Below are 72,089 nucleotides of genomic sequence, written 5' to 3'. Positions count from 1 at the left end.
TTTACAAGTTCTAAACACACAAGGACAATCCTTCCTTTGTGTTTAGAATTCTTTCACAACAAGAGACCCTCGGTCTCTTAATCCCTTTTCAGAATAAAGAAGAAGAGAAGAAGAAATCTCTCTTAAAGAGATAGATTGAACAATTTGAGCACTCAAATAATTCCTTATTGAATCACAAATGTTTTGGCCAAGGAATTTGTAAGAGGATAAAACGATTTTGCTTTATAAGAGGATAAGACCTTTTTGTTCTGAAAAACTCTTGTTAAATTCGTGTCTCAAGTCACATATATATAAGCCTTGATGGCCATTTAAGAAACAGATAAAAGATGTGACTGTTGAGAATGATTTTTGAAAAACTCCTCTGGTAATCGATTACAGTATATGTGTAATCGATTACAAGCTTTAAAATTTGAATTAAAACGTTCAGAAATTGCTGGTAATCGATTACCATATATGTGTAATCGATTACACAGTGCAAATTTTGAATTCAAATTTTAATAGCTGTTGTAAATCGGTTTTGGCCACTGGTAATCGATTACATCCTCTGGTAATCGATTACCAGAGAGTAAATCTGTTGAATAAAACTTTTTAACTTAAATTTCTTGGCCAAACCTTTTGCTACTTCAATTGGAATTCTCTTCCTATTTAATATACCCTTTCTAAGACTCTAGAGACTGTCTTGATCATCCATCTTGAATATCTTTAATTTCTTTGTCTTGAATAAAGCTTTGAGACGCATGTGAACCTTTGGCATCATCAAAACATTCAGCTTGATCATTTGTCTACATATATATGTATATATATATGTGTGTGTGTGTGTGTGTGTGTGTGTATGTATGTATGTATTCATTTAAATAATGGTGCGTTGTTTCGAAATGTATATCGTGAAAAAAATTTACTTTAATTTTTCATAAGCAAATTAACAGAGTTTTCATTTGAAAATTGAAATTCTCGCGGTTTAAAATGGTGATATTGTAGCGATGAAGCGAGTTGTTACAATGTGTGGGGAGAGTTTTGTTTTCTGAGGGAATGGGGGGGATTAATATTGTGATTTTTACATTGATTAGTGGATTAGGGAATATGTTCATATGTGATTCTTCCATAAGAGGTTGAAGGAGCTTTAGATAAACTTTGGTATGGGGGGAAGGCTGGTGATGATATTGTGGTTGTGTGGAAGTGGTGCAATTGTTGGTTTTGGGTGATTAGGGTTTAGGGGCGCGTGGTCTAGTTGATGCAATGTGAGTTTAGGTTGAAGTGATGGAGGTTAGGTGTGGTGGAAGTTTTGGTGTGGTGTTGGTGGGTGGAGGTGGAGCGATGGTAATGTAGTTAGGTGTAGAAAAAAATTAAGTAGGGAGATGGAGCTTACTATAACACAGAAGGGGTCTCAAATTATGTTAGGGGAATTTTTTTTAAGTTTGATTTTCATGATTTAATGGATGGTAAGGGTTGCCCATGTAATGGGGGAAATTTTTAGTTTCTTTTGATGTCCATATAGACATGCCATCTTCTCTTAACACTAAACTTTGTTCTTAACTTTATTTGGATTTGGGATCTCAAACTTAAGCAACCCAAACTTAATAGTCCCTCGCTAAATCACAACTTTCTCATTGGCTAGAACACTTCATCGGTCAGTATCTTTCGTAAGTAGTCATTTCTGAGACCTTGACAATAAGTTTGGTCGTTTTTAGGATCATTGACTATTCTTACAAACCAACACGAGACTTTTTAGCTTGTGTTGCCCTCACTCACACATTTTCCAGGAAACTTCCTTGAAGGTCACTAACCCCAAAATTGTTTCAAGCCAAACACGCTAAACAGTAGAATTCTTAAGTTACAAGCTACCAAAAAGTATATGCATCTTATTTGTATAAGTGGTACTAGTTAAAACCTTGCGTAGATAGTCATTTCCAATATTTCAACAATTAGTTTGGCTACTTTTAGGATAATTGATTGTCCTCACAAACCAACGCGAGACTTTTTAGCATGGTTTGTTCTCATTCACACACTTTCCAGGAAACTTCTTAGAAGATCACTCATCCCATAATTGCTCCAAGTCAAGCACGCTTAGCTGTGGAGTTCTTAAGTGATGAGCTACTAAAAGGTAGATGCATCTTGTTGATATAGACAGTACTAATTAATTCATTTAAGTCATCATACTATATAATTTCATACATGCACAAACCTCTAGATCTCTTTCATTTCGGTATGATTCACCCAAGGTGTTATACCGAATCCCTAAGCTACCCATAGCAATAAAAAAAAAAATTAAGACCCATATCAATTATCTAAAGTATTGTATACCTATATATGTTGTACCCCAACCTCAAATGTATCTAAGTAGATCCCTTAAAAGGGTCCTCTTCAATTTTCACATCCTCAATAATTGTAGATGTCACTCCCTAGCTAATAGTGTGACCTGACAAGAGGAACCCAATCATAGTGATAGGGTGAAAAGGAGGGTATGCAAAGCCTAGAAGCACACTCCTTGGATATTACAAATGAATTATCCAATGTTGTTATTATGATGTATGGTGAGATATGACGCTATTTGGTATTAAGATGTTATTATTATGCAAAAGGAATGATTTTAGAAAATTGAATGGTGACTTAAGGAATTAATTCTAACTATGTGTTTAAGGAGAAAGTTAAAACTTAGTTTTGTTTTAAATTGAGACACCTAAAATTCCACATTCAGATTTTTTTTATCATGACATTTTGATTATAGTTACTAAGTTTATTTATTAAAAAAATATATTTTATAAAGATGCATATTTGTATTGTATATGTGAGCTCTAATTTAGGGCATCACAATATTAATTTAGTCTTTCAAAAATAATTTTATTGTATTAGTCTCTAAAACTTTCAAATATCCCATTTGTTGTCCTTTATCTAATTTCATTAATTTTTTTTATTAAAATTTTACATCAATAATTATTCCAACATTAAAATTTTTATTTCCAGCATTAACAGCCAGTGTGCTATGCAAGAATAGAAAAATAATAATTACAACTCTATTAATCCCAAACAAATTCATACAATCAAACACATATCTCATCTCTGTCGTGGTGAAACTTGATTCTAAGAACAAAGATCAACAGTGCATTGACTATAACAATTTGAGTTTCAGCCACATTATTTACAATAGGTGGAGATAGCTTAATTTTACAAAAAGAAAATAAACAGTTAAATAAAGAACTAAGGAGAATTTTGAAAAAATCAGGGACTAAATACAATATTTTTAAAGAACTGAAACCGATGAGTCGATATTTGGAGGACCCTACACCTAAGATAATACTTCTCTTTTAGATAAATTAACTCCAGTTAGAAACCTATCCAAAATGACTTGCCATTGTTATGCAAGTACTTTAAGAGAAACATAACTCTTCAAAAATATTTTAAAGATAGCATGCACGATGAAATGCAGAAGCTTTTGTGGAAAACATGGTGGTTAAGTCGACTAATGGTCGAGATCACTGGACTGCTTTGAAGGAATTGTTTGAGATGATTAGGGATTTCAATTTGAAACTTAATCAAAAGAAGTATTTGTTTGGTGGCCTAGCTGGAAAGTATTTTGGTTTCATGCTCACCCAAAGAGGGGAAAAATGCTCGCTCACATATTAGATATGAAAAGTTTGACTAGCGTGAAGGAGGTTCATGTGCTGACTAGCATACCAACTTTAAGTTGCTTGGTTTTTATCAACAATTCATGACCAGGCAGACAACTTTTATTTCAATGGTTGACGAAAAATGATGAGATTGTGTGGTAAGAAGAATGTGATGAATCTTTTTTTATAGTGAAATCATACAAATTCATTTACTGATTCGTTATTAATTTACTTCTATGAAAAGAATTTTATGGGTTTATCTTCCTTTTATTACTTATATAAATAGACACATGATTAGAGACATGTACAATCACCTTAGGATTTAACGGCGAAAATAAACAATAATGACTAAAATATGAATGAAAAATAAGTTTAACACTGACCTGTCAATAAAAAGTTTAAGAATCAAATACAGAAATTTTAAAAAAATTTAGGATAATGAATCTTAAATTAATAACTAATGTATAAATGTCACATCATAAGTTTTCACATGTGACAACCATATCAACATCTAATAAAAAAATAGATAATAATAACTAAAAATATGAACAAAAAATAAGGTTGAAGACTTTTACTAATGAAAAAAAGTTTAAGAAAAAAAGAATAGAAATCTTAAATATTTTAGAAACTAAAAAAAAATATTGTAAATCCTAATTCAAAAATGCATGATAATAAATCTAGCAATAAATTGCCGTTCTTGGCATCCAGCCATTGAATTTCTGAGTTGGCAATGGAGTCGGTAGTTCCTGATTTTTCACTTAATAATTAACAATTAATTAAAAGCAAATTCCATAATGTGTAGACAGAATATTGTAGAACCATGACATTGTTAAAAAAGAGGGAAGCACTTATCAAATTGGACCGTTATATGCAGACAGAAAGTCAAGTTATTACAAAGCCAATACCTAAATAATTAAATAAATATTGACTATGACGGCAATTAAGAGTCGGCACCGACGCTGTGTCTCTGTCTATACTAGGCCGGGACCTTAGAAACATAGGTTGGTATACGTGAATACGAGGATACACATATAGGTAGATAGATGCATGACTTTTGAGTTTTGACTATTGTCATGATTAATTAAAAGATATTTTTTCTTTTTTTTTTATAATTGTTATTTTAAATTATTTTATACACATAAAATAGACGAAAAAAATTTATAATTTGATAAATTAATTTTTTTCATTATTAATTTAATTTTAATTTTTTACTAATATTATAAGAAATATAAGTAAAAAAAATAATAATTAATGTTATATTAAAAAGTTAAAGTTATAATTATTTTAAAATATTTTTTTACTTATATTATGGTACAAGCAAGTAGATTCGAAATTTTAACTTTGAGATTTGAATTTTTGGAATTTAAAATAATTTTAAATTTTACATTTTTATTTGACTAAACGTACGTATATATACTTCAACAGCTAGTCGGTACCGACTCTATTGACTCTGTCAAGGTTAAGGAGACATAATACATAATCTATTATCTTGGTTGAGCAAAGGTAGAACAAAGAGATGATAGAATATAAAGAAAATTAAATATCCTAAAATAAATAAATGTATTTACATTATCATTAAGTTATATATGTTAATATGAAAAGGAGTTTTATGAAGTCATCGAGTAATAAATTTAATCTTTTTGTTATATATCAACGCATGATTATTTAGATTATATCAAAATATTGTGCATGCAATTAGGATTTGAGTTGTACATCATACTCTTCTAATACGTAGTTTTACTCTACTGACTTAGTAAATTTTTTTGGTTAACTTTTAATTCTTAATTACTTTTAAAATTTAGTTTTTAGTTCCTAAATTTTTATTTTACTGTCTTTTAACTTCTTCTTTTTTTCGTTAAGATTTTTAATTCATATAAATTTTTATTTGACTAGTCATGATTAACTAAAAATTTGAACCTTTTATATTTATTTATTTATTTAATGAGATTTCAAAGATTAAAAATTAAATTTTTAAAAAAGTTTAAGAATTAAAAATTTTAATGGAAAAAAATTAAAAGACATTAACTAGTCAAACAAAATTTTTGAATTAAAAACCTTAAAAAGGAACAAAATTGATCGACTTTTACTAGTTAAATAAAAATTTAAGCATTAAAAATTAAATTTTTAAAAAATTTAGAGACTAAAAACTTAATTAATTTATTTTCTGGTAGCAATTGAAGAGAATTGAAAAATGTAATCAAAAAATTATACAATAACTTATGTACACCATATTCAACAAACAGCTCAGGCATGATGGATCCTAGGGGGACAAGTAGAGGCCTTCTCTCTCCCCCTCTCTTAGACCCTTTGTGTATATACGAGAGGGGAAAAAAAAGAAAAACATTAAAAAATATTAACAAATAAAATATATAAGAAAAATATAATTTTGAGTTAATATTTACTTAAATTTTTTTTAATAATATATCATATTTCTAATTTTATCCATAAAATTAATAATAAATATTGTTTTAAACTTATTATTTATTAAATAATTATTTATTAAAACGTAAATATTCAAATAATTATATAAAAAAAACTTATTCTCATTTAATACACTCTTGTGTCTATTCCTAACTAACTGACTTAGACCACGTATTTAATTACTAGTACATATAAAAAAAGTGCTTCAGCTCAATGTGTTAGAGTAATATGACAGAAAACATACATATTTGGTCTATTGAAATGGAAAATATATACATATTCTGTTTTTTTTATATAATATACATATTTGGTTTGATTGAAGTTATAACATTAATTTATAAATTTAAGATATGACGGAGTTATAATCAAATAACATAAGCTGACCTCTTAAGTGAGTGTTTAGGTATAAGGTTGCAAATGTACGTTTGCAGAAACAACATCAATATCCTTACTTTTACTTTCAACTTATTTTTATCTATTAGATTTTTACAAAACTGCACGTATGGTATTTCTAACTTAAATCCAAATATATACTAAATTAGGCTCAATCGCGACAGGAAGGGTGTTGCTAGGTGCACCCAATACTATTGTTGGTGCATCTAATATTTTTTTAAAATGGCAAAAATGTCCTTGGCTATTTTTCTTTAAAATGACATGAGTATTGTTGTGTTATTTGTGTTTGGTTTTTCAATTGTGGTGCGATTTCTATCGTTGGTGGTCGTTTTGCAATCGTTGAGAGAGGTAGCAGTTCGGTGGAGGTGATAGTGTTACTGGTGTTGAATTTTTTCCGGCGGAGATACACATTTTCTTGGCTTTTCTAGTTAACTGGTGTTGGTGTTGTAATAGATCTATTTCTTTTTTGCATATAGATTAAGTAAATCCATAAGTTGTATACGGATGAAGTACATCCATAAGTAAGAATTACAACATACGGATGTAGTTCATCCGTAGGATTCATACAGATATAGTTCATCCATATGATGTATACGGATGAACTACATCCGTAAGTTTCAACTTGTAACTACGGATGTTGGTCATCCGTATAAAAAATATGGATGTACTTCATCCGTAAGTTTTATACGAATGTACTTCATCCGTATGTTGTAATTTGAAGCTTACAGATGAAGTACATTCGTATGCTTTATACGGATGTACTTCATCTGTAAAGATTTTTTTTTTGTTTTTTTAGGCTTATTTTTTAATTGCCAAAAAAATTTATTTATTTTAATTATTTATATGTTATATTTTTTTTTGTTTATTTTGTAGTACCTATAGTGATTTTTTTTAATTTTTCAATTATTTATTTATTACAAATTATATATAGTGTAAGTAAAAAAATTAAATTATTTAGGTGCAAAATTTGTATTTATTTGAAGTAGTAATATGTTAAATTAGTTGTTAGCTATATTTTTTTGTAGTCCTTATAGTGAACTTTTTTATGTTAATTATGAATTATTTATTTATTAGATGTTAAATATAGTATAAGTAAAAAATGATATTATTTAGGTGCAAAATTTGTATTTATTTGAAGTATTTTTATGTTAAATTAGTTGTTCCCTAAAGTTTTTTATAGTTTTTTTTGTAGTCCCTATGGTGTAATTTTTTTTGGAAATTATGAACTATTTAGTTATTACAAATTAAATATAGTATAAGTAAAAAGTTAAATTATTTAGGTGCAAAATTTCTATTTAGTATAAGTAAATTATTTAGTTCTAAATTTTGAATTTAGATGTATTAGTTGGTAATATTTATGTAGTTAATATATTTTGATGATATTTATCAAATTTTGATGTTAAGGACTAAATAAAAAGTACTAGGAGGGACTAATATATGGTTTTTGTTTATTGATATATATGACTATGAATTTTAGTTTTGCTAATATGGTGTGCACTAAAAGATTATCTAGACTGTGTATGATGTATAACTTTTTGATTTGTTGTTAAGATGGACAAAGATCAATGGATCCATGACAATACAATGTTTGAAGAAGTTGATATGGATTATGAAAATGAACAAGAATATGGTGTGAATGAACCACATGTTAATTGTTCGGATGCTTTTAATACTTCTCAGATAATAATGTTCATTATTTTGAGTCATTTGATTGAATGTATGTGTTGTAGAAAACATAAATTGTCTGGGTTGTGTTGTAGGTCTTTGGTACCTGAGATGATGTTTTATAGTGAGCTCGATCGGTTGCTCATGAAAACGGATTTATTGCAGTCATTATGAGGTCTGACACACATACTGGTAGTAGAGGAAGAAGTTTATTTGTGTTAATTGGTTGTGAAAGGAGTGGTCGGTATAAGTGTAGGAAGAAAGAATTTGTTAAAAGAGACACTAGGAGTAGGAAATGTGGTTGTCCCTTCAAGCTTCGTGGGAAACCAGTGATTGGAGGGCAATGTTGGATGGTCAAGTTGATCTGTGGGATTCATAATCATGAATTGGTGAAGTCATTAGTTGGACATCCATACGTTGGGCGATTGACTAAGGATGAGAAGAGAATTATTGTTGATATGACAAAGTCGATGGTGAAACCAAGAAACATCCTGCTAACATTGAAGGAGCACAATGCCAATAGTTGTACAACAATCAAACAAATATACAATGCAAGAAGTGCATACCATTCTTCCATTAGAGGAAGTGATACTAAAATGTAACATCTAATGAAGCTTCTTGAACGGGATCAATATATTCATTGGCATAGATTAAAAGATGAAGTTATGGTACATGATTTATTTTGGTGTCACCCTAATGCAGTGAAGTTATGCAATGCATGTCATTTGGTGTTTTTCATAAATAGTACCTACAAAACAAACAGGTATAGACTCCCACTACTTGACTTTGTTGGGGTGACACCAACGGAGATGACATTCTTTGCTGGGTTTACATATCTGAAGGGTGAACGTGTTAATAATGTTGTATGGAGTTTGGAACAGTTTCGAGGTCTATTTTTAAGACGTGATTGCCTCCCTGTAGTTATTGTGACTGACAGAGACCTAACATTGATGAATGTAGTGAAAACTGTGTTCCCCGAGTGTACAAACTTATTGTGCAGGTTTCACATCGACAAGAATGTCAAGGCCAAATGCAAATCCCTAATTGGTCAAAAAAATGCTTAGGAGTATGTCATGGATGCCTGGGGTAGTCTGATTGATTGTCTTTCTGAACAACAGTTCCATGAGTGCCTTCAGAAGTTTCAAATGGCTTGTTCACCTTGTCAATGTTCGTTGACTATGTTAACAAAACATGGATAATCCCACACAAGGAAAAATTTATTACAGCCTGGACGAATAAGGTGATACATTTAGGCAACGCAACAACAAACAAGTATTAAAATGTTCAATTTTTTCTAGTAATGTTTATGAATTCATGGAATTTAATTATTATATATGTTTATTGTTTTTTGTGTATTTCAAATATAGGGTTAAATCTACTCATTGGGCTTTAAAAAGAGTATTACATAATAGCCTTTGAGACCTGTGTAGTGTTTGGGATGCCATGAACAACATGATCACGCTACAACACACTCAAATTAAAGCATCCTTTGAAACAAGTACACATGTGGTTAGACATGTATTTAAAAAAACCTTATACAAGAGGCTTCTCAGAATGGTTTCAAGGTACGTTTTAAATGAGATTGCTGCTGAGTTTGAGCGTGTACATTATGCTGGCAAGAATCCTTCTTCTTGTGGTTGTGTCATGAGAACCACGCACAGTCTTCCTTGTGCATGTGAGCTATCTAGGTATGTTGTTGACAACATCCCACTAGATTCAATCCATATGTTTTGGAGGAGACTTAGTTTTTCAGACCAAGGGTTATGTGAGGCCAAAGTCACCATCAAGGAAGAGACTATGTTGAAAAGAGACTATGTCGACCTAAATGAAGACTGAACATCCATGGTTGTTATGGTTTGTGACATGTGTTTATCTAATTTTATTAATTATGTGATAATATTTGTTGTTGAAGGCCTAATATTGTACAATTGGTTGACATTGAAAATCATTTCTGTGATTTGTTAATAATATATTTCATGGTTTGTATGATAACATAAAGAAATGGCTTCATCCACTCAAGCTCAGCGAACAACACCAACCTCTGCCTCTGCCTCTGCCTCTATATCGGGGTCTTGTTTGATTCGTTGAAGTTATTGATTGGTATTTAGTTAAATATGACTTCTGCTGACGCATGTATGATACATCGTTGTCATAATTGACAACACATTGTCAAATGCATGCATATTAAAGTTTGAGTGTGACACGACATTGACAGACTTGACAACACATTCTAATGCACGATACAACTTGACACCACATTGGTTTAGTTGGAAACACAAACACAAAGCATCTGCACGTGTCTCTATTCTTTTAAAAAAGTGAAGCATTGTTAGTGAAAACCATCTATATATATGAGACACGCCAACACTCTAAAAAATCACACATTCTCTCCCAACCCAATTTTTAGAACAAACTATGGCATTTTTGGGAGAAACTAGCAGTTAGACGATTGTGAACTCCACATTGGGTTTTATTTTTCCAAATGGATCGATTATTCACAACGATAGTGGTGTTTACTTTCAAACTTCCACTTCAGTACCCATTCGAGTACCTAACGCTTGTGATTTTGCAACGCTAAAAACCAGAATACACAATACCCTTCAGCTAATCGACAAACAATATCTGGATGAAATTTACTATCGGCAACCATTCACAGATATAGGTAACCAATTTCGCTTTCAATGTATACAATTGAAAAATGATGATGATGATAACACAATGTTACTGTGTAATCATCAATTTTCGTGTGTTAGTCCGATTGAGTTATTATGCACCATTGGTAGAACACCAGATGGTATATTAAACCTACTTGAAGCCACTATAACCCCTACTCATGATGCCCTTCTATATTACAACGGGAGGCGGAACATGTCACGCCAACACAACTTTGTCGGTTACTCGTTCACTGGAAAAAAACCCAAAAAATTTGACATTCCTTCTAGATGTACCATGGATGAACTGAAGGATTTGATCAAGCAAGTTGCACCTCAAGGGATGCCCCCTGATGGTATTCATGAATCACAAAGGATAAGGCGATTGTTTTTTCGACAACCAGGTCATTATGAGTGTTCAAACAAAGTTATCAAATTTGAAATTATTGAGCTGAAAACTAACGATGACGTGCTTAAAGTGTTAGTACAGTCTAACTATTGGAAACAATTTGGGCCAATAGAAATTTTAGTAGTTTTTAGTAAACAGGTAATGGAAATGTAAGACAACGTATCTCGCTCGCTACACGATTGAATGCAAAATTAGTATTAGTTAATTGTACTTTTTCATGCAAATTTTATTTCCTTCTGGATGTTAATGTAATGTTTGAATTCGAGTGGTTGATCATCAGTTTTTCAACTAAGTTGTTCACTATGGATTACTATGTCACTATGAATTCGAGTAGTTGTTAATCTAATTTCAGGAATTAATGAAGCATTGGGCTTGAATCTAGAATTGGGCTTGGACTTGAAGTGGGCAGACTATTTTATTCTATAAATACAAGAAGTTTTAAAGAATTGAAGTTATGAGCCAATGCGATAATATTTGAAATTCTTTGTTCCCTCTTCTTCAAGCTCTTTCTCTGTAAGTTTATATAAGTTGTAAATCTTTCAGAACACCTTGTATATCTTGAGAGAAAAAGACTAAGGGTTAAACTTGTATATTCATCTATAAGACGCTTAAGCTAGTCTATATGAAAACAATTAACCCCAAATAAATATGCTGCTTTGTTTTAAGAGCCAGAAATGGCTTGGTAGAGAAAGAATACTTGTTGTGTAAGGCTTAGGTTTAAGTTGTGTTGTAAGAGCCAATAGTGGTGAGGAGGAATATTTGTAACTTTTGTGAAAGTTAGTGGAACATGGTAGGTTGCCAAGAACTATACGTAGTCTCAATAGTAGAAATGAATCAGTATAAAACTTATGTGTTTGTTATCTTTATTGCTTTCTCTTTAAATTGATTGAGAGTTTGAATTTGATTTTGCTTTTGAAAAGAGTATTTGCAAAGTCTACTAATATTGTCTAATTAGTTCTCTTTGTGAAAATCTCTTAGCTGTTTTTATGACGTCATATCAAACTATAGTTGTCTTACAAAAAAATTTAAAATCACAATTCATTCCCCTTTCTTGTGATAATTGTTTTTACAGTAGTGTACTAGTTTATGTAAAGAATATTAACAGGTGGTGGTACCTATAAAATTACTTTGTCACTCAAGTCAAGAAAGAGTTCTAGGGTTTTATTTATTCGTTCTAAAATTAAAATTAACTTTGTAGTGTACTGATTTATATAGAGAATATTAACAATTGTTGTAGATACGATAACTAGATTATAGGGTGATCTTTTCTAAAAAAAATTTAGGGGGTGGGTAAATCTTATCAATACTTATTGATGATTGATGATTGTTGGGATCTTCTGCATTGTGACTTCTTTTTGTTGTTATTCTAAATGGGCACACTTCGAAAGACCAAAGTGTGTATGTTGTTTACTTGAGCACTGTCTCCTCACATTAGATTACTCACTTGGGGTTTTCCTCACTATGCAACCTAGATGGTTGACTCATATATGGCTTAGAGTGAGGTCGACATTTTCTTTCTATTCTCTCTTTTTCTATTTTCTATTTCTTTTCTATTTTTGTTATCCCTATCTATCTCTTATCTCTCCTCTATTATCTTTATTTGTATATTTTTATTAGCAAATGTTAACAATTAGTATGTTATGTTAGTGGGAGGATTCAAACCCATAATATCCTTATCACTCCAATGTTTATGCCCCTCCCTCAACCAGCAAACCACCTTGTGAATCTCATTCTCTTTATTTGTATGGTAGAAATTCAATTTCCCTATACAAAATAATTTAATAAATTTGAATTACTTTATCCGATAACCCATTTAGAAAATTTTGAAAATTAATTAAAATCATTTCAAATTTTAGGTATTTTAAATTAAATTTGAAATCTTAAAATTCTTCATCCAAACACAATCTAAGAAAATAATTTGGTCAAGAATGGCAGACACTTATGAAGAAACAATCCAACACATTGAAAAACTTGATGTTTGCGTATACACAACCAAAAAACTAAGGACCTAATTGGGGTGGTTTTTAGTTGCAAGTTTAAAAAATCTTAAAAATGAAAAACAATTTTAGTTTTAGTTTAATTTAAAAAAAACAGATTTTAGAATTTAGTTTCAATTTTTTTCCTCTAATCTTTAATTCAAGGTAAATTTAAAAGTTTCAATCTTATTAAAATTAGTTTTAAGAGTGTGTTTATGTGGTTATGACAACGACAATAACAATAGTGTTAGTGATAGTAGTGGCAATGGTGACAATGATGGTGGTACCAATACAAAGGTAGTGGTGTTGGTGTTGGTAATGGTGATTAAGGTGGTGGTGTTAGGAATTTTATAATTCCTAATTAATTAATATGGGCTACATATTATATTATAACATTTATATTGGTTATTTACATTTAAATGGGTTCAATATAAAGTGATCTATTTAAGTGAGCCCAATAGACTGCCAACAGATAATTGATATGGGCTTAATGAGCGGAAACCAGTTTGACCCATTAGGGGATAATGGGAACCCTAATAGGTTTAAAACATAAGGCATGGTTATGGTCCCCAATATACCAAATCAACAAACAGTTTCTCCTCTCCCCATCTGAAGAGAAAACGAAGGTCCCATAAGGAAGAAGGTGATTTGGTTGAGGAAGGTCATTAAACCAATTGTTCGTGACAACTGTCAGATTCCGCTGTGTGTTAATCAAGCTCTATGGATCCAAGTATTCCTTAAAACCTCTTGATAATCTGACGTAATGTGTTTTGGTGCTCATTTGGTATTGTATATGGTTTATTGAAAATTCCCAACAACTGGTATAGAGCCTCCATTACTGTTAGATTATTAGGATTTAAAGCTCTATTTGATATGTATTATAACTGGATCGTTTTAGTTATATGAACCCTAATTTTATTTTGGGGAGAAACTATTTTGATCAATAAAATTGTAAAACCCTTAAATTCATGTGTTATGGCCATAAAGTTTTTCTCCTCTTTAGAATTAATAAAAGGCCTTTGCATTTGATTTACGGGGTTGTACAATTTTTTTTTTGTGTTGCATCTGCTGGCATATTATTCTATTTGGGATAAAGGTTCTACGTATTTGGTGTTGGCATTTAGTACGTGACACAATTTCATAAATATATATTTTTTTTTTGGGCCAACAACAATTTTTTTTATGAAACGGTGATCAGCTGATAATTTATGTTATTCATGTGGTTGGTATAAATTTGTGATAGTATCGTGATATGTTTGTTTCGGGTGCGTAATTAGTTTACCATGATGTAGTTTTTCAAACATTTACTACTATCACAATTGGGTGCAAATTTAACCATTACAGATCCTTTCCATTTGATTGTGTGCCCAGTAATTTTAATTAAATTGATTGAACCATTATGTTGCCAAAGTAACCTCTATTGTGTAAATTGATTTAATTAAATTGCATGGATGTTAGTATGGAATTATTTATGCGAATTGTGTTCGGCCCAAAGGAAGACGCAATTTGGCCAAATAATAACATACCTGCGATGATAAATATGTGACAATTATTAAGTTTTTTTTCATGAGAATAATAGTCGGTCCAAAGAAAGGTTATTATTTGTTAGAACTAATTGTCAATATTTGATCATTGTGTTGAGAGTACCAATTACAAATTAATTTCTCTGTCCAAAGACTAGAATTAATGTTGTGCTAGGTATCTTGTGATGGATCTGTTATGGGAAATATTTGCATGTCTTCTTATATATATTTTATATGACTTGCTTGATTATCTATGAACATTTTTTTGTGTTCTCTGTTTAGTTAATATTATCAGTGCTGCAAATGTTACTGTCCAAGTGAATTCTATCTCAATGCTAAATGGGACAAATTTTATGGTCTGGAAGGAAGCTGTAGAAATTGTTCTTGGCTGTATGGATTTGGACTTGGCATTGAGGACGGAACGACCCATTTCCACTCCGGAAACCTCTAATGAGGTAAAATTTGAGAAGTGGGATCGGTCCAACCGAATATGCCTTATGATCATGAAGCGCTCTATTCCAGAGGCGTTTCGGGGCTCTATTTCTGAGGGTCAAAGTGCAAAGAAATTCCTTGAGGAAATTGAGCAATACTTTGCCAAAAATGAAAAGGCGGAGATGAGTAACCTTTTGGCCAAACTCATCTCCATGAAGTATAAAGGCAAAGGAAACATAAGGGAGTACATTATGGAGATGTCCAATCTCGCATCAAAACTCATGTCACTTAAGTTAGAGCTTGGTGAAGACCTGCTCGTGCACTTGGTTTTGATCTCGTTTCCTGCACACTTTGGGCAATTCAAAGTGAGCTATAACACTCAAAAGGACAAATGGTCCCTCAATGAGCTTATATCTCACTGTGTGCAAGAGGAGGAGAGGCTGCAGAGAGATAGGACTGAAAGTGTTCACTTGACTTTGACCTCTCAGAATAAGAAAAGGAAAAAGGCTAAGGGTGTTGCGGAAGGGACTTCTCAGCAAAAGAAGCAAAATAAGGATGAGAAATTTACCTGTTACTTCTGCAAGAAGTCGGGACACATTAAGAAAGAGTGTCCCAAGTATGCCGCATGACATGTGAAGAAAGGTAAATTTCTTACTCTAGTTTGTTCAGAAGTTAATTTGGCTTTTCTACCTAAAGATACTTGGTGGGTAGATTCTGGTGCTACTACTCACATAAGTATGACTATGCAGGGTTGCCTGTGGAGCCGACTACCAAGTGATGATGAAAGATTCATCTTTGTGGGTGATGGCAATAAGGTTGCAGTGGAAGCCATTGGAACTTTTATATTACAGTTAAAAACTAGATTTTATTTGGATTTGTTTGAGACTTTTGTTGTACCGTCTTTTAGACGGAATTTGATTTCTATTTCTAGTTTGGACAAATTTGGATTTTCTTGTTCATTTGGAAATAATAAAGTTAGTCTCTACCAAAATTCAAATATGATTGGTTCTGGTTCTTTAATTGATAATCTTTACATGCTTGATGTTGTTAATTCCTATAATGAAATACTGCAAATAAGTTCACATGGTACAAAACGAAAATTGAATGAGAATTCAGCCACCTTATGGCATAAGCGTTTAGGCCATATCTCTAAACAAAGAATTCAGAGACTTGTGTTGGATGAAATTCTTGACCCTTTGGATTTATCAGACTTTGAGGTCTGTATTGAATGCATAAAGGGAAAACGAACAAACATAAGGAAATTAGGTGCCGAAAGAGCTAAAAACGTCTTAGAACTAGTGCATACAGACATTTTTGGTCCTTTTCCTACTACTTCTTGGAATGGACAACAATATTTCATTACGTTCATAGATGACTACTCTAGATATGGTTACCTATATTTGTTACATGAGAAATCCCAATTCCTAGAAGTTTTTAAAACTTTCAAGGCTGAGGTTGAACTTCAACTTGGAAAGAAAATTAAGGCTATCAAATCTGACCGTGGTGGTGAGTACTATGGCAGATATGATGGATCAGGAGAACAACTTCCAGGACCTTTTGCGTTGTTCCTCAAAGAGTGTGGAATTGTTCTGCAATACACTATGCCGGGCAAACCCAGCATGAATGGTGTAGCAGAACGAAGAAACCGAACTCTTAAGGATATGGTGAGAAGTATGATTAGTCATTCCTCTTTGCCAGAGTCACTTTGGGGAGAAGCCTTAAAAACCGCAATTTACGACCTTAATAGGGTGCCAAGTAAAGCAGTTAATAAAACCCCTTATGAACTTTGGACTGGTAAAAGGCCAAGCATTAAACATTTGCACATTTGGGGTTATCTAGCTGAGGCACGGCCTTATAGGCCATATGAAAGAAAGCTAGACTCAAGAACAATTAGCTGCTATTTTGTTGGCTATGCTGAACGCTCTCGAGGCTATAAATTTTACAATCCCACCTTAAGATCCTTTTTCGAGACGGGAAATGCGAGATTTCTTGAGGAAGTTGAGTTTGGGAAGGAAGAGAACATAAGGAATGTTGTCTTTGAGGAAGAACATGTTATTTACAGTGATCAAGTCCTCGTACCTATTGCTATTCAAGACACAACTCCAGCAATAGAAGACAATGTTCAAACTGTTGACATTGTTCCAGAACAAGACAACAATGAGGTTCTCCCTCAAATACCTTTAGAGCAACCTCAACAACCTCAAGAAGTGCCATTAAGGAGATCCATTAGAGAGAGGAGAAGTGCAATCTCAAATGATTATATTATATTTCTCCAAGAACATAAGGATGGTGTTGGTTTAACAGAGGATGATCCAATCAACTTCTGTCAAGCTATGCGCAGTTCTAACTCTCAAAAATGGATTGACGCCATGAAAGATGAGATAAAGTCTATGAATGACAATGAATTTTGGAATCTAATCGAATTGCCTGAAGGTGTGAAACCTATTGGTTGTAAATGAATATTTAAAATCAAGAAGGATTCAAAGGGTAATATCGAGAGATATAAGGCTCGTCTAGTTGCTAAAGGCTTTTCTCAGAAGGAAGGCATTGACTATAAAGAAACCTTTTCTCTAGTATCTTTAAAGGATTCTTTTGGTTAAATTGTTTAATTTTAAGAAAATTTGTGTAATTTTAAGACCTCCCATTTATTGTATTAAATTGTCTTGTATTTTTGGTTAAATTGATTGAAACAACATGTTGCCAAAGTAACCTCTGTTGCGTAAATTTATTTGATTGAATTTACATGGATGTTGCATGAAATTATTCATGTGAATTGTGCTCGGCCCAAAGGAAGACACAATTTGACAGAATAATTACATGCTTGCAATGGTAAACATGTGGTGATTAAAAATATTGTGATTTTCCATGTGAATAATGAAATGTTCAAAGACAATCATTATTTGACCGGAATAATCATCATATAAGTTTTCCATGTGAGCAATGGAGTGTTCAAAGACAACCTTTGTTTGACAGGACTTATCACTAATGTTTGATCAATGCATTGAGAGTACCGCTTGCAGTTAGTCTTTTTCAATCCAAAGATTGAGGATTAATGATGCACTAGGTATCTTGTTTAGGTCTTGAAATTTACCATAAAGATTATTTATGCATTGCATGTTTGTTGTTTGCTTCTTTAATTGTTGTTGTTGTTACTACTATGGTTTAAATTACTCATATTATGTGAATCCCAAATCCGCATGTGTAAAATTTGGAGTTTGAAATTATTTTGTGGGAATCCTAAGGTGATATATGAGTAATCTTGGCATGTAACACTAGAAGTAGTAAAACGCATTATGCGTTAATTGAAGAGAACAAGAAACTACCTGTTTTCATATCGAAAGTCTAGAAGTTTAGAGATCATTGGGTATTCTGACTTCGATAATTTCATAATGTTTTAATAGCAATCACTTCACATAAGGATTCACATTTGACCATGTTGGTGGAGCTAATATTTTGCTATGAGACATTATACTAGAATTTATGATTGCTAAATTATTGTAACTGGCTTGCTTGTTGTCACCAACATTAAGTAGCCATCCGGTGTTTATTGAGACAATATCTTAGCAGTCTTATTAAGGATTCAACCAAATAAAAGTTTGTTGACATAAAGTATTTGGTTGTTAAATAAAGAATCCAGAAAATATAGATTTGTATAGAACATATGGGAACTCATTCCATGCTAGCTTATCCACTTACTAAAGGTATGACACTAAAGTTTTTTTTTTTCACGAGCACACTGCTCATATGAGAATAATTCCTGACAGTACCTTAGTTTAGTGGGAGTCTTACTTATGTTCTATATCTTATGGTTTACAAACATATTTGTTATTTGAATTTTCTGTAGAAATAAAGTTGAAGTTTATCATTTTATTATAAGTTTGTTTGTGTGCAATATTTGTATTGCATTTTGGATTGATCTCTATAAAGAATAAAGTTTGGACTAGTTGGAAATAGACATGATTAATATCACATTGTATGTAATTTCCATGCCGCTTATCCATATTTGATCTATGTCATCGATTATGAGTAACAATGGTGATCATTGTGACTTAGTCAAGCTAAATTATGATGAAAAATGCAGTGGTTTCCTGTTGCTATATGAGATGAACCAGATTGTATAAAAAGAGTCTAAAAGTAAATAACGTACGGTTGCACGCCTAAAGAATTTTGAGATATAAATGTCTAAGGTTAATATGAAGCCCAAGTGGGAGATTGTTAGGAATTTTATAATTCCTAATTAATTAATATGGGCTACATATTATATTATAACATTTATATTAGTTATTTACATTTAAATGGGTTCAATATAAAGTGATCTATTTAAGTGAGCCCATTAGACTGTCAACAGATAATTGATATGGGCTTAATGAGCGGAAACCAGTTTGACCCATTAGGGGATAATGAGAACCCTAATAGGTTTAAAACATAAGGCATGGTTATGGTCCTCAATATACCAAATCAACAATCAGTTTCTCCTCTTCCCATCTGAAGAGAAAACGAAGGTCCCATAAGGAAGAAGGTGATTTGGTTGAGGAAGGTCATTAAACCAATTGTTCGTGACCACTGTCAGATTCCGCTGCGTGTTAATCAAGCTCTATGGATCCAGGTATTCCTTAAAACCTCTTGATAATCTGACGTAATGTGTTTTGGCGCTCTTATGGTATTGTATATGGTTTATTGAAAATTCCCAACAGGTGGTAGTGATGTTAGTGGTGGTGGTGGTAGTGATGCCAATGCCATTGGTAGTGATTTTGAAAATGCAGGTAAAAGTGTTTTGAAATTGAATTAAAAACCATTTCAGCTTCATTTTTGTCAAATACATTTTGTTTTAAAAATTACATTTGAAAATAAAAAACCAAAAACACACAATCATCCCAAACAAGCACTAAGATTTTGAGTTGTGATAAATTTATATTTCATGACCACTAAGGTATTGGATTAATAAGTCCAACATTCATTAAAGAACAATGCAATGATATAATTGATAAACAATTGAGAATTTGATTACAATTGAAGAGATAGGATTCACAAATAAATCCTACATCACAACCCTAGGCATAAGAGTTTAGCTAGCCATGAGTATTGAAAAGCATAAATAGTAAAAAAAAAAAAAGTTCGAGACATTAGGGCGAGAAACCTTTACTAGAATTAATCCCCATGGTGTTTACAAGCTAAAAGCCTAAACTATTTATAGGCAATGTGTCTCTTCTGTCTCATAGGGATAAGCACGTGGTCCTGCTTAAAGTTTGAAGCGTTGGCCATTATGCATGTCCAGTGCATGGGTAAGCACGGGATCGAGCTTACACACCGAGAGTCATTTTCATCCTTTTTGTGTTTTTTTTTTTTTTTCATTCCTTTAGAGGTTCACAGTGTTTGCATCAATTTAGCATGAATTAGACTGAAATAATCAATAAAAATGCTCATAATCATAAAAATAATACAGAAAATCCCATAAAAATTTAGACCAACATGGAGTTTATCAGTAGTCCGAAAGGTTACTTTAAAAACAGTAATTGAAACTGCTCTAAATGACGATAAGAGATAATTAGACTTCATTGGTTTATTCATATTTGGGTACAAACATCAAACTAAGGACAAAAAAATTAAACATCTAAAGTGGAAAGAAATCCAACACTTACACAGTAGACAAATAATCAATCAAATGAATAAAAGGCAAAAGGTTATGCAGCTAAAGGAAAGATACCTTAAATAGAATCAGAAAAGAGAAACGAGGATTTAGAATGTTTAGTGGAAGTAAAAGGCTGAATTATTTCTCGAACGACTTTAGCAAACCAAATTATTACCTGACTAAACTAAATGGTAAACCAATCAATTACACAAAACAAATTTACTTTTCATATAATAATTGTCAAAATTAATTCTTTAAAAGTGCATTCATTAAGTGAGACAACTTTCTTATGCTTAATGTGCCCATAGGTTAAACATTGTTGACATATTTTAGGAGACTCTGACCGGTTAACTTTCAATATGGCATATTAAAGACCTAAAAGTTTGGACAAAAACTAATTGGAAATTAAACAAATACATACACGAATCAGTGTGTGTCTTTTTTACCAAAGTAGTGTAATTTTTTCAATTAATTATATAAATGGATAAATTTAAGAGAAATTACAAATGAATAAGTTATATTTTGAAAGACGATTTCATTTATACTAAAATTATGTTTTAAAACACGATTTTCTTTTCAAGGTTTTTTTTAAATTGTAGTTGTTAAAAGCTGTCACAAATTATTTTTTTAGACACCACAAATTATTTTGCTAAGCAAAAAAAAAAAAAAAACAGAAGATAAACCTTTCATTTTATAGCAGATGGCAAAATAATTTGTGTTGACTTTTAGCTGCTACAATCATTTAAAAAAAATGGAATAGTGAAATTGAAACACGATATATCTAAATCTTCTTTCAAAGACGACTTATTCATTTTTTTTAAATCTATCCATTTTGATAATTAATTAAAAAAAATTACACTATAGTTTAAAAAAAAAAAGTGTGTATATATAACCACCGATTATATCATATTGACCACTAGAAGATCAAGTGACTTGCAAGGTTATTATGATTAGTAGGGATAGGGAGATATAACGAAAAAAAAATAGTAAAAGTAACCATCATAATACTCCAGATGACATGGCACAACGTGTGAGACAAACTAGATGGATATGCAACAAATAAAGTTGGTACAAACAACATGATTGTCATTAATTATTCCTGTTAGGAGAAAAACAAACATTATGGATATGACTTGTACAAGGTTGTGAACTGGCCTCAAATAAATTTACTTCAAAACCAGAAATAAATACCGGACATTGTCACATGAATTACACGTTCTCTTTTTATTCATATGCCGCTATTTTCTTCTCTCTTTTTTTGTCAAAATAAAATGATCCCTTGAAAGGCAATTGGCTATGCTGTGAAAAATGAATTGTGAATATGCGAGTTTGATGTTTTGCAGTGAACACTGCTCCTTTTTCATTATCTTGTTTCCTCTCTTCCTTACTCTTTCTAAGGCCTACTGTGACTGTGAACCTCCTGTTAGACCACAAAATGGAAAAGTAGAACAGCACAAAGAAACACTCCAATATGCACATATTCGATGAAGAAATGTAGTGTGTACACCCAATTGTTGGAATTTTAATCTTTATTTATTTAGTATTCTTTATTCTTTGTGTAGAAGCTAAACAACATTACAGGCTTGAATTTCATTGTATTGTTGAAAAATGAAAGTCTATTTTAAGAACAATTTCAAACTCTAGATGAATTTAATTAGGAGGCAAGTCAATCAAATTGTCCTTTCTCTTACTAGGACATTAGGTTTCATGCTAGCAATCATATTTTTTTGTCATATTCTCAATTTATTTTTTATTTTTTTATGCTATCATGAATGAAATGCAATAAGTATATTTCTTCTTAAAAAAATATAGAAATCACGAAGTGAGACAGTGGAGCAAGGAATGTGTTTAAGTGGAGTATGCAATGACACCACGACGAGGTTTCATAATGACAAGTGATTTTTTTTTTTTGACAAAGATATTGACAAGTGTTTGGGAACTGCAACATAAGACATTTTCTAAGTTGAAAGACCTTCATAGTGGCGGATTTAAGATCTAGGGAAGGACAATTTATTCAAAAAATTAATAATTAATATTATGGAAGGGATACAAAATTAGGCGGGGGGAAGGGGAATCTACACACTCAACATATTCATATGTAATTTTTAAAAAAATACACCCCCTCATTATAATGTGGATTATATTATATATCCATTAGACGAATATATAGACAAAATATTAAAAAAGGTTTAAAAAATCAACAAAAAATTAGACGAGAGGAGAGGATTATACAAATTAGAGATCAGAATCAGAGAAAGAAAGCTCTCAAGCATTCTAATAAACAGATAAACCCTTCTAGACTAACTCGATCATTGTGCTCTTTTGTCTTCAGAATTGGGATTGTCTTGTTGAATCACATTTCTTGTATCTTTAGCTACAATACTTCCCTGATGTGCCCCTACAACTAGTTGTTTAGCAATTAATAACAAACTGAACAATTCAAAAGAAATGAAACTTTGATGTCAAAGAAGAAAAACATTTTTAATGAAGGGTCATGCTAATTAGGGGAGGATACTAGTTTACTGAGGAATTTTAAATAAATACTTTAAATGGTAAATGTTAAATAACTTGTGTATTTCCAATATGATAAATGCTTTACTTTTCAATAAAAAAAATCTATTTTTAAATCATTAACCAGTGCCTTTAGCATTTTCCTTTAAGGAATCATGTCACAACCACAATCATGTTCAACCTGGGTTATGCAAGACCTATAAGAAAATTTTAGTTCAAGGAAAGGAGGACATATAGGAAGGGATCAGTATTCATGCTTTTGAAGACAAAGATTTTGTACTTTTGTCAACGCCATTTTCATGAAGTATGATATGATGGTTAAAGGTAGGGAACTTAGGATTACCTGTTGGAGTAGTTAGTCGATCACCTGGCCCAATGGCATGACTAGAACTACTGGTAATAGAAAATCTCCCATTAAGATCCTGTGGGAGTGATACATTTTACTCACTATAACTATTTCATTTTCTCCATTTCGTGCGTTATTATAATGGTGTAGCTTTACAAAAGATTCGGTTGAGAATGTTGTGGACCAAGATCCGCCATTTGACCCATCTAAACCCATTATAACATCTGCCTGCATACATCAGAGAGTATTACAGTTAGTTTTAGTTATCAAACAGCTAGAAGTGACAGTTAGAATTAGTTAAAAGTAGTTACAAAATTAGTCAGTTAGTTAGCTTTACAACTTTGTATAAAAACTCATTTTCTGTACTTTGTACAAACCAATTTCAATGAATACACTTATTAATATGGTATCAGTTGTAATTTTCTGCATTCTCTGATTTTTTTTTGCTTCTCTTTGAAGCTTCTTCATCTTCTTTGAAGTTTTTCTTTTGGATTCTCCCATGGCTATCATGAATGATTCCAATCCATTTCTGATTCATCCTTCTGATAATCCCAGTTTGATGCTGGTTTCTCATCCTTTATCTGGTGACAACTACAATTCATGGAAAAAGGCAATGAAGATGGCTTTCCTTGGCAAAAAGAAATTTGGTTTCGTGGATGGTTCCATTCTTGAACCTCCTCCTGGTCACATCAACTATGTGCTTTGACATCACAATGATAATATCGTTTCTTCTTGGGTTCTAAATTCCCTTTCAAAGGAGATGCATGTTAGTGTTCTACATTGTTCTTCAACAAAAGCTATTTGGAATGATCTAAAGGAGCGTTTTGAGCAACACAATGGTCCATTGATTTTTCAACTGAAATGTGATTTAGTTTCACTTCAACAAGGTTTTATGTTTGTTTTATCTTATTATGCAAAATTGCGTTCAATTTGGGAATCACTCTTGGAGCTCAAACCTGCTCATTCGTGCCCATGTGATGGGATTCAACCTTGGTGTGATTATGATCGGATGGAGTATGTTATGCATTTTCTAATGGGGCTTAATGAAGCTTATTCTTCTATTCGGGGTCAAATCCTCTCTATGGATTCTTTTCCCCTTATTACTCAAGTTTTTTCTCTTGTTGTACATGAAGAAAAACAGAGATTGGTACATCTGCTTCACATGAAACTTCTCATGTTTTTGCTGTGAAAAATGGTTTTGATTCCAAGAATAAAGGTGGACAAAAGGATCATCCTATTTGTGCTCATTGTGGAATTCAGGGTCACACTAAAGCACAATGTTATAAACAAAATGGTTATCCACCAAATTACAAGAAGAACAAGCCTTCTTCTAATTCAGCCAATCAAGTTTCTTCTAGGTCAGTGAATCAAGTCTCTTTGAGTTCCATGAGCCAGGATTCTCCATCACAATTTCAACTTACAGCACAGCAGTACAACCAGTTGATGAGTCTCCTACAGGGTCAAACTTCAAATGTCACTGTTCCCCATCAGAATCATGGTGATTCTAATGGTATGATTATGTCTGCCTCCTCCTTTAATCTCCTTCGTGATTGCTGGCTTGTTGATTCAGGTGCTAGCACTCATGTTGCTTGTCAATAGTGTTCAATAAGGCAATCACTTTACCAAATCATATTGTTGTGCCTGTTGTAGCTGTTGGCACTGTACAGTTATCTTCCACATTGTTGCTTCACAAAATTAGTTAGTTAGTTAGCTTTACAACTTTGTATAAAAACTAATTTCATTGAATACACTTCTTAATAGAGAGCATGCAGAAGTTATGACACCACACGAGACTACACTGGCTACTTGAACATAGTCAACATACATAATAACTGTTTTGTTATAGAGGTATTGAAGGCTATGCCAACCCATATGCACTTGCATACTTACAAAGACATCATAGTATCATATTAAAACCTAGCTATTGTGCAAACTAGTATACTAAAATTGATAAACACCATTAAGTAAAACCAGACAAGACTCAATGTACACTAACATATTTCCGTACAAAATGCTCCCCAAAATGCACCACATATAGAGGTAATTTGAAGTTGAGAATCCATCTTTGAGCAGATCATTATGCAATATACCTACCACCATCTTTGAGAAGTAGATATATATGTCAATTGTCAAGTCACTCAAGTGTCCATTGCTAACTTTTAATTTAAAAGCACAATACTACACCGAACAGTTGCCAGTTCAAAAGTTCAAGATGAGGAAACAGTAAAAATGCCAATGCCACTGCCACATATAAACAAACAAAAGAAATTGGGAAAATTTTGTTATATGAAATACAGAATGCCAGATATATCCTTCAAAATACTGATTTGTATTCTTTTCCTGAGTAGTGTACAACAAAATTTCCATTCATTAGTATTTTGAGAACTTATACAGTCCACATTGTTTACAACACATGTCTATTCCAGATATATTGAAGAGTAACAACTGTAGAAAGTCAAACCAAGCCACAATTTAGAATATACAATCTATCAGATCCTGATGGGAACTAAAATCCAAGTTAGTTCCATTAATGGATTGGAGGTAGCTAACTATTAGGAGTATATGTGGTAGAAAATAATTGGTTCTGTAATAGCAAATCTATTAGAAAGAAGTTCTGTATTAGAAATCATTAGCTAGAGAGGAGGGTGGCTTGTATTTTGGAAATAGGAATCTGGTTGTTGGGAGAGATCAGGGTCTCAAATACCCAGAGAAAGCAACCATATTTATCATTTTCTATGGTATGGTCCAGTAGTTGTCATGCATACTATAGGTCACTAAAGTTTTTCCAGCAAGAATTGTAAATTGAGAACAGGCAGCAGGAGAAGACATGGTTCTAAATCAGAGACTAAATTCTGAAATAAAGTTTTCATTCCTACATTATTTATTAATATAAATAAAACTAATTTCAGTCCATATTTCACTATATGCAATAAACAGAAGAGCCTCACTAACATATAGAACAGACCTTACTAGGCCACATCATCAAACACATGAGTTTGACCTCCATAAAAAATAGTGATCTGACAGCTGGCAGATGCTGACCCACATCGACTGCAGTCAATACCAAAATGCATAAAATCCATTTTCCAGGTAAAAACGTAAAGGGCAATTGGGAAACTATACTAATAAAATTTACTTCAAAGGTGTGGAAGACTCTGGGTCTATGTTAGTCACAGGCTTTGGTCTGATGCCACCAAGAATAGATGAAGTTTTCTCAGTGACTGCATTGATTGTGCTTATGGAACTCAAAATCCCAGTGCCCTTGATTCCGGTTCTAGACCCTTCATCAGCAGCTAACTGAGAGATAAATGAAGAACCAGCATTGGTATCCCTCATCTTGCTTGAAGTTATTTGGTCCATAAAAAGCAGTATTTGACCACCATGAGGTAGATACTGCATGGAATGGCCAACATTCATGAGAATAGATTGTTCCCATTTATTGACATCATTCTTAGTGCCAGTGGGAGGCTGCAATATCTGAAAACCACTAGCTGGCTTCAGTGACTGCATACCAAGGAGCACTTCATCGTCATTAGGACATCTAAGGCAATCCGTTCCAGCTGCGTTTCGGAGCATCTGTATCAAAACAAAACTCAAGTATCAAATAACAGAAAGCAGAAGCAAAATATGTTTCCATTTTGGTTGTATGAAGGAATAAGATGAAGAATTATGTGGGGGACCTTTATCAAATGTGAATTTTGAAGGGAATCAGGGACCATTTGGAAGGAATCTCTAGAGGAACCAATAAAAGTGGAATCAGAATTATTTCTCTTGTTTCCCACTAGTCCTGTTGCCTATCTCAATGCCAGAAAAATTGCTTCTTGCGCCATAGAATGGAACTCCCTCAAGATGATTTCCAACCTGTCTTTCTATCAAATTGATTAAGAACAAAAAGCATTACACTCACAAATAAAAAAAAATTGAAAACACTTAAAAATTGATATCATCATTGTTTTGTTATCCAATGCACTTGATTAAACAATAGAAACTCCTAGTGTAGACTCATTTATCCTGCTCACGTTTTTAAATCAAAAGATGTTTATAGAAATAAGAGTTATCATGCAGAGAATCGAACCATTATATATATATATAAAAACAAAGAAAGAAAGAATGAAAGTAAAAATTTACAAAACTTACCAGAAAATACTCCTACCAACTAAATACACACTGAATGAATGGTTAAGAGAGAAGGAAATTTTCCATAAATAAGTAAAAAAAAGAAGCAAATCCTCACAGTCAAACTCTCAACTTTGTTGAGAAAAGGAAGACCAACAGAACCCAACTAACTGGCCTCACTAAAACTCCGCTAACACCTTGTTTGGATAAACTTCTCAAAATGCATTTAGCTTATTGGAAGCATTTAGAATTTATGATAGAAGAAAACAAGAATGTAAACATAAGTTAAAATTTGTGTATCTATAAGTAAATTTGAAGAAATTCTCTCATTTATCTTCTCCAAAAGTTATTTTTAATAATACATAAAAAAAATTAATCATAACTCAGGAGAAAAACTAAATATATTTTACCTTCTTATTTTCTTCTCATACTTATTGCAAAAATGATTATTCTTTTCCAAAAAGAGGGCCTTAAGACAGAAAGTGTGGATAGAGAACAAAACAAACACAAAACAAGTGAATGATGAAAACTGACACAAGAAGCAAAAATCACAAGTAAACGAGTGTGGCTTCCAATGAGAAATCCAAACCCGTGCCACGAAAATGCAGCAAATGGGGTGTGCGGGGGAGAGGAAAAGATCGTGTTTTGAAGCAAATGGGGGGTGGAACTGACTCACCGGAAGCGAGGTCGGAGGTGGCACCGCCGCGGGACACGGTGGTGGAAGAGAGGGAGGAGGAGGAGGAGGTGACGTGGAGATTAGGGGCATAAAGGACATTGGAGTCAATGGGGTTCTTGTTCTTGATGCCAAGAAAGTCATGGAACATTGGCTTCACTAGCTGCTGTTGTTGGCTCACAATGTTGTTAATGTTGGCATTGTTATGCTGAGCCATTTTTAACACGGCCATTGTATTTTCAAGTTAGTCCTCATGGCTGCCTCTAGTGTTGCTCTGCTCTGAAGAGAGAGAGAGAGAGAGAGAGGAACAGAATGCTGATATCTAGGAAAGGGTGTGCAAGCAAGCAAGAAGGAGAATAAGGTCTTTTAGGAAGAAAGGGTGGGTGAGAGAGAGGGGAAGAAATGGGGACTAGGGAAGAAAGCGCGACTTGAATTTAATGGGGGCATGTCTTATCTGGTTTGTTCTTTTTTTAGATTTAATTATTATTTCAACTTGATATTGATACGTGTATTTATTTTTTTAGTCTTTAAATTTAAAAATAATTTTTTTTGAATTTTGATGAAGTGTTATTTTTAGTCTCTTAAATAATAAATTGACACTTTTGAGATTTTTAACAATTATAAATTGATTTTTTTTATTCTTTAGTCGTTAGAATTTTTATTTTAAAATCATTGTTAAAAATCATCACAATCACTTAGTGTTAATTTATTAGGCAAGAGATAAAAAAGATTAATTTATCAAAATTTAAAGACTAAACAAATTATTTTTAAATTTCAGTAACTAAAAAAATACTCCTCTAAAAAATTCAAGAATTAAAACAATAATTAAGTCTATTTTTTATTAATAAAGTTAGTATTTTCATTTTTTATACATTTTCTATTAGTATTTTTATTATTTAAATATATTTTAAGTTTTAGTAATTTTTCTTAATTTTTTTTATTTAATTTAGCTCATGTCACAAATAATGTTATGTCAAATTGTCAATTGTTATAAATCTTCTTCAAATACATATTTTTTACTCTTACGGATAAACTATTATAACAAGTTTTCCATTTTAAAATATAAATAAAATTAATTAATTTTTACACTAATTAAAATGTTAAAAAATAATTAATATAATTTAGTTTCATTAATTATATTTAAAAACATTAAATATTATTTATTAGAATTTGATGTCACAAATTTAAAGAAGAGTTATTGAAAATAAAGTTTCAATAGTTAAATAATATTTGTGTTTTTTTTCTGAATATAATGTTTATGTGGTGATATCATTATATATGGTGAAAATAGTAAGAGTTTGTTTATATTTGAATTCATCAATTTTTTTCTTATGATTCAATAGTGAATCAAATTAACAGTGAATTTGATGAATTAATTTTTTTTTCTTCTGAATATTAATTTTCACTGTTAATTTACTTAAATCTCAACGAAAAATTAATTTTTTAGCAAAATAGTGAATCAAGTCACGTGACCGATAACTTAACTTGTTTGATTCATCATGTAAATGTTGCACGTCAATGATAATAAAAAGCCCTATAACGTTCAATTAAAATCATCGTCAGATCTCCCTTTTTGAATTAAAAAATATCATTGTCAGAATGTGCAAATATCACATTTTAATCAAAATAATGGAAAAATTAGTCATGAAAAGTGACGGAGAATGATCCAATTAACTACGTAGAATTTTTTTCATAGGCAATTAACTATTGTTTTAGTATTTCTCAAAAAAACAATTAGTATATGAAATCACACAAAATTTTAACATGTTAATTATGATTTAGTTCTCTCTCCCACCCTCTCCCTCCCTCTGGATCCCTTTTAAGACAAAAAAAAAAAAAAAAAAAGAAGCAAGAACAACATGGTTGATGGATGGTGGTGATACTAACTCTAAGTAATTTCCATGCCACTATCAATTGGAGAAGAAGAAAAATTTTGATTTTTCAGTTTTTGTAAGAACCACCTTATCAAATTTTTTTTCTTCTCATTAAGAAAATACTTTAAATTGATTCTTCAATTGCTTTTGTAAGAAACAAGTCAACGACGCGTTGATCCATTGTGAATTAAACTTTTACTAATTTTTTACTCTTTAACCTGGTTTTTTGAAGACTGGTTCTCTGATTTATTTATAGACCGAACTCGCTGATTTTTCAGTTGGACTAACCAATCCAATTCAATTCTCAGATTATTGCTCACTAGTGCATGGAAATTATACTCTTCTTAATAATTCGTTAAGTTGAATAATCCAAAATAAATTTAGGTTAACATAAGTCATAAGAGTCGGACATTGGACTCTACAATTTTTAGTATAAGAATACATACACACGTTGGACTTTAATTTATAAAAATACTTTTAAGTACAATATACTTTAAATAAATGTATAGACTATCTATCCATAATATTAATTAATTGATGGATTAAATAATTCTATTATATTATAGATGGATTAATTTTTTAATATATTTTTAACAAATGATAAATATATTAATAAGGAATTTTTTTATCTTAAAAAAAAGTAATTTTAACCATCATAATTCAATTCAAACTTTATTCAATCCATCCCCTTCCCACCCTAAACTTAACTCACTTTATTTTCAACCTCATATATTCCAAAATATATTTAACGTCAACAAAACAATGAAAATCAAATAAATTTTTTTTCTGAGCATAGTACTGGTACGAAATAATCATTCCATAAATACACATAAGATGGTATTCTCCTTCCAACACAGGATATTTCATGTCTAAGACCAAAATTTGAATACTAAACCATTTTATTAAGAGACACAAGTTACTGTCAAAGCTAGATATATAGTAAATCATGAAAAATGAACCAAAAAAGGAAAAAAAAAAAAAACCCGAAGATATGAAAAAACATCTCGCACAAGTAATGCTACGTTGGCATTCGTCAAATGATATAAGGATAACTCATGAGCACAAACTATGATCATACTAAATAAATTAGTATTTGGTAGTTTTTTTTTTTTTTTTTGCCTCTTGGCTTATATAACTAGAGCTAAAAAAGTATACAAACTGACTTGATAACCCAAAAAATCACTGAGCATCACAAGAGGTTGGTTAAGAGTATACCCCCAACCAAAATAGGCCAGCGAGCCAGTTTCTCAGGAATATGATGATGCTTAAAAGGATGAAGATGAAAGTTCATGGCAGTGGATATTGACCTCCCCCTCAATACAGATCCCCAGTGGTAGGCTAGAAGCAATAGTTCCGACTTAAAAATAGATGACACTTTCCTGCATAGAATAAAATAACCATGATTTCCAAGTCTTAAGGCGATCTATTAGCCTTCATATCTAAATGTGTAATTGGGATAAGTCATGCTCTTACAAGAAACAATAATCTATGATCTGATAAATGGAATTTCTAATGCTCAAGTTTTGGGGGAGCTCTCTTACAAGCCCCCTTTGAACCAGTTTTTTTGAAAACACAGCTCTCGCATAACTCACTCTGACCATGTTATATTTTACCTATGAAATTGTCTAATCTGTTGTTATCTAAAATATTTTTAGAAAGATTTTCTTAAAAAGGGGGAGGATTTCATTTCAAAACTGAACAGTTTGGTTGATAGCATCTGGGGTTTTCTTAAAAAGCACCTAATCAGGTGTTTCAATCCTAACCTGTTCTCCATTCTTAATAGGCTCTCCTTATATATGGTAAAGATGAGCATATTAGATGACAAAAATTATATACAAATATAAGCCAGATAAAATATAATCACAATTTTCACTTAAACAGACCCCTGTTTGATCCATCAGAAGATTACTAGGATTTTTACCAAAAATGAAGATTACAGGGATTTGTACCAACTTTTTGATGGAACACGTTAAAAGCAATTTACTGTGAGCTCCAACGGCTAGAAATAACTTCAGTTGTTGTTATCTTCATTGATAAATATCCACAATTTGGCTATTAGAAGTTATTTTCTGTACAACGAACACTGGTAGCAGATGCTGTTGTAGACAACAGCGAATCCGTTTCACTGATCCACTTCCTGTTGCTTTGAAGCGTACAAATTGCATAAGGAAATACAGCAAAATTCTTTTCAACAAATGTGAATAAATGCAAACTGATTCCCATGTGCTTCAAACTGCCCATAATTGCTCCCAGCTGATACTGAGATCGCAGAAGTTCATCCTGTATTTCTTTTTCTCTCAATATCCTCTATCAAACTGTTTGTGCTTGAGACAGTATTTTCTGATGAACTTCTATGCTTACGAAGTTCACTAGGGTCCTTACAGTCCTTCAGCATATCAGAAAATGCTTTGGCTTTCCGAATTATAGATTTTCTTCGTGCATATGCATCTTCTCTGACTTCACCATAAGTATTTGGCAAATTCGGAGAATAAGGAACAGAAGACATCAACTTGCAAAGTTTTTGAGCCATTTCAGTCATACCTTGTTTCTTTAAATCAGCTTTCATTCTCTGGAAAGTCAGATACTGAGGAACTATACCCCTCCGTATCATGTCCTCAAATTCCACAAAAGCCTCTTCCAACCTACGCACTTTGCAAAGCAAGTGAACTAACATGGTACTCGTAGCCAAGTCCATGTCATATCCATTATGCCTCATTTCCTTGCTAACTTGAACTGCCAAGTCCAACTTCTCCTCTTCACATAACATCTTCACCAGAAGATGGTAAGTTAACCGATCTGGGGTATAACCAGATTGAATCAACTTTGTATACAGGTTCATCCCCTCCTCGATTTTTCTACATCTTGAAAAGTACCTAAAAAAGTAGTTATAAGTGGTAGCACTTGGGAGGAAACCCCTACTTATCATCATTTTAAGAATCTTACTAGCACCTACAAGATCTCCTGCCTTACAAAACCCCTTTACCAGAGAATTGTATGTTGAATCAGTAGGGCCTATTTCCAAAACATGAAAACGTTCCAACATACCCAATGCCTCTTTGAATCTTCCAGCTTCGGCCAGTGCATCGATTATTGGATTATACACAATTGCATTTGGTGCAATTCCTTCTTTGGTCATATCACCAACCATTTCAAGTGCCTTTTCGACACGGCGCATTCGACAATATCCTTCCACAAGGGTACCATATGTCACAACAGTGGGTCTCATATTCTCCTTCATCTCTGCCCAAAGTCTCTCTCCCTGCTTGAGTTTCCGCAATCGAAACCATCCATTTAACATTATGTTATAAACCCGAATAGAAGGAACCCAACTTAAGTCCAACTCCTTTTTCCAAAGGAAATACTCTGAAGCTTCCCTCACAGACCCTTCTTTACAAAGTGAATCCATCAATATCTCCAATAAACTCATTTCTGAGCCAGAATCCACAATTGACTTGTTATTTGTGGCAAACTCATATGTTCTAATTGCAAGTTTGGACATACCTGATTTTTTTTCAAAAAAAAAAAAAACAATTCATCATTAAAAAAGAAACGGAATAATTTTGGACAAAAACTACATATTTGAGTTATCAAAATTCATAAGCATATAGGCAAGAACTTCATCATTACTTGTATTGCAACATACCAAATTTAAATTCAACAATTTGAAAACCTAAATTGCATGCTTTTGTTACCCAACCGCAAAACCAATATTTTGTTGCTTCTGAGGTGCATTAACAAAAATCATCCTAAAACCAAACGCAAAATAGGCATGTGTGGTAAATTCAATAAAAATTATTTTAAAAGTCAATTTGGTTGACAATAGTGTATGAAAATTACACTAACCAAATTTACTTTCCAAATAAAAAAATTGAAAAAATAAATCAAAGTTACTCACTTATCACTATTTCACAAAAAAAAAAAAAAAACTCACTTATTACTATGAGTGAAATCATGTTAAGAAAACCAACTCCAAGTAAATTTCAGTTTGCAAAATCAAACCCAAAATATACACAACACACTTTATATTAGCTGCGTAAAAAACTTATAAAAGAAGCTCTTTTTTTTAGGTTTAAATACATTTTTTGTGCATGAAACTTCGGGTAGAGTTTTTTTTTTTTTCATTTTCATCCTGCAAATTTTTGTTTCGTTACAAAATAAACATATTTTGTTTTTAGTTCTTAAAGTATTTTAAATAGTATTTTTTTCACTGTTTAAAACAGTTATTTTTTTTATTACCTAAAGCAATTTAAACACAAAAATAACAATACAAATACATTTTACGAGAACTAATAAAAAAAATTACAGGGACGAAAAAAAGACTCTGAATTAAATGGATCAAATGTATTTAAGTCCTTTGTTTTTTCATTAGCAAAACTACCAGACTCAAATTGAACAAATTGAAACCCTAAATCCCAAACCATTTTCCGTTACCTGCACGAGCGTAGCGCCGAATCATGATAGCGAAGGTTCCAACGGAAACCAACCTTTCTTTTTCTCCTTCTTCTTCCCCGTCTTTCTCGGCGTGATGGAGAACAAGTTTCCACGCGGCGTCAAACTCCCTCGCCTTCGCGAGCGCGTTGACTACGGCGTCAAAGAGCTTGGGGCCGGGCCTGAAGGCGGGCCGCGTCTGGGCCCAGAGGAAGAGCGAGTGCAGCAGCTTGGGCGACGAGCCGAAGCGATCGAACACGGCGAGCAGAAGGGCCGGGTCCGGCTCGATCCCAGCCCGGTCGAGCTCGGCGTGGAGGGCCGGGCCGGGCGAGAGGGAAGGGTCGGCGAAGAGGTTGGAGATGACGGAGAGAGCGTTTGGGTTGGGAGAGGGAGGGTCGGGTGTGGGGTTTAGGTTTGGGTTTGGGTTTGGGTTCGGAGTGGGTTTTGGTGGGGGTAGTGAGGGCCATTGGATGATTGGGTTTCCAGGTTCGGACAGCCATGAAGAAGAGAAGGGACGGTGTGTGGAGGCTCGGATTGGAGGGGTTCGGTTAGGGTTAGGGTTAGGGTTTGGGTTTGGGTTTAGGGTAAAGGGTAATGAACGGAGGGAGGAGAGTATGTGACGAGGTCTGAGAGAGCGAGAGAGCATTGGGTTAGTTTAGACACTGCGAACACGAATACGATGAAATGAAGGGAAAGGGAAAGGTGTGCTTCTTTACGACGAGTCGTTTAATATTTGGTTTTGGACCGTATGGGACATTTAGGAGTTTGTCGCTGCAATTTTGGTGTCAATTTTTTATGCACTTATCCTGCATTTGCAGACGTTAAAGAGAATAATAAAAAAGTGAAATAAATAGTAAAAACTTTTATTTCACCCTACGAAACACTAATTAAGAGCATGTTTAGATTGAGATAGGATAGTCTAAACCTACATTTCAAGAAAGAATCAGAGAACTGGTTCTGAACGAATATTGAACTAATTTAAGAATGAATCAGTTTTTAACTGCTTTTCAAATCCAAAATATTTTATAAAACTACTTTTTATTTGAAAAGAAAAACTGATTTTCAAGCAATATCTACTCATGTCAATAGATTAATAATTAGGAAAACATCATAATAGACGACCATGATACCTTTTTTCCCTCATTTTAATAATTGGATTAATTGAACCTGTTTTGTAGAAATAATTTAGTTAACCAAACCTGTTTTATAGAAACTCAAGATGCATAATTTCACCAGAGACTCCAACCTCATCACCAAATATTCCATTTCCTTGAGCTGGTGTTGAAGAATCTTATAATACTTATTAGTAAAATCTCGAATTCTAAAGTATTTTAAGACTAGCTACCTGATTGGGCAAGTTTCTTTAAAAAGACTTCGAAAAATGTTTTTCAATGTTATCCAAATATTAAAAAACTTTACTTTGTTTTAGCTTTAATAAACCATCAAAGCATTCCACATGCATTTCAGATTTTTCAACACAAAATATGGATTTCTCTATGCATCTTAGATTTTATGTCATTTTGTTTGACTTTGTTTTAGTTTTAAGTTTCAAAAACAATTTATTGAGATTACTTCACGTGCATATAATATAAGGAATACCCTTTAAATAAGTTATTGATATTTGTTAATGTGTATTGATTGGAAGGGATTTTTCTTTAACTTGATTGGAAGATATTCTTGTTTAAAGGCATGAAAATACTTAAAAGATTAGTTTTTGTTTCTTATTTTTTTGGGTACGTGACCATGATACTCTAGAAAGCAAAAAAAGTTTAAGCCCATTAATTTTTCATTCTATTAAAATAAATTCCTACGTTTTTTTTCATTATATTAAAACTACAACCTTAACCGTGTTTGTATATATCTCATTCCTTTTTAAGAAAAAATATGGTTGGTTATTATAAAAAAAATGATTTTGTGACTTTTTTAAAAACACACTTAAATGTGTTTTTTTTTCTTAATAAATATTTTATTTTTACATTTTCTTTATAATAAATTTTTGTTTCGTGTTAAATTCATAATAAAAACTAATTTTATTTTTGTGTCCTTAACACTTATTTTTAATCTATGATAAATTGGTGATTTTATGTTTTTTCTTTAATAATTTTTTTCATTTGTTATTAGTTAAGAATAAAATAAAATTCATCAATTTATTAAAAAATAAACATAAAATTCGATAATTTATCTAGAACTAAAATATAATATCTAGAATCAAAATTAAAAGTATTATTTTATTAAAAACTCAACGTAAAATAAAAATTCATTAGAAAATAAATATAAAAATTCGATAATTTATCAAGAATTAAAATAAAATATCAAATATAAAAATAAAAAATGTTATTTTATTAAAAACTCAACATAAATAAAAAATTATTAGAAAATAAATACAAAAATTAAATATTTATTAAAAATAAAAACATATTTAAACCTTAAAAATATTTAAGTCATATGTCTAATTAATTTATTATTTTAGGTATGAGTAAATGAAAACAATTGACAAATTGTTTAAAAAATATACAAATGTCCCAAGAGATTCTTATATATTTGAGACATCCAACCTTAACATTTCATCTCATGAACACAAGAGAGCAAAGTCAGCCAAAAATACCCAAGATTTGTCCTGAAGATATAAACAATTTTCGTAATGAACTAGATTTTAGATTGCAACCAATGATTTGGGAGTTTCCTATAAACCAAAATTTGTTTCCATAACGACCAATTTCTTTGCAGCATCGTCGAGCTCAACTTTCTTCCTTTAACTTCTTGTTTTAATTTATGTTTTTGAATAAGTAATGGTGCATCTTTTGCTTATTGATTAATTTTAATTTATATTAATTTTTAAAATATTTATTTATTTATTTACGCTTTGCATATGGCCCTCTCATAAAAATTAAGCTAATTCCATCCTTGCTCTCACAATTTTATTCTTAAAAGACATATCAATTAATGAGTTAAAGTAGTATATTTTTTATAATTTATCTTTAACCTATGGTCCTAATCAATGAGATTTTTGCAGTATTTTTTTTAACTATATCTTATAAGTGTAAAAATATTTACTAATTTTGTTAATATCTAATTTTTGTTTTTTTTGAAAAAGTTATTTGACCACTTTTATTGAGTTTCTTTTTTTAATATTTTTTTTTGAATTTAAACTCAAGATGTTATTTAAGTAACCAAAGTTCGATTTTCCTTAGTCTAATGATATAATTGATAAAACTTTTTTAGTGTACCAAAATATAACGTTAAAACAACTATTTTTTTTCCATAGTGAACAAATAACAATGAAATTTTTCAATAATCTATTCAAAATTGGAATTTATATTTATTTCGCCTGGTAAGACAGAGCGAGTTCTAGAGAGTATATATCAAATATAAATAAGAAACCCGACCTAAAGTTCCAAATTTACACAAAACACACGTCTCATTGGCCATTTGCAGTTTGCACTATTTTACATCACAAAAGATAAAAACAGAGAAAGAAAGATTATTTAGGAACAAGAAGGTGTGCGCGCGCGAACCATCCATAACAGAAACAACAATGGCTTCCATGAGTATATTCACCACCATTTCCCTCGCCGCCGACGCCCGGAATCCGGCCATCTATTTTCCCCGGCGGCGGCAGCCCAACACGGTCATTTTCGCCGCCGCCTCATCGCCGGAATCTCCTCCAGAAATAGAGCTCGAGTTCATCGGGGTATATTTTTTTTTATTCGTAAGAATTAAACATGATAGGAGGGACCAACTGAGCTAAATCCTTTGATATCAGAGTATCATTTAACTAATCTTATTCCTACCTATGAAGTTTAAGCAATACATTTCACATTTGTGCTTGTACTTTGTTTTTTTTCCAATGTAGCATAAAAATTCAGCTAGCTAGTTAGTTAGAATTGAAGTGTGGAATGAATGAATGAAAAATGTGAAACTTTTGTTTCTTGTTGCAAGCCAAAACCGGGAAGTGATGGATCGTACCCGGTGGAGAGAGTGAAAGCAATAAGCGGAGAGAAGCTGTTGAGGAACATCATGTTGGATAACAAGATCGAGCTTTATGCCACCTATGTAAGTCTCATACCACATGTTTTCAATCAACCACAACCACTAACATCTTTTGCACCAGATTCTCAATCTCAACTACTATGTAGTAGTTTTTTTTCTTATTTATTTAATATTTATTATAAATGTCAAAAAGTGCTTCCTAAGAAAAAAATATACATATTTGTTAGTATATTAAAAATATAAAAGTTATTTCATGTTTATATATTTTTAGTAATTAAAAACAGAATAAATAATTTATGCACTTGTAAAGGTTTTTATATTATCATGTGTAATAAATTTATTTACTTTATAATAGTTATATAAAAAATTGTATTTATAATAATTTTTAATCGGTTATAGTATAAATAAATTTACGCTAGAAATACATAAATATTAAACTCTTTAAAGTATATTGAATGCATTAATATGTATTCTTAAAAGGTTTAAGCTTTTAGAATTTTCATCAACCATGTAGATTAACTTGTGTCAGTTTAAATTTAATGGAGTTTTTAATGTTGTTTTCTAATTCGTATTTGAATCTTATGTGCCATTCAAGTTTTTTCTTCCTTAAAATTCTAATGAATCAGATCATTTACTCTGTTTTTATTTATTAAGTTTAAATTTGTCTCTATTTTTTTTTAAGTGAAGTTTTTTTTTTTATATAAATTTGAGTTTTGAGTTTTGATCGTTATTATAGATCTTATATATAGCAACTTGGTCCCTCTAAATGAGTTTTGACTTTTGATTGTTACTATAGATCATGTTTTCTAGATAGAGTAACTTTAGTCAACTTATTATAAGATAATTGAGTATCGAAATTACATTTTAAAAAAACTAAATTATTAATTTGACTCCTCTATTTATTTAATTAGTTTAAAATAGTCTCTTTATTATTAAAAAAACTCAAACTTTATATGAATTAAAATCAAATTTTAATATAGTTATAAGTATCAAGTACATATTTAAATCATATTATGTCGTTGTTGGGAACTAGTTTTAACTGCATCAAGAACAGGGGAAGCTGATGAACTGCGCGGGAGGTGGTAGCTGCGGAACATGCATAGTAGAGGTAAGGATTTGTGTTGTTCTCATGTTTATATGTCCCCATGTTAACAATGTGTTAAAGAAAATACTTTAATTCTTACATATAAATAATTATTGTAAGTAAAATCTTTAGAACGATACTAATTTTGAAAATTCAGTTAATTCATTAATAATATTGTGTGTAATGTTGGCTCATTCATTAATCATTTGATTGAAAATGAACTTTCTCAACTCTATACACAGTGTTCTAACTTCTAAACACACGCAAGCTTAGTTTGTCTTGGTCAATTAATAAGCATAACATCTTGAGGCATGAATCTTCGATCTTGAGTTTTTCACAATAATATAGTTCTAGGGTTCTTTACAAAGTAAATGTACTCATCAATCTCTAATTGCAAGTACATGTTGATTCTTCTGTTGCAGATTATTGAAGGAAAGGATCTTTTAAATGAAAGAACAAACACTGAACTCAGATATCTTAGTAAGGCATGTTCTCTCTCCCTCTCACACTCACATATACAATAACACTTTGTTCAAGTCATGACTCAATTTTAACTGGTTTAATTTGCAATTGAGTTGATTGAATTGTGATTCACGGTTTAGCTGATTGAAAATTTCCTATCCTAAGCCACTGTAGAAATTTCATAATCTCAGTGAAAGTCATTTGATATCGACATTATTGAATTGAATGCACTTTCAGCTTATCCAATGGAACAATGAGGAATTGGTGATTTATAGCCCTTTTTTTTTATTTGCAAAACCAGCTTCTTAGAAAGGTCCTTTTAATTTTTTAGGGTGATATGATGGTAAGTTTTGAAATTTTATGATCTTCTAAGCTTTCGCCATTTTAAACAGAAACCCGAATCTTGGAGGCTGGCTTGTCAAACTATTGTTGGAAACAAAGAAAACTCTGGCAAGGTATCTTACAAAATCATAGTAGGTGTTCTGTGTGTAGCAAGAGTGGTGTCACGAGTGTAAGAGCACAGCATATACCATGATCATGATCTACTTTTATTTGATATTTTAAATAAAAAGTTAATTGATTTTATAATAATTTAATCTGATTGGATGCCAATTCACCACAAGTACCATTAACATATATTTTCCTATATGAAGTCTATAATGGGACCATCAATGATGAAGACAATTATAGCATGTAGAAAGTAAATTTGCATTTGCTTGTCTCTTTCAACTTAAAGTAGAAGAATTTTAGTGAGAAGGGAATCTTTTTCTATTTTTAGATGTCTTAAAGAATGAGGCATAAAAGTATTGAGATCTCAAGTAATGATTGCTTTCAAAATTAAGATTGGTTTTCCTCATGTGCAATAGGTCTAGTGGATTAATATATTTGCTATGGTGGCCTTTTAGGTTGCTGTTCAAAGGATTCCTCAGTGGAAGAAGTAGTAAACCATGGATGCTTAGAAAGAAGAGCTCCATATGTTCCTCCTCAATTTGACACAGTTTGAAGCAACACTACAAATCATTGATCCATGCATCATAAATTTATGAAAACTTTTGCTTTGGTTCTTAATGGAATCTTGCAGATATCTGTAATGTATAATTTCCCTTCATGTTTTGTAATGGTTGCCACTTGGCTTCAATTCTTTAGGTTAGGGTACAAATCTTTGGAGTATACATTATCAAAGCAATTTTGAATTTGTTTACATCATCAATGCATGATACATTATCAAAGAAACTCTATTAGAGTGCAAATGACACATTATCTTTGATGTGCAATTCCCAAAAAAACGATGTCTTCTTTTTCTTCAAACAAATTGATGAGTGAGTTCCTTCACCACAGCAGCTCTCTCATGGCTAGACAGTGAGCTAGATCTTTGCCTGAGTATTGAGCTAAATCTGTATAGAAAATTTCTGTTCTTATTTCTCCTTATGTTTTTTTTTTCTTTACTTAATTGAAATCTGCATAAATAGACAGTATTTGAAAATTCCCTTTATAAGTCATAGTACAATACTCCAAATAGGGTCCCTAATAAAAAAATCAATTGTCCATCAAATTAGTTCCTGACTGATTTAGTAGAAATTCATGATCCTTGAAAAATGATTATATCCATCATTTTTAGTCCTACCATTAAATATTGTTTGTTAACCTTAACAAAGTGGCATTTTTGTGCCAAATTGGTGCTTCTACATGGCAAGAGTGTGCTAATATACTTGATAACGCCATTGAATTAGATGGCACAAAGGTGGGACAAGGTCACACTGTCTTCACTTGGTACTGCTCCAATAGCCATAATAGGCATCCCTGATTGTTTCATTGAATGCCATCAAACTGATATTTTTCAAGGGGAGGAAATTTCGGCCATGGCAAGTTAGTGCAGAACTTGTGTTTCTGATTCGTGATTTAAGAATATGTGTGTGGTATGACCTCAATATAGGAATGGCAAATATTTCAGTCTTGAGAAGAGTTTCACTGCAATTCTTTCAAGAAGGAAATTGGACCCATGATGATCTCTTTGAGGACACGGAGCTTGAAGGGGACACTGAGGAGGATCTATACCAGAGACTCCTATATTGTAGGTGACAAAGCTTTTACTTTGATTATTTAAAGCAATTGCATACAGTTCATTCACACTCGTAGAGGTTATATGATAGCAACAGGACACAAGCTGATGGAAGGCCCAAGAGACTTACCAAGAGGCCAGCCCATTACGAAGACTACGTCTGAAGCGCACCAAGGATTCTTGCTGAATATTCAATCATCATTCTGTTTTCATTCTGTTATGAGAATTATCCTTCTGTTATTTCCTTTTTAGTTTGTTACAGCCTAGCTGGCCCACATGTGGTTTTACAGCTTGTTATCCTTTCTTATAAATACCATATAAGGAAATAAAATCAGCAAGAAAGAATTTTACCAGTAGCATATTAGTGTCTTTAGTTAGTTGCACCCCTAACATTTCTGGTCCGACCTGCCATTATGCCAGAACATAATACGCGCCAAACCTCCATTGAGCGACTGGAAGAGGCCATCCACAAGCTTACCCAGCATCAATCCACCCTATCCCAAAACCAGCAGTCCCTAACCCAAGCCAATGCGAACCTCAACCTCAAGCTCGATTCGGTCCTCGATCGACTCGCAGCCCTCACCGAATCTCCACCCTCACCGAAACCACCCCCTTCACCACCGCCCAACACCATTTCCAGACCACACATGAAACTTGAAGTCCCACACTTCGATGGCCAAGATCCTCTCGGGAGGATCTTCAAAATCACGCAATTATTCGATTATCAAGGGATTCCTGATGCAGAGCGTATCACTGTGGCGTCCTTCTATATGGAGGGACTTGCACTCTGTTGGTTCCAATGGATGTCCAGGAATGGCTTCCTGACATCATGGCCGACCATGCTTCAAGCCTTGGAGTCGCGCTTTGCCCCGTCGTACTACGACGACCCACATGGTGCGCTTTTCAAACTCCAACAGCGAGGCACTGTCAACGACTACCTGGCGGAGTTCGAGCACCTCGCTAATCATGTTATCGGGCTGTCTCCCCCGTTGTTGATGAGCTGTTTTATTTATGAATTGTCGCTAGAGCTCCGCCGTGAGGTGCAAGCGTTGCAACCAATGTGCTTGCCGCAAGCCGTGGCCCTCCCTGGCTAAGCTCCAGGAAGACAAGTTCTCCAACCGCCGTCGCAGCAACCGAGCCACTTACCCCACCCACCACCAGCCACAAGGCCTATAACCACCACACCCTCCTCCAAATTGCCTTTCCGCCGCTTGTCCCCTGAGGCGATCGCCATCAAACGCGATAAGGGACTGTGCTATTATTGTGATGCAAAGTGGTTGACGGGGCATCGTTGCCAACCCCGTATCCACCTCCTAATCGCGGAAGATGACGTGGATCTGCTCACCCCACCGGACCACCCGAATCGCCCCAACCACACAGCGACCCCTCCCCGCCACCAGTCTCAGACGACTCTCAGCCCCAATTGAGCCTGCACGCGCTCTCCGGCATGCCTGTCCCTGAAACCTTCTGCGTGTACGACACGATCCACCATCACCACCTCACCATACTTGTCGATGGCAGTAGTACGCACAATTTTGTGCAATCCCATGTCGCTAAGTTTCTTGCTCTTCCCTCTACCTCGATAGACCCTTTCTCGATTATGGTTGGTGACGGCGGAGTCATGCAGTGTACCCGCCGCTACCCTCAGGTCTCCATTGAGATTCAAGGGCACAGGTTTATCACAGACCTTTTCGGGTTAGCGCTTAGTAGAGCAGATATTGTGTTGGGTGTCCAATGGCTGAAGGAATTGGGCCCAATCACTAGCGATTACACCTCATTCTCCATGTTCTTCACCCACATGGGCCTCCCGGTTCACATTGTCGCGGACATTCCCACTAAACCACCTTCAGCCTCAGCCCATCAATTGAAACGCATGCTACGAACCCAGGCGGTCTCGGCCCTATTCCACCTCCGCACCACACCCTCACCTTCATCCCTAACCACCTCCCCCACCTTAATTTCAGATGACCGTCCGCCACCCACAACCCTGTCCTCCCTCCTGGATAAGTTCCAACATATTCTCCGCGAACCAACCCAGCTCCCTCCAGTCCGTCCAATTTCCCACCATATCCACCTCTCCCCTAATTCCAAACCAATCATAGTTAAACCATATCGATACCCACACAGCCAAAAGACCGAACTCGAGAAACAAGTTCAATCCATGCTTGACTCGGGACTTATCAGACTCAGCCATAGCCCTTATTCCTCACCTGTGCTCCTCGCCAAGAAAAAGAATGGTAGTTGGCGCTGATGCATTGATTATCACACCCTCAATGTTATTACCATTAAACACTGCTTCCCTATGCCTACCATTGACGAGCTCCTCGACAAGCTGGGCATGGCATCCTGTTTCTCGAAGTTAGACTTACGCCAGGGATTCCACCAAATTCGAATGGTGAAAGAGGATATCCATAAGACTGTGTTTCGCACCCACAACGGCCATTATGAGTACTGCGTCATGCCTTTTGGGCTGTGCAATGCTCCGGCAACCTTCCAGGCCACCATGAATGAGTTGCTTAAGCCTTTCCTCCCCAAGTTCATGGCTGTTTTTTTTTATGATATCTTGGTGTACAGCCCTTCATGGACTGATCATCTCCGGCATCTGGAAGCTGTTTTTGCCACGATCGCCCAAGGCTTCTTCTTCCTGTGTGCCTCTAAGTGCGTTTTCGCCAAAGCCAGCCTCCAGTACTTAACTCATATCGTGTCTGCTGCTGGTGTCGCACCAAACCCATCCAAGGTTTCTGCTATGTTGGACTGGCCCACTCCGACAAACACCATTGACCTTCACGGATTCCTTGGCCTTACCGGGTTCTACAGGCGTTTCATACATGGATATGCACCTCTGGCAGCCCTTTTGACCAATCTCCTTTGCAGGGACAATTTTCATTGGAATGATGAAGCTCAAGGTGCTTTCGATAAACTTAAACAAGTCATGACCACGGCACCGCTGTTGACTCCGCCGGATTTCACTATTCCATTTTGCTTGGAGACCGACGCCTCCGGTGTGGCAATGGGAGCCATCCTTTCTCAGCGAGCACACCCGATAGCATTCTTTAGTCAACTCCTGTGCCCGAGGCTCCAACGTTCCTCTACTTACGTTAGAGAACTCCATGCGATCACCTCTGTCGTTCGCAAATGGCAGCACTATCTCCTCAACCACCATTTCATTATCATCACAAACCACTAGAGTCTGAAAGACTTAATGAACCAGGTGATACAAACCCCTTAACAACATCAATACTTGGCCAAGCTCCTGGGGTATGATTATACTATACAATACCATTCCGGCACCGGCAACATCGCGATAGATGCCCTTTCACGCATTGTGCCACCGGGACAATGCTTCATTCTCTCTATCCCCACTCTTGATTGCTTGGCCGACATCAAACACTCTGTGGTCAACTCATCCGCTTATCGAGACCTTCTCGATACGATTCAGCAACAACCTGATGCTCACCCAGAGTTTTCTACCCACTTGGGATGGATTCGATATCGCGGCAAGCTTTGGCTCCAACTCGATAATCCTTATATCCCCATGTTGTTGAATGAATTTCACTCCACGCCACTTGGAGGCCATATGGGAGAAACTAAGACCTTGCGAAGGCTCAAAGAAACCTTCTTCTAGGACACTATGCGCCGCGATGTTCGTCGCATGGTATCGGAGTGTCGCATCTGCCAACTCATGAAGTACGAGAGCAAGAAATCGGCCGGCCTGCTCCAACCGCTTCCAATTCCTTCAATTTTGTGGGAGGATCTTACTCTCAACTTCATCACGGGACTGCCGCCATCCCATGGGTGCATCACCATCTTGGTGGTTGTTGACTGCTACTCTAAGGGTACCCATCTTGGGGCACTGCCGTCGAAATACTCCGCCCACAAGGTTGCCAGCCTCTTCATCGACATCGTCTACAAGTTACATGGTTTCTCCCGTAGCCTGTGTCAGATAGAGACCCCATCTTTCTCCGCCAATTCTGGCGCGAACTATTCAGGCTAAGTGGCACCAAACTCCAATACAGCACCTCATATCATTCGGAGTTTGACGGCCAAACAGAAGTCCTTAACAGGACTCTCGAGCAATATCTCCGATCATTCGTGCATGACCGCCCTGCTCTCTGACACTCATTCCTTCCATTGGCGGAATGGAGCTACAATACATCAACTCATTACGGCACAGGCATGTTCCTTTAAGAAGTTACTTATGGTAAACCTCCCCAGCGTTCCCACAATACCTCCCTGGGTCTTCCACAATCAAGGCAGCTGATTCTATAGTGTTGACCCGACAAGAATTGCACAACAAACTACAACGCCGCTTAGCTAAGGCCCAGGCTGCTATGAAAATTCATGCTGACTGCCACCGTCGCGATGTGCAGTTCCATGTCAGCGATCTGGTCTATGTCCGACTCTGGCCTTACCTCCAATTATCCATCAGGCCCCATTATTCAAAATTGGCCAAACGATTTTATGGGCCTTATTGGGTCACCGAGAAGATTGGGCTTGTGGCTTACCGCCTCTAGTTACCATTCTTATATCTCACTTTGGTTCTTAAGAGAGATTAGCTAAACAGGTTTTAGGTAGATTAAATTTAAGTAGTAAGTCAAATATATAAAAATAAATCTAGATGATTAACTTGATTATCTTACATTGAATTGGAATGAGAGTAAAAGAATATCATCCCAAGAAAAAGATCCTGACCCCAAAATTTTGGTCGGTTACAAAGAAGCATAGATGATGATCCTTCTCGTTAAGGAAAGTCTCACATCATTGCACATCATTGCACAAACAAATATGAGTCATGTTTTGAGAGTGTTATGTTAAGTTATATATATATATATATATATATATATATATATATATATATATATATATATGCTATGAAAATTTCAGAATGTGAATACACTTTCATTCAACCTTAGAGACTATCTGCTCTGTTTTTTTCTTCTCCTTTCTCTTTGTTTCTTCTTACATGGTGTTAGTCAGATCTCTGTTGATTTTTAAAGGTGTGTGAGGAAATCTTAAAAAAAAATACAAACAAGAAAAATATTCATAGACTAACATGGAAGAGTAGCAACTTCTTACCTCCACCTCTGGTATTTGCAAGAGAAAAACTATGATTTGTGAGTTGTAAAAATGAAGTTTACAGAAAAGAATGGAAATTATAAGCAACCAACTCCTTCACCAAATAACATGGTGGCCCATATAACATTCCACAATGAATCAGAGGCATGGGAAGGTAGGGCGCTTGGGATGGTAACGCATTATACAAAAATAGTTTATATCATGAACTTGTTTTGTGAATAACGAAGGGTGGGAATAGGTAGACAACTTGGTTGGTCTAGACACATCTATCCAAAATGTAAAATTTAAGTTTTTTCAAATGTCTATTCAAGTAAAATAAAATTAGGCTTTAAAAAAAGCATATTAAACCTAATAGGTTGATTTTTTTTTTACTGCAACATGCTTATATCATTTAATAAATAAGCAAAACATCAATACAATAAGGAGAATAATCAAAGCATTATGGACTAACATAGAACCTAAACACCCTTTCAAGAGCATGAACAACTTAGTTCACTTGTCTATAAACAAAATTCATACCCAAGATTATATTAAACCTAATATGCTAGCTTATTTGTATACATATATAATAAAATTACATTATGTTATATTATATATACATAATTATATATAATACATATACATATATTACAAAAAATAATACAAAATTATAATTTGTTACTAATTGACCTATCGACCTTTTCATAAGTCTTATGATAACATAGATTTTTAAACAAACTTTCAAGTTAATCACTCTAGTTACTAGTCGAGTTCGGTCTTAAAAAAAAGCTTATGAGAAGAAATAGGTCATACTAATCAAAGCTTTGTCTTTATATTGAAGGTAATAATAAGGTTTAAGCCTATCAAAGCTTGATCTCCATGACATGTTTCTACCTCTACGTATAATTAATTTTTCATAGATTAATTTAATTATATACTCTAAGTCATTAGTAACATTTTAAAACCCTGCCAATGTCTACTCAGACGAAGCATTCTACGCAGAAGATTTTAAATACCCTCCCAAAATGAATTACACACACGCTGCAAACTCGATATCCAAACTCAAGTTTAATTAATTATTTTCAACAACACCATTTTGTTTTGAAACAGATTTTCAAGAACACCAAATCCTAAACCAAACAAGCACTACTTGAATTTCTGATTTGTTGAAATAAACAAAAGCAATGCGTTATGACTTATGATGGCCGCGCTTTAATTTGCATAATTGTTTAATGAATAGTGGAATATGAAGGAAAAAAATAATAAATAACTGTGGCACATTCATCTTGACTTTGATATATATATATATATATATATATATATATATATATATATATATATATATATATATATATATATATATATATATATATATATATATATATATATATATATATATATATATATATATATATATATATATATATATATATATATATATATATATATATATATATATATATATATATATATATACACACGTGAGAGGAGAAAAAGAGGAGAGATAGCGTGTGAGATAACTTTTTTTTATATTTCACTCTATAGAGAGAGTTTAGAGAGAGCGCGTGAGTTCCGATACTTTTAAGTAGTCTTTGAAGTATAGTATGAAATTAAACATTAGTAAGCTTCAACATCTTTCAACATTTTAAAAAAAACCTAAAAATAAATATTTTAATGGGTAATATATATATATATATATATATATATATATATATATATATATATATATATATGCACACACAAGAGAAAGAATCTAGTTACTCCAAGAGTAAGTGTAAAGTCTTACTCTCAATTTGAACCTTTAATTTTATTTTGAATGAGAGGATGAGATTTATCCTATGCACACTTACCTTTTAGGTGTTCCATTTGCAATTTGTAAACGTCTGTCTATCTTCCCTTTCTAACACTAGGAAGCTCACTCCATTCTCTTTTCCTGCACCTAGTTTGCATTTCGTTTTCCTATAAAATCTAGCAATTAAATCTCCTATGCACTACACACGTATCGGACCTCTATCTCTCTTCCTCCCAATTCGCTAATGACCATTTATCATTTTTCTCAGTAACTATAAAACTCACTTCAAACATTCTGTCTCCTGTACATAGCTTAAATTTCATTTATTTCCATTTTTATTTCAGTTATAGACATTATATAGAGACATGTACGCACATTCTCGTGCACCTAAATAGGAACATGTACGCACAAAATTGTCACTTTATTATATCTAGCACTTGAGTTGGTGAGCAGATTATTCACATTATCTTTTGTGTGAACGAATATATGCATGGTATTAATCAATGTGATAGGTAAATGCAAAACTGGAAGGATGACAAGATTCATAAACTTTACATGAGTTGAACACCACACGAGCAAATTACTCACTCTTTGTTGTGTGATCGAATACATGGGATACATATATACATATGAGTTCTGATTTGAATGGCAATTGTTTTTTTAGGTACTTTATCTAAGAATTCTAATGAATAATAAGTTTTATTCATTTGCACATAAATTGTTTGTTATAAAACCTGAATTTACTCCATTTTTTAGCCACCAAATTATAAATTCATTGCATATATTCTTCCAATAAGACTCCAATGAGTCACCACATGCACATTTCTTCAGTAAACAATTGTGCTCCATTTTCTTTAATTAACACTTCATCAATGTAAAACAAATTATAATTGTTTCTTCCATCTCTCAGAGCATATTGCGTGAAAATCTTATGAACCAAATAACAATTGTATGCTTCTATATCAGAGCATATTGCAAAATAATTTCAGTAATAGTTCAAAAGGCTATAAACTGACTACTACAATAAACATTTGTTGTTATATGATTCTCAACCAAAGTAAACAATTTACTAATTGCTAAACATTTCTCCAGCAAAACTTAAACTAGATTTTAAACAGAAAAATACATTCCTCCTTAATAAAAACCTTGTCAATGAAATAGTCCTTCATCATCATAGACCTGCAAAAATAACACTGATTAGTTACGATAATGAATAAAACGCAAGTTAAAGATTTGAAAAAATACCATAAAGCTTACATTATTAATCATTTAGATTTTTTTTCTTGCAAGTCTTGCTGTTGTGACCATGCTCTCCACACTCATGGCATGCTTTCCTTTTAACCAATGACTTATTAAGTGATACTTCAAGCCCACTCTTCAATCTATTATTATGAGACACTTTTTCCCATCCTTTTTTCTCCCCTTTGTTTGTGATATGTGTGGGTCTCTAAGAATCAAATGTGGCACTTCACTCACATGTTCTGGCATGCAGAGTTTGTTCCCAATGGTGAGACTTGACTCCAAAAGTGGTAAACTTGTTTTCATTACAATTACTGACTTATGAGTTTGACCCAACTCCAAAACGATGAACCTATATATCTCTTTCGATTCTTCAACAAGATCAACTAATATGCTTGCTTGTTGTTGTGCGTGCATCCTTCTTAAAATCCTAGGTGTAATGGACAGACCATCAAAGTTATTTTCAGCATCACTAACCTCAATACATTTGTTAGCATCCTTCGTCCAACGTTGCAAAACAAAATGATCGGGAATTTGAACAACCCCTTTTGCTTGAAAAATTACAAATATGTGTCTGCACAATATCCCCATAAATTCAAAAAGTTGACAGTCACATTTAGCAACCTTTGAGTCTAAGTCTACATTAACATTAAATGTATCTCAAGCATCATAGCAACTAGACACCTGAAAGACATAACTAGGCCCATCTCTTCGAATCTTTTTCTTAGTAAACTCGTTGATCTTCCTAAGCTCATTTTGAAATTTTCCAAAAACATTTCTTGTATAAACAAATGCAGCATGATGTTCAAGTTTGGAGCCAGTACTCAAAATACGAAATTTATGCCTAGATTCGTAATCTTCCCTTTTTTCTACTTCTAAGCGACAATCAACTGTCTTTTCAAACTTCACCACAAATTCTTGTAATGTTGTTCTCGAGTGTACAAAAGAATCAAAAAAGGCATTAATGCCCTCATTTCTTTGAGTAGTATTCATACCAGCAAAAAATGTACTCCTATTGAAAATATGTATTCATGATTCTTTAATCCTATATAATCCCTGAAGCCATTCATTTCCTTCCAACAAGTTATACTCTTTCATTAGGTGCTTCCATTCTTCTTCAAAAATATCAATACAAGGTGACTCTCGGATGCATCTTTTAAGCTCACGCTTGAAAGTAGATCTTTTACGGTATACATGAGCTAACTTTTTAGGAAACTTCTTCCTAATATGCCACAAGCAAAGACGATGTCTTGTTTCTAGAAATACTTTTTTTATAGCAGCTCCAATTGCTAAATATTGATCAGTTATGATAGAAACAAGTTTTTTTCCACCTATTGCCTCGAGCCAAGTCTGAAATAACCAAGTAAAAGAATTCTTTGATTCGTCTAGTAACAATGCACAACCAAACAAAATTGACTGGTAATGATTATTCACTCTAGTAAATGGTGCAAACGGCATACTATACTTATTGGTTTTATAGGAGGTATCAAAAGTTATAACATCTCCAAATTGTTGGTCAGCTACCCTTGATCTAGCATCTACCCAAAAAAAATTTACCATCCGAGAATCATCATCACATTGGATTGCATAGAAAAAATTAGGATTTTCAACTTGTTTTCTTTTGCAATAATTGAAAACAGCTTTAGCATCTCCAACATCTAAATTCTTTCTTCAAAGATTTCTGATATGATTCCAACAATCTCTATTGGAGGAAGATGAGTCACCATTGTTGAAAATTGAAGCAACCTTCCCTGTAGGCAATCCTTCTTCCTCAAATTTTTCCACAAGACTCTGTGCAGCAACACTCATCTTTTTATGACACCTCATATAACACACACTTTTGGGGCCAAGCATTACATGGTTGTGATCATTGCTAAATGATTTTATAACCCAATTGCTTGCTACGCCATCTCTTGAAATAGTAAGTGAAGCTTGACAACTAGTTCAAAGAGTTGAACACTCTCTTTTACTTTGACAAATGTTATCATGAGTATCTTTATCCACTAAACTTTTTACTTTGTGTTGACCTTCACAACAATATACCAAGACTACCATCTTTGGTTTACTTGATCGAATCCATATTCCAAAACCATTCCTATTAGCAAATGAATTATAAAATTCTCTAACCTTTTCAAGAGACTCAAACTCCAACCCAAGACAAGGCTAGATATTCAATTCTTTAGCATCATTTGAAGCATCTCCTGGCATAACCTCCCCAAATGAAATTGGTGTATCCATGGGCATGACATTAATGGACTCAATTTCTTGTATTTCTATATTACCAAGAGTATCTGCCATCACTGTACTGGATAGGTCTGCATATTTTCAATAATCAAAATTTGTTAAAATCCAAATTTATGAAATGATTAGATGTAGCACAGAGTATTTGCCATCATTGTACTTAATAAGAAAATTAAAATTAACAGAGCAAGTTTACGAAATAGATAATTGAAGCACAGAGGAAGTTTACTAAATGGATTATTGAATTATATAGACAAGGTCCAGGAAGTGGATAATTGAATTAATAAAAACATAAAATAGTCAAAATTTGTCAAATTTGAAGAAAATGCATAGTTGGCGTAGGAAGCGAGAACATACACAATGGAAATCAACTTACAGTACGATCTCAAGCTTGTGGCAACTTAGATTATTGTTTCTATAATCAAAACATCAAAATGGAAATCAACGAAATGCAAACTAGGTGCAGGAAGAGAAAATAGAGTGAGATTCCTAGTGTTAAAAAGGGAAGATAGAAGGACACATAGGTAGGCATGGCAATGAAACCTGTACCCCTCAATATCCGCTTAAACTCGTCCCGATTTTGAGGGAAAATACCCAAGTTGAAAGGGTACGGGTTCAGATTCAGGGATTATCCAACTTTTTAAATCGGGGTTGGAGACAGGGATGTCACTACCTATCTCATACTCATTCTCGACCCGCCCCGATGATGAAATTATGAAATTTTTATTAATTACTTGTTAATTTTTTATAATTTTTACATAATTTAAAATTCTTTTCTTGATAATTTTTGTAGACAAATGCGCTGGAAATACAAGTAGTTAAAAATAATTGTGTAACAATCAATTTTTTTTTAAAATCAGATTTTCAATATAATTTTTTTACAAAAAATTTTTTTTTTTTTACAAATCTGAACCAAGGACGGGGCGAGGATGAGGATACCCGACGGGTATGGGGATGGGGTAACAAATTTTAACCCGTCGAGTATCGAGGATGAGAACAGGTATATGTTGGGGAGTCGGGATTGAGAAATGGGGAGACAATACTCGTCCCCACCCCGTCCCGTTGTCATGTCACACACACACACACATTATCTTCAAAACTTTAAAGAATAATAAGAAACCAACATATTTTTTATTTTATATTTTATAAAAAAAAACACTTGTATCATTTCATTTACAATAGGCACTTCAATATAAAAAGTAACATAATTAAAAAGTTTGAGAACTAACGTCTAGGTGTCCTTGCAAGAGAATGAATAATTATATTACTTTGTCTCCTAACAAACCGTACTTTATAATTTGAGTTTTAAGAGAGTAGGTTCCTATGCATCAATGATAATTCCACACTTTTTTTTAATCAGCAAAATGAAGATATATTTATGTGTAGGACACAAAGGTACCCAAACCTATGTACAAGTGGAAATCAGACATCACCTAGGATCCCTCACGTAAGCCACTGTTACAAGATATTTATATGGCAATATAAATAAAGTATAACCAAGGCTTATGGGGAGACCAAAGACGTGTACCAAAACTAATAATCCAACACTTAGAAACATATATTTCCATATTTATAAGAATCAAGAATACATTAAATCCTATTTTAATTAATGAGTAAGATTGAATAATTGAAGAAGGAAAAGTGGAAAAGTCACATGACATGCTACGAGTAAAAAAGAAGAAAAAGATATTTTCTTATTGCCGAAAAAGAGTTATAGTCTTCTAGACGGGGACCCTAATGGAAGCTCCAAGATTGAGACTTGTTTATAAAATTTAAATTTTCTTTGTTGTGACTTCAGTGTTTGAGCCTTGAATGAAAGATAAATAAGTCCCAAGATTGGTTGTACTCAACAACCAGAGCGGGCCAAAAAGTAGATGCCTTGAAAATTCTTGGCCTTTTATTATGTGGGGATATAATTTTGTACCCTTTTCTCTGGCCTTTCTCAAAAAAACACAGAAGCCGCCAATTTGTGGCTTTGCATACATGAAGTCCTTTACCCACAGGTGCCTAACATTGCCATGATTTTTTTATTTTTTTTTATTTTTAGTAAAAGTGGTAGAATGAGAAGGTATCCCAACTTTATCGGGGGAGGGTGTTATTGGTACGTTAAAATTAAACTTAAATATGTTTAAAACTATTTTATAAATGTTTAAATTTTGTTATGAATCCCTAATAAAAAATTTATTGTCATTTTGAATTTTTGTCATGAGTTCACTAATTAAGTAATCATGTATCATCTTAAAAATTAATATTTTTAACATTATTGACCGCTACGATAATATCATGTCATTCCTTAACTGGTCATAACTTAAAGCAAAAGTTTTAATATATTAAGGATTCAAAAGAATAAAAATATTTATTAATAATTTAAAACAAAATTCAATCATTTATGAGTTATATTTAAGCCTTAAAACTATTAACAAATATAAGTTTGAACTATAAGTAGTTTCACCCGGTTGGAGATATTTATTTAGCTCTAAAACGTTAAGAAATTTCTCTAAAGAAGATTGTTCATTAAGCAAGAAAAGTAATATGAAAGAGATTGAAACTCACAAATTTATAAAATGAAAATTCGTATCAAATTTTTAACTAGCGTCAGCTCGCTTTCGTTTATAATGGTTCCCATATGTAATTAGGTTCAAGTATGATATAATTAAATTAAAACCTATAAAAAGATGTGAATTAAGGCACGTTCATCATTGTCCCCACATGGCCCTAAGCTTTTTTTGGGGTATACAATAAGCATCTCATTCTTTTTATCCTTAGTGCCTTAAGAAATATGCATATAGGACATGTGAGGAGCGGGGAATGAAGGAGACTACTCTGGTGGGTCAATCCATAAGTATTATTATCATTTTATGGTCAATGTGTCTATACTACTAGCGTTATTCCAACAACTTAAAATTAATCTATTGCTGCAGTTGGGGTAGTTGAATCCACCCATTTCCCAATGTCCTTGTTTTTCAAAACCTTCAATTCAATCACATTTGCGGGCCAGGGAACTTTGGTACTCAATAATTGTACAACTATTAATGACTACAAATGTAGTGAAGCCCACACAAACATAAAAGATGTTTAATGTTGTGAAACCTAGAATGTGACAGACTTTGCCCTAAAATATGCAAAGGATGAAAGTCCATCTTAAGGATAGTCATGTATGCTATGTGAAACCTCTGACTATTGTTACTTGTTAGTGGATTTGTTGATGAGTAAATAGCTCATGCAATAATGTAAAAACTTTTTATATTTTTATTTAATCACAAATCGACTTGTATAATAAATTAGGTTTTACTTAGGTTATTGGTTAAATTTTTTATAAAAAAAATTGAATAGAAATCATATGATTATATGAGAGTATGCATATTTTTATCTATTCCAATATTTTTTTCTTTTTACTTTATGAACGAGTGTCTTATTAGTATTATTTAGTTAAATAAATTTATTGACTTTTATAATAATTATCTTAAAAATAATATATTACTATCACATTTTGTTAAGTAGTTGATAATATAAAACATTATTTTACAATGTATAAAAATTAAACTGTCGTCGATACTAAATCATTATACTACTATAAGTTATAGCTACAACTAGGATTAATTTATTCGATCAATGACTCTGAAGTGAGCTTTGGAACATTGGATTTTAAGCTTAGGATACTGGCTGGTTGTACGTGAAATTTAAATTCACAGGGTACTGTGCAAAACCCTCTTCTCATTAGTCAATGATTTTGAGATTTGTTAAAAAAATGATTTCTTTATTTATCATGAGATAGTTTTGCATACACGGAACCATAATATTTCATTAAATGGTCACTATAATATGGTAGTTTAAGCTCTCTATGCAAGCAATTGACCTTTCATTACAAAATCTATAGTCAGCATCACATCCCCCTTTGATGAGTTAATTTGACCATTTTCTATAGGGCTTGAAAATTCGAGCTTATTCTTTTTGCAAAATTGGTACTTGTTGGGGTTTACAAAGAGGTCATGATCCTTCAAAAGAAAAAAACTAAGAGGTCATGATTATAAAATTAGCTACTAGTATTATCGTTGTATTTTTTAAATTATGAACAAAATACGTAGATTACAACGCGTGATTTTGTTACTTCAAATTAAACTCACGAAGTCCATTCCTTGATGATTGTAATGAATGCTCTATGGCTTACGTGGCTATTTATATTTTAATCAAATACATCACGGTAAGTTTGAAATAAAATAAATCAACTTTTTTTTATGCAATTTACCTTCTAAAGGTTTAATTACATGTAATTATTTATCATATCAGTTTTAGTTAATATAATTCATCCATTAAATTTTTAAATAATTACAAAGATATTTAATTTACTCTCATTAATTTTTGGTTTCTGCAGTTTTGTTCAGTTACCGTACGTATTCTATCATTTTTTTTCCACATATCATAATTTTAATAACACTGATATAATCATATAAAGTAAATTGCATATTCAAGTAAATTAATTAATTGCAATAATAAAATAGTACTGTTATAACGGGTTTCATTGTTATGCGTTACTTCGTATTTCACAAATTTATTTGACTAAATCTGTAAAATAAACAAAAGATATCATATTGCCTAACGGGAGTAGTACTACAATCATAAAATTTTGGTTGAAAAAAGAAGAAGAAAAATTCATAAATTGAAAATTTTTGTAAAGCAGCATATTGTATTACTTATAGGACATTTCTTCCATAAACTAGCTCACGTGATGCAAAATGGAACACTATTATTTATCATCAGATTAATCTAGTCTCACATCTCTTATCATACATCTTCTGTACCATATTCATGCTCCTTTCCCAGATCTTCTCCGTCAGTTGCCGCAAGCCATAATCATGCCCCTCACGTGTATATACAGATTAATTAATAATTAAGTCTTCTTTTTCTTTTCAATTTGGCTATTTGGTTCACTAACCTCAAAATTAGAGGTGTCCAAATATGATACATAGTGTCATAATATGACTGATCAACGTTACCTATTAATAATCAAAATTCGATTTCCAAATTGAAAACTCAAATAATCAATTCAAAAAATCAATTGATGAAATAAATTATTACTTAATTGGAGTAAATAAGAGAATTATTTTTGTAATTATATATATATATTTTGTTCTTTCTCTTCTTTCCCTCTCTCCCTCTCCAAGTCTGTTCTCCCAACCATCAGTGGCCTTCTTTCCTCCCCTACCTCTGCCTTCTTTACCCTCTGATAGTCCGTCACAACTCACCACCGTCAATAAAGCTAGAATTCATTAAAAAAAAGTTAATCATCAGATGAAAAGGAACACCAATTTCTAAAAAAAAACAACTAAAGTAGAGTACTGAAATATGGTTTTAGAGGTAAAAAAAACGAAGGGGCAAAACAAATTGAGTTTCTCCCATAAGATCTTAGATCTGTGCGTTTTGAGAAAAGAAAACTGATGCCATCTTCCAATGAGAAGGAGTCACGAGCGTCAAGGACATGACGAATGACATGGTGAATCTGTCTATATCTATATCTATATGAAATTTGATGAAGCATTGTAAAGAAAAAATAGATGAATTTCACTTGAATAAAATGAGAAAAACTAATACAATTTTGTACTAAAAAAACCTTTTTTAGAGTACATAAAAAGTGAAATAAATTCTTATTTAAAAAGAATCTTAACAATTTAATTCACTTGAATTTCACAATTTATATACTAAACGTACGTGTAGTTAAATTAAAATTCTTATGATGGAACGCTTGACTTTTTAAGTAATAGTTTGCTTTTTTCTTTTCCAACCAATCACGGTTGAATATTTTGTCAACTTAGAGGGATGTATATAATATAATTTATAATTTTTTCTTTTATGTTTTGATAATAATAGGAGTATTATTATTGTTGACTTATTTTCAGAGTGTAAAAGGTGAAAAATAATCTAAAAATACTAATAAATAATGTAAAATAATAAAAATTGTACTTAAGATTTGTCTTCTGTTTATAAATTCATTTATGAACTTAAGAAACACAATTTTTTCTTACTGAAAACTAAAATTGTACGTCAATAATTAACTTAATAAATCTAAACCTTTATTATAGACATCAAAATAAAAATTTTAATCTTGATGGTTGAATAAAAATAACGCTAGAAAATCTAAGCAATATTTTAATGGTTGGCGTTTTGCTTTTTGACGCAGTTTTAACTCTTTAAAACTGTGGTTTCTCTCTCTCTCTCTCTCTCTCTCCCTCCCGCTCTCACTGCGCTCACGCACGCTCCTAAGCTTTTATTACCACTGTGCTCTCTTTTTCACACTCTTCCGTTTCGAGCTCTCTCTCACACACATTGAATTTCAAGGTCGCGACGCGAAATATGAGCTCTGAATAACAAACAAACAGAGTAAGCACACTTCCGTCCTTTTTCCATAGCCTTCAACTCTTTGAAAATTGTAGTTACGATTCTCATGCACAGATCTGTGTACGATTAACCACCGTTGTTGTCGTTGCCGCAATTTGAATTTTGAATTCAACAGAATTATTTTCTCTCTCACACACAAAAGAAAACAAAAACTTGTTCCTGAATTTCTCACTCTGTATTTTAAAGATATCACTCACTCACTCACTGAATTTTTAATAATAGAGTGAGAGGTTCTTGAAGAGAGCTTATGGTAGTTGCATTTTTGGACTCAGGAGTCAGGACGCTGATGTTTTTTTTTTCTTTTCAAGAAAAATAAAATTATTGTTGATATTTGTGTTGTGGTGATTTATTTAGTCTTTAGAAACTGAGGTTTTCACTTTTTCACATGAAGTAGTGTTGTCATTTTTCAGGTTGGTGTCGATATCAAGGCATGAGAGATGGTTAGAGAAAATGCTGTAATGGGTGGTGCCAGTGAAGAGCGTGGTGTTCGGGTCACTCGAGCAATGGCTAGAGCTGTTTTGGGTGGGGTCTCTGCCTCTTCTAGACCGTCCTTCAAGAAGCAACACAAGAACAACAAGGGTTTCGGTAGGGTAGCACTAGCAGATGTCACTAACATAAGCAAGAAAGGGTGTGCTACATCAAAATCTCAGGTAGGCAGTGCAAGTTAAATTGCAGTGCAATTGCAATTTCATTCTGTTTATTGGTATTGTAAGAAATGTGGACAAATGTAGCTTATGCAGCCACAACTGTGGTTGCGTAGTGGTGGTGTACCCCCGAAACCTTGAGATTGCAGCCGAAATTGCGGTCCTAGACCCCTTTTTTAAAACCTATGACCCACTTTTTTTTTCCCCTCTAACTCAGATAGACTTCTTCTATAAACAACTTGATTTTGGTGGGTGTTTTGAGTACCTTATTGGCTTATTTTGAAGAAATTAAGTATTTGTGCGCAAGTTAGCCTTTTGAATTTGTAAAGCTCCAATACCTTAATTCTTCTTGTATTTCACTTTGATTTCTTATGTTAAATGGTGGAATGGCATGATGGTTTTTTTGCCAATTGTCATAGGCAATTTATGAAGGGAGGCCTGTTATGGCAGCGCCATAGGCTGCAATGGCGTGTATAGATGGGTGGAATTTTGACCTTCTACTGTATTCCGCCATCCACACTTGATAACACTGGATTCTTATAAAGGACTAGCTGAATAAAGATTTTGTAAATTTAAATAGTAACTCAAATATATTCAGTGACTAGAATGCAATTGAAGTATATTTTTAAGTTGCCTGAAGCAAGTTGGTGATATCTGTGCATTATATAGGCAAGAGGAGGTTACAAGAAGACTAACACAAAGGGAGCTTCCAATGTCTCCATTCAAGTTTTGTCAACTCAAGAAGATGTTAGAGCAAAATTAGCAAAAGATTTACCCTCAATATCAATGGTACAGTCACATGACGCTAATGTAGCTGAAAGGCAGGAAGGCACAGAGGTAGTGCAACCTTCTATGTCTGTTATGGCAGGTCCTCTGCTTTCAATGCAGGACTCTATGAAGTCTGATGAAATCCTTCGCTCTCCAAACAAAGGTTTTTCAATAATCTTATGTGTCATTGCTAGTATGCATTTCTAGTTAACTAGACTATATAGGTATGCGATTTATGAGATAATGATTGTAAAATTGAGATTTATAATTGCACTTCTCTGGTTGAAAATGAGGTAACTGTTTCTTTGTAACATAAGTTTGTGCCTTTTTTCTTCTGTATGTGTTCCTTTTTACTTGTTTACTTTACTCACATGTATAATTTTTTTGCATTGTATCAAAATATCATGTTAAGTTTTCCACAATATATATTTCCAAGAAGCACTGAATAATTTACCTGATTACAGGCTTTAAGATAGAAGCTATTGATCACTTTACCTGATGTCTATTTATGTGTTTGCTTCTTATAATATGAATTTAATTTAGTACAGCTGTCATCGAATCATAGACGGTCATTTATGACAAAATTGTTAACCTTTATAATAACTACTTTAAAAGTCATGCCTAGGATGTTTTTAATTGGTTGACATTGTAAAAATCTTTACATTGATACAACATGAAAATTAAACTCTATACAAGGAACTTTCAAGTTCTTAGAGTTACAATTTATATGATTGCCTTTTTGCTAAAGCATTAAAATAGTTGCAACAAGAAAGATAACATGCAAGTTGGCATTTCATAATTTACTGATTTGTTTTATGGATTATGCAGACGTTGATATGATGATTACTGAGAAACTAAAACTTTCAGATGGTTTGGACATTGTGGACATTGATTCAGTGGAGTTAAAGGATCCTCAAGTTTGGAGTTCATATGCCCCTGATATATACAATAGTATATTTGTCAGGGAGGTTAGTGTTGTAGAAATGTCATCTAATATATGGATTATTGCTCCTATACTATTATTGATTACTTGACTGGCGACATTGTAGTAGCTTCTCTTTAACATTGTTATGATTTTTGTTTTTCTTCTATTTTCTCAGTGACTCACTGCTTTATAACATTCTTTCAAAGTATTAAAAGCAGAGAGCATATTTATTCAGTAACAATGTAATATTGTTGAATAAATTAAATTTAAAAATAGAACTATATAGAACTTAGGATAAAATGGATAAGTTTCACTACAAAAGTTTGATAATAAATTTTGGTTAAATCTTTCCAGTTTGAAAGGAGACCGTCAAGTGATTACATGGATATGTTGCAGCAAGATATCACTCCAAGCATGCGAGGGATTCTGATTGATTGGCTTGTGGAGGTTAGTCTCATGGCAGTTTTTTACATCTATACTACTTGACATCTTAAGCTTTTCCTATTGTCACTTGTTGCAAATCTATCTGTTTAATGCAGTTCAACTTCCTCAATGTATGTAATGTTTGGTCATTGTATAATTTTGAAAGTTGCACTTCTTTGATTCTTCCTCTAGTTTATTGCTGAGAAACTTTTGAAATAATCAACCTGACAATACAATGCTATGTATTTTTCTTCAGAGTTAAATTTTTCATTACTCTCCAACCATGTTATTTTATTCAGTTAATGTCAAATTTTGATGAGTTGAGGGTGAGCCTTGGTACAATGATAAGATTGTTGTTGCCTCATGAGTCATTACCTAGAGATCAAGAATTCAACTCCTAGAAGCAAGCTCTCAATGTATGGGCGTAAGGTTGTGTATATGTACCCTTCATAGATCCCACTAGGTGGAAAACTCAGTCATTGGATGACGACCCTTTAATTAAATTTTTATGAGTTCATCTCAGAAAAAAGGATTATTTAATATTCTCTTGTGTTTGCCATGTGGGGATTACAAAACTTAATTTTAATTTCTAAACCAAGTTTCCTTTTCTTCTCTTTTGAATCTGGTGTTACATTTCGGTACTTGACTTCCATGTCATCATCTCAACCACTGTCACCATGCCTCTCCTATTATGCACAAAATATCTTGTTACTGCTTTCTTGTGGACAGATTTCAATAGGAACAATTGAATAATTGATACTGAGAAGAGCTGGATTTTCAGAACTTATCCGTGATAAAGGCACATTATTAGAAATAAAAAACAATTCTTTAATTACTTTTAGCTGAGTAGCATCAGTTGCTTCAATCTTTGGCTTCTAAATGGGTTATAGCTGAAGCTTTGTTATATTCTCTTTTCAGGTTTCTGAGGAATATAAGCTACTTCCAGATACTCTTTACCTTACAGTGAATCTGATTGATCGGTCTCTTTCTCAAAGTTTGGTTCAGAAACAAAGGCTCCAGTTGCTGGGTGTTACTTGCATGCTGATTGCATCGTAAGTACAATACTTTATAAATGTCCAGTTGGTCCTGATTAAGTAATATGCAAGTTCCACCTGCTCTGCTTTAAGCTTTTTGATGTTTCTCTCTGAACTCTAAACTATGAATACTGAGGAACTTTATAATGAGGTTGATATCACAATATATTTTACATCCTCAATCTACTATGATGATGAATTGATTATTACAGTTTCTTATATTATTTCTTTATTTGTAGGTCTTTGACTTGTATGTGTTTGTTCATTAACAGATTCCACATGGTATAAATTTTGTTCTCATGACTCTCTGTATAATAAAGTTAACAAAGTTTTAAGGGAATTTTATTTTGATTTCCATTAATAATCTTTTCAACTCCCAGCAAATATGTGTTTATGTTGGGATCAAAATGCAAGGTATGGGACTTGAGTCCGGCATTGGAAGTATAGGATTCTAGTGTGGGGTTTACAAGGTCTTGGACTCTTTAACTGTAATGACTAGCTTTCATGGTGTGGCTCCTCCAAGTTTTTTATCACTTTGGAAAGTGTTTTATTGTTTTGCTTTGCTAATTTTACAGTCGTGAAGAATTAGAATACGGTCAAATTGCTGTATTATAATTTCTTGCCAATGTTGATCTTGGTTAATCTGATAGGGACAATCTATAATGTATGATATGATTTCAATTTTTTCAAAGACGTGAGGAAATTCTAAATCGCTTGTCATTTATTTTTCATGGCTTTAAGAAAGTATGAAGAGATTTGTGCTCCTCGGGTGGAAGAATTTTGCTTCATCACAGATAATACGTACACAAAAGCAGAGGTATAACATTTGGTAGTTCTGTTGCAACCTTCATCTTTTCAAATTTTATTTATTACAGCTGCTGGTGATATATAAAACACCTAATCATTGGCATGTGATAGGTATTGAAAATGGAGAGTGAGGTTCTAAATCTGTTGCATTTTCAGTTATCTGTTCCCACCACAAAAACATTTCTCAGGTGCATATTATTATTATTATTATTATTATTATTATTATTCAAATGATGTGCTCACTAAGCATATTCAAGAGTCGATGTCACGATCCATGCTTTTTGCAAATGGTTTTCTTTGTTTGTTTTTCATGTTTCTCACTTTCCTACGCATGTTCAATGCCAATTCCAATCTCACTGGTCAGTGATTGAATGGATACTCAAACTCACTAATGGCTCTGCTTGGAGAGCTTAGAGAGAAAATAAATGGGAAGTTAGAAATGTTAAGATAAGCTTTGGAAGTACATGATTTTGTGAAGTATAAATAAGACAGAATACTTCAAATGTAAGTTAAGTAGAAAGCCATTAATCTTAGCTTAGAGGTGAAAATTATACACCATACCAAAAGTCACTCAGACTATATGGGTTTCATTATACTAAATGGCGGAGAAATAGAGGGAGAAGTAAACCATAGGATTCAAGTATGTTGGATTAAATGGAGTTATTCAAGTTATTTGTAAGCAAAAGGTACTCAAGCTTTTTGGAAAATTTTGCTGCATAAGACCTATGATGTATGGAACTAAATATTGGGTAGTAAAAGCTAAGAGAATAAACTCAATGTAGTAGAAATGAGAATGTTTTATTGGATGAGCAGACATCATACTAAACATGATATGATTAGGAATGAAAGTTGGGGTAGCATTTATGGTAGAAAAGATGGTAGAAGCTCACCTTAGGTGGTTTATGCTTGATTGAAGAAGAGCTGTAAAAGCCACACTAGAGAGAGTAGATCACTAGATCTGATGGAGGGTGACTCAATCACCATTGGCAAAGGGAGATTGAGAAAAATAATATGAAAAATCATTAAGAGACTTAAGAGTTAAATAGTTTGTCTATAAACATGATTTACAGTAGAACATGACATCCTTTGTTTCACATAGCAGACTCCGCCTCAGGGGAAAAGGCTTAGTTATTATTGTGTACTTGCGTCTTTTATGTCATTTAGTTAAAGCATAACTGAACTATGTCCATCTTGTCTAACTTTCAGGAGGTTCATCCTAGCATCACAATCTTCTTACAAGGTATACTGTAGATTGCAGCTGCTATTAAACATCCACAATTCAACTTTTTATTGTGCCCAAAAGGGAAACAAACAAAACCAATTTGGTTGTAAATTTTCCATGTTATACAGGTTTCATATGTTGAACTGGAATTTCTGGCAAATTATTTAGCAGAGCTTACTCTTGTTGAATACAGCTTCTTGCAGTTTCTACCTTCCTTGATAGCTGCATCTGCTGTATTACTCGCCAGATGGACCCTCAACCAATCAGAGCATCCATGGGTCAGAACTTTATTATGATTATTTGCAAGTGTTGACAATTCGCCTTATTGTTTGGATGTAAATAAATCCTAAGATTCACCTGTGCATTTATTTGCAGAATTCAACCATGGAACACTATACGAATTACAAAGTGTCAGAGCTTAAAACTACCGTCCTTGCACTGGCAGATTTGCAACATGATATGAAAGGCTGTTCTCTGAATTCTATACGCGAAAAATATAAACAGCAGAAGGTAGAAATACACATTCCAAAAGATGAAGTAGTCACATGCTCCAATTGCTAAATATCTTAATATCACAGGCTTATTACGTTTATCTCCAAACCTAAGTTTGTTTTAGCTTAATTAAGATGCTAATGACAGTGAATTTTGCTTTCTATGACAGTTCAGGAGTGTGGCAAATTTGTCTCCGAAACCGGTGCAGTCACTTTTCAAGGCTCAAGTATAAAACTGTAAATGATGCATCTATGAAGACTAAATATTGACTTTCAGAATTTCTGATACTGGAAAGGTGTATTATCTTTGGTTGTAATTATTTGGCCATTCTAATTATTGTTAATTCCCAATCACCGCCTGATCAGTAGTTGTAACTTGTAGGATGGTACCAAGCTCTGGTACTTCTAGATCTTGTAACATGAAATTGTTACATCATGATGATTGATACAATTAAAGCTGAGAATTATAGTACTTTGGCATCTGTTTTGGACTCCATTTTCAGGTAGCCGTTAGGCTGCTATGCAAGTGCTTCATGATTACTTTTATATCGTATCAACCATCTGTGTGTAATAAAAAATTGCCGTGAAATTGGTGTAGTTTTACTTCTTTATCAGGATCTGAAGATCGTAGCTAAAAGGGCATCTTGCAATCTTCAGATTGACTAAATCTTGTTTTTGAATTGCAACGTTCATGTTTGTTTAATATAAAGATTGAAACAAAAAATAAATTGTGAAGCAACTATTTTCTTAGCGTGTGTTTGGCAGCGATGAGAGAAGGTTGAAATGCGGAGAAAAGAAGAAAAAAATGCATGGAAAGATATAATTTAGTCGGTTTGTCATCGAAGTAGCGAAGAAATTTTTATCGTGGGTATCATGTAAAAACATTTCTTCACTTATAAGCAAAGATTTGCAAAGAAATGGCCTAGTTTTGTGTGCTGCAAAGAATAGCTTCCCTCGCACACATACTGCAAATTATTTCATTAATAATTAATTTTTATTAAACCGAATAATAATAATAATTCAAATAACATTTATTTTAACTCAAGACGCTCAAATTCAAATATTTCACTTCTATTTTCACTCTTTCTCTTATGTCAAACAACTTTTATTTCTCATCATTTCTCACATATTTCTCTTCTCATCTACCTATTTTTCCTTCCCTCTATTTCTTCTCCCCTTACCACACTCAGTCTTAAAGTGTTACATATTTGAAATTTTTCAGTTGGGATTGCTTAAAAATACTTTACTCGTTAAACAATACTTTTTTTTCTTCATTCAGTGCACCGAAATATAATTATAAATTGAAATTTGCAAAGGTACTTTCTCAATTTAAATCCAAAAATAGCCAATTATTCAAATCAGGTGGGTTTGTTAGCCTTATCACATCAATGCCTTAATAGCGATTTCAAATTGATTTGGGATAAAGACTTGCGCCTAATGACTAATGTAAGTACAAGTAGGAACATACACAGAAGATTTTAGAAATAAAATTACACAGAAAATGGTTTCATTCACTGCATGGTCCTTCATCATGATGTACCACACAGTAGCAATCAAAACCCACTCTCACTTCATCTGGCTACCAGAAGCATCATAAGAACATTGGATTCATAAACAAAATGGCACTCCCAATAACCAGCTATTTTCCACATTTCTTAAGATTTTCCACCATAACATGAGGTAGGTAAGTTAACAAGGATTGAGAATCCAGCATGCAATGCAAGTCAGGACACTAAAACTGCAGTGTTTCCAGTTACTGGCCTTAGACTGGCTGCATGCTCTAGTTGTTTCCATGCCTCCTTTCGCTTCTCCCCTGTTGAGATCAAGATTGCTTCTTCCTCCTTAAAGTGATTATGACAAGAAATGAAGAACTTCTCATCCATCTCCAAGAACATCTTTCTAATATTGTTAGTTAGGTTGACGACTGCCGGGTTCCAATGGCTTTGAACATTCCTGTCTAAAGCTGAAAATATGATGGGCAGGATCACTTGTCGGTTATGCGCAATCAAGTTTACAATGTGGTCATTGTTCCATAAGAAAAGAGCCCTTTCAGCTACCTGCAACAATCCATGTTGAATAGAAAAAGAAAATGTATCTTTCAGCAATTAACAAGGTGGTAGTCAAGGGAAACAATTGATTCTCAAAAGTGTGATGATGTGGGCAAAAGATTATTGCGGAGAAAGCAACAAAAATGTTACAAGTGCATTAAGGTAACAAAAACAGCTTCATTTCCACTGGTTTTCAAGGAACATGGGAATTTTTGGAAAATATAGTGCCCTGTAGAAACAAGAAAGAATGTTCATCCTCATTCCCATAAAAGTTTGAGATCCAACTAGAGATTTCAAATGAATCAAGGAAAACGAGACAAACTGCTTTCACATCCTATCAGGGACTGTATTATCACAATTTAATCAAGCACATTGCATAGATAAATTTCACAAGAGAAGTTGCAACATGTTTCATCTTTGAAACCAAAGACCCATTTATAGTATCTTCCAGTCAATCTTTTAAGCTTAGCATTCCCAACTCACATTGAAAGTTAGTTAAAACATAAAATAAATGTCCACAAACAAACATAAATCTTGTGAGATGAAGCAAACTGCAAAACTGTGTTTGTTCCATCAGCGAGTACAGTTCCTCTTTTAATTTTTTTTTTAAAAAAAAGAAATGACCTTATATGTCTCTGAAAAATCTAGGTTTAAACTTCAGATAAGACCATATAAGTTATTATTATTATAACTCAATTCCATCGCAGATCAAACAAACTGTTTTAAAAAAATCTGAAGCCCGTGAAAGCCATTGGATAGATATCAATTGTTGAAACTAAACACAGCTGAGAAATAACAAGGCATAGTAATACTTCATTGAATTATCCTCTATTAATTAAATGCCATTATAGCATACAAATTTATAAAGAGCATGTTAGGCCACAAATGCTATGGCAGAAGCTAACTCAAATATGGTAAAAGATAAGAAAAAACTAGAAAAGTCAAAAAACTAATCCAACCACATTGCATGACTAGTTTGGTCAAGCTTATCAACCATTTACCCATGTTTTCATACTCAAAGTACATAACAGAGCATAAATAAGAAAGATCTTCAAATCTGTAAAAAGACTGAACTGAACATTAACAGAAATAAAACCTACCAGAACCTGAAAGTGAAAGAAAATATACAGACCCACAAAAACTATAGAACATAGATCTAACCTTTTAAGTGGAAAATAACATAAAAGTAGAAGTATGCAAATGATGAAGATTTACCAAATGAATTCAGTAATAGCAACTTTACCTGAAAGTGTAAACTGTTAATGCAGCACCCGATCCGCCTAAACAAAGGGACCATGATCCTCTGGAACTCTACCATGTTAATTACTTCCAAAATTTCTTCCAGTTCACCCAGAAACATCACCTCTTTCTGGCTATTTGTTGCTGGCCAATATTTCAACAATCCCCTTATCACAATGCTCGCTAACTTTGGCTCCTTCTCTATAAACTGCATAACACAGTAGGACAATTGCTGAAAGTAGGCCCCAATAGATTTCGGCTTGTGCAAGGGGACCAAAACCCTCCACAAGAAGATTTTGTGTTCCTCTTTCAAGGGCAAAGCAAACCCAGTAATCACGCTCCCAAAAATCTCCAACAGCTCACCAATCCCATTGGGCTTATCAGTCTCAAACACGAACCGATAAAATATATTGTTAATAGATTTCCGTATATACGGTCTATGCACCATGAACTTTCCATAAATCCTATGCAGAATAGTCTTTAAGCAATCCCTTTCCCTAGGATCCTCCGAATCAAACAATTCAAGCAATCTGGCAATAAAGGAGTGATCAATATATTTTTTCGCCACCTTCGCATCGATGCATGAGGAAGAGATAAACTTAAGCAGCAATTCATACACAAGCTGCAAATGTGGCCAAGCAGGATCAAACAGAGGCTCATCATCATCATTCTCACCACCACCACTTGCCCTATAATTAGGAGGGAAAACTCTAAACAAATTAATAGCACACATTCTACAGATAGCAAGAATAGCAGGCTCACTAAACCTCATTGTCCCACAAGCCACAAAATCAACAAGCTCAACCAAAGTCTTCCTTTTCACATCTTTATCTGCACTGCTTTTACTAGGGTCAGTGAAATCAAATGTGACACAACAAAGGCTCAATTTGCTCACAAACAGGTTCATCTTCTCAGCATTAGGAACATCCTTAAACGGCACCAAAGGTTCAATTCCGGACACCATGCTCGCCGGAAACACCGCCGACGAAGAAGCTCGCTTGGCGGCGGAAGAACTTCCGCCATGTGGCTTGTTGCTTCTGCCGGCAGCACGTGGCGAATCGGCGGAACGAGCCGAGTCGACTCGGGGTGACTCGTCCGAGTCGGGCTTCAACGACTTCCGAGGAAGCTTGCTGAGGATTTGCTTGAGCATAGCGATCCAGAAGCAAAAATCAACGAATTACGAACCTTTCAGAAGAAAATTGAACCCATGAAGGAAGAATTGGAACCAATCGAACCCGATAGTGTTGATTTCTGCAAAAGCTTTGAAAAGGGGAAGCAGAAACCTTAGATCTCGATCACCGGAAAATCCGAGCACTGTGGGGTCTCCCGTGAAATTGAGATCCGCATTTGAAATGGGTTTGAGGAAATTTTCGATTTTGCGTCACACATTGATGGAAAAATCAAATCTTGAAGGTTGGGGTTTGTGGGTGACGATGAACGTGAACCAAAAAAGGGAATGGTGAAGCAGAGAAAGAGAAAGGGAAAAATGTTTATCACAAAAGGAGTGAAGATTAATAAAAAAAATAACAATAATGAAAATTTTGGATTTGAACCAAAGAAAATCACATTCTCAGAAAAATTGTTACAAATTTTCCTGGGAATGTGAAGAGAAAGAGAACAGAAACTTGTGGTTGAATGTGGGAAAGGTGGGAACTTGGGGCAAGTGGAACTATGAATGTGGTGATAGAGATAATGGAGCTATGAAGAGATTTTGGGTAACAGAGAAAAACCTCTTAGCTGTTTCTTTCTTCTTGTTATTCATCTATCTCCTTGAGATTGAAAGGAGAACAAAGGGAGAAAAAAAGGTACAATGAGTTTTTATTTTTCTTTTTACTTGAAACAATTTTATTTTATTTTTTTTTTAAGAAAAACTGCTACTTTAGATGTATATTTTAAAATATTATTTACGGGAGCTGAGAAAAAGTAAGAATAGAACTAAAAAAAATTAAAATAATAAAAAACTAAAAGTTAAAAAAAGTCTATAAGTCTTAAGCGTTATCACGTTAGTCTTTGAAATGATTTTTTTTTTAAAAAAATGTCTTAAAAAAATCTACTTATTTTATGTAGGTCCTAAATATAATTACTTACCGAAATTTTTGTGTTAAATATATATTAATATTATCATTTAAATCAAATGTTACATTTAAGGGATTTAAGGGTTATAATAATGTTAAATTGTATGTTACATCTAAGAGTTGGAATAATGTGATACATTGTTATATATTTTTAGAAATCAAAATAATATATTATTAAAATTGTTTTATAGACTACAAATATTTTTTATGAAAAGAAAATAATATTGTTTGAGTCATCTAAAACACTCTCTCTATATAGAAAGTTAACATAATGAGTTAAAATAACTTAAGTAAATTTATTATCCAACAAAATTTTAATATTTACTTTTATTGACTATTTTAAATTTTTTGGATAAATATTTATTTTGTCATGTTCTATCTACGTGATTGTTGCATGTTAAAAATTTATTTTTTAATTTGATCTCTAAACTTCATAATTCGTTGTCATTTTAATCTTTGTGCTTAATCACTTATTAACATTTGGATTCCTAAACTTAATTGTAAAAGCAAATAATACAAAAAGGTGGGTTGAATTATGTTTTTAGAAATTTAAAACTTTTCTATAGACTAAAAACATGTTTACTGTGTGATGCAAACCTAAAATCATTTAGAAATGTTTTAATTCAAACTTTACCCGACGATGAGAAAAAACAATTTTCTTTGTAAAACGGAATGAGATATAAGATCTAAAAACAAAATCAAAATTTTTTGTTAGTTCAAGCAACAAGAAAAACACACAAAATATCATAATAGTTCATCTCAAACCTGAGATTACGTCTAGTTCTTGGCAACCATCAAACTTCCACTAACTTATCAAAGTTACAAGTATTATTTGTTACCACTTCTAACTCTTACATTTGCAAGCTCTACCCCAAGCTTGACTTAAACCCAATATTTTTTTTTCTTATCAAGTCATTCCTGACTCTAAACAAATCAACAAAATTTGTTGGAAGATTGCATATTGATTAAATATGTGATCATCTTACAAACGGATATATTATTCAGTAGTTTTAGTCTTTTCTCTCAAGATATATAAGGCATTTTGATAGTTTAGTATTTTTACAAGACTTTACAAAAAACTTCTTCTATATATAGTCTTCATCTTCAAGTATTTGTTGTCTCACAATAGTTGGATTCTTCATTTTGTTATTCATCTGAAGTCTTATGTCTATTAGAACATTTAATGTTTGCATTAAATACACGTCCCTTCTTCATGCAAAGTCCATGCTGATAAGTTAGCATGCCTTGCTTGTACTTTAGCAAGGAAGTCACTTTTTTCATCACAGCAAGTATGCAACAACAAAGTGCACCTTTTGATAAAGATCAATGTCTTCCAGATTATGAAGTTCATTTATTCTTCATAGAACTTTGACAAATCCTAGTAGAACATTGTTTATATGAAAAAATCTTAAACACAGAGTACTAAAGGAAGAGCTTAAATTCACT

General features: G+C 33.1%; 4 protein-coding genes and 1 pseudogene across 7 annotated transcripts; 2 read left to right on the top strand and 3 right to left on the bottom strand.

The window, feature by feature from the left end:
• Positions 1 to 24,699: 24,699 nt before the first annotated feature.
• LOC102659896 (protein TIFY 8-like) lies at positions 24,700 to 29,086 on the bottom strand (annotated as a pseudogene).
• A 3,004-nt stretch (positions 29,087 to 32,090) lies between these two features.
• LOC100793484 (pentatricopeptide repeat-containing protein At5g11310, mitochondrial) lies at positions 32,091 to 35,501 on the bottom strand. Its single transcript, XM_003549193.5, has 2 exons — positions 34,656 to 35,501; positions 32,091 to 33,725 (listed from the first exon to the last, which is right to left on the bottom strand). The coding sequence occupies exons 1-2, from the start codon at positions 35,296 to 35,298 to the stop codon at positions 32,500 to 32,502; spliced, it is 1,869 nt and encodes a 622-aa protein (XP_003549241.1). The 5' UTR covers positions 35,299 to 35,501; the 3' UTR covers positions 32,091 to 32,499.
• Positions 35,502 to 38,002: 2,501 nt separating this feature from the next.
• Positions 38,003 to 41,421, top strand: LOC100807125 (photosynthetic NDH subunit of subcomplex B 3, chloroplastic). 2 transcript variants are annotated; one of them, XM_003550111.5, is made up of 6 exons: positions 38,003 to 38,343; positions 38,592 to 38,705; positions 39,697 to 39,750; positions 40,149 to 40,211; positions 40,581 to 40,643; positions 41,094 to 41,421. In XM_003550111.5, the coding sequence occupies exons 1-6, from the start codon at positions 38,188 to 38,190 to the stop codon at positions 41,127 to 41,129; spliced, it is 486 nt and encodes a 161-aa protein (XP_003550159.1). In that variant the 5' UTR covers positions 38,003 to 38,187; the 3' UTR covers positions 41,130 to 41,421. The 2 variants fall into 2 exon arrangements, with proteins under 2 accessions (XP_003550159.1, XP_006601126.1); XM_006601063.4 differs by lacking the exon at positions 40,581 to 40,643 and having other exon boundaries at positions 38,015 to 38,343.
• Positions 41,422 to 58,745: 17,324 nt separating this feature from the next.
• LOC100805701 (cyclin-A2-2) lies at positions 58,746 to 65,753 on the top strand. Of its 3 annotated transcripts, none has more exons than XM_026126515.2 (12): positions 58,746 to 58,949; positions 59,378 to 59,617; positions 60,281 to 60,542; positions 61,208 to 61,347; positions 61,659 to 61,751; positions 62,646 to 62,779; positions 63,503 to 63,578; positions 63,680 to 63,756; positions 64,775 to 64,808; positions 64,919 to 65,068; positions 65,166 to 65,300; positions 65,457 to 65,753. In XM_026126515.2, exons 2-12 carry the CDS (start codon positions 59,405 to 59,407, stop codon positions 65,520 to 65,522), a joined length of 1,380 nt encoding a protein of 459 aa, XP_025982300.1. In that variant the 5' UTR covers positions 58,746 to 58,949; positions 59,378 to 59,404; the 3' UTR covers positions 65,523 to 65,753. The 3 variants fall into 3 exon arrangements, 2 of the variants coding, with proteins under 2 accessions (XP_025982300.1, XP_003550156.1); XM_003550108.4 differs by having other exon boundaries at positions 65,452 to 65,753; XR_003265234.2 differs by having other exon boundaries at positions 58,762 to 58,949; positions 64,984 to 65,068.
• A 913-nt stretch (positions 65,754 to 66,666) lies between these two features.
• LOC100806230 (serine/threonine protein phosphatase 2A 57 kDa regulatory subunit B' kappa isoform) lies at positions 66,667 to 70,372 on the bottom strand. The gene is made up of 2 exons (XM_003550109.5): positions 68,573 to 70,372; positions 66,667 to 67,338 (listed from the first exon to the last, which is right to left on the bottom strand). Exons 1-2 carry the CDS (start codon positions 69,716 to 69,718, stop codon positions 67,006 to 67,008), a joined length of 1,479 nt encoding a protein of 492 aa, XP_003550157.1. The 5' UTR covers positions 69,719 to 70,372; the 3' UTR covers positions 66,667 to 67,005.
• Positions 70,373 to 72,089: the final 1,717 nt, after the last annotated feature.

The sequence above is a fragment of the Glycine max genome, chromosome 17 (assembly GCF_000004515.6).
Source record: "Glycine max cultivar Williams 82 chromosome 17, Glycine_max_v4.0, whole genome shotgun sequence".
NCBI lineage: Eukaryota > Viridiplantae > Streptophyta > Magnoliopsida > Fabales > Fabaceae > Glycine > Glycine max.
The sequence above is the reverse complement of the archived record's forward strand: the minus strand, read 5'-3'. Positions and strand labels throughout refer to the sequence as shown.

Excerpts from the sequence above, each read along its gene's own strand:
- LOC100793484 (XM_003549193.5), bottom strand. The coding sequence starts at position 35,298 with ATGCTCTCTCGCTCTCTCAGACCTCGTCACATACTCTCCTCCCTCCGT. Across the intron at positions 33,726-34,655 it reads TCGGCGCTACGCTCGTGCAG|GTATGTCCAAACTTGCAATT; the intron begins GTAACGGAAAAT and ends AAAAAAAATCAG.
- LOC100807125 (XM_003550111.5), top strand. The coding sequence starts at position 38,188 with ATGGCTTCCATGAGTATATTCACCACCATTTCCCTCGCCGCCGACGCC. Across the intron at positions 38,344-38,591 it reads TAGAGCTCGAGTTCATCGGG|CCAAAACCGGGAAGTGATGG; the intron begins GTATATTTTTTT and ends TCTTGTTGCAAG. Across the intron at positions 38,706-39,696 it reads TCGAGCTTTATGCCACCTAT|GGGAAGCTGATGAACTGCGC; the intron begins GTAAGTCTCATA and ends CATCAAGAACAG.
- LOC100805701 (XM_026126515.2), top strand. The coding sequence starts at position 59,405 with ATGGTTAGAGAAAATGCTGTAATGGGTGGTGCCAGTGAAGAGCGTGGT. Across the intron at positions 59,618-60,280 it reads GTGCTACATCAAAATCTCAG|GCAAGAGGAGGTTACAAGAA; the intron begins GTAGGCAGTGCA and ends TGCATTATATAG. Across the intron at positions 65,301-65,456 it reads AAAAATATAAACAGCAGAAG|GAGTGTGGCAAATTTGTCTC; the intron begins GTAGAAATACAC and ends ATGACAGTTCAG.
- LOC100806230 (XM_003550109.5), bottom strand. The coding sequence starts at position 69,718 with ATGCTCAAGCAAATCCTCAGCAAGCTTCCTCGGAAGTCGTTGAAGCCC. Across the intron at positions 67,339-68,572 it reads TTAACAGTTTACACTTTCAG|GTAGCTGAAAGGGCTCTTTT; the intron begins GTAAAGTTGCTA and ends GGATTGTTGCAG.